At 41.0% G+C, this 69,356-nt stretch overlaps 8 protein-coding genes across 29 annotated transcripts in view; 3 read left to right on the top strand and 5 right to left on the bottom strand.

Moving 5' to 3' along the window:
* The window catches only part of LOC111228790 (muscleblind-like protein 1), a 42,574-nt gene extending 41,675 nt beyond the window's left edge, over window positions 1-899 (bottom strand). For 9 of the 18 annotated variants that reach the window (XR_002665382.1, XR_002665381.1, XM_022754846.1 and 6 more), the window contains exon 1: window positions 117-135. The gene's annotated coding sequence lies outside the window, so the exon portion shown is untranslated. Of the gene's footprint in view, window positions 1-116; window positions 136-881 lie in introns of those variants that run through there. The other 9 variants (XM_022754851.1, XM_022754847.1, XM_022754844.1 and 6 more) reach the window with 2 other exon arrangements.
* An 8,404-nt stretch (window positions 900-9,303) lies between these two features.
* LOC111228789 (cullin-3-like) lies at window positions 9,304-18,459 on the top strand. Of its 2 annotated transcripts, none has more exons than XM_022754827.1 (16): window positions 9,304-9,619; window positions 11,757-11,954; window positions 12,362-12,475; window positions 14,012-14,172; window positions 14,361-14,475; window positions 14,559-14,787; window positions 14,910-15,055; window positions 15,147-15,323; window positions 15,419-15,589; window positions 15,738-15,845; window positions 16,091-16,215; window positions 16,294-16,390; window positions 16,521-16,658; window positions 16,837-17,023; window positions 17,554-17,699; window positions 17,894-18,459. In XM_022754827.1, the coding sequence occupies exons 1-16, from the start codon at window positions 9,560-9,562 to the stop codon at window positions 18,023-18,025; spliced, it is 2,304 nt and encodes a 767-aa protein (XP_022610548.1). In that variant the 5' UTR covers window positions 9,304-9,559; the 3' UTR covers window positions 18,026-18,459. The 2 variants fall into 2 exon arrangements, with proteins under 2 accessions (XP_022610548.1, XP_022610549.1); XM_022754828.1 differs by having other exon boundaries at window positions 9,306-9,619; window positions 16,524-16,658.
* Window positions 18,460-18,842: 383 nt separating this feature from the next.
* LOC111228798 (dehydrogenase/reductase SDR family member 12-like) lies at window positions 18,843-22,167 on the bottom strand. Its single transcript, XM_022754862.1, has 10 exons — window positions 22,112-22,167; window positions 21,524-21,657; window positions 21,360-21,442; window positions 21,148-21,243; window positions 20,968-21,049; window positions 20,810-20,871; window positions 20,572-20,676; window positions 20,312-20,402; window positions 19,580-19,717; window positions 18,843-19,439 (listed from the first exon to the last, which is right to left on the bottom strand). Exons 1-10 carry the CDS (start codon window positions 22,165-22,167, stop codon window positions 19,273-19,275), a joined length of 1,014 nt encoding a protein of 337 aa, XP_022610583.1. The 3' UTR covers window positions 18,843-19,272.
* On the top strand, window positions 19,676-26,726 carry LOC111228799 (AP-1 complex subunit sigma-3-like). Of its 3 annotated transcripts, none has more exons than XM_022754863.1 (6): window positions 19,676-19,747; window positions 24,225-24,403; window positions 24,588-24,696; window positions 24,871-25,008; window positions 25,768-25,829; window positions 25,987-26,726. In XM_022754863.1, exons 1-5 carry the CDS (start codon window positions 19,706-19,708, stop codon window positions 25,807-25,809), a joined length of 510 nt encoding a protein of 169 aa, XP_022610584.1. In that variant the 5' UTR covers window positions 19,676-19,705; the 3' UTR covers window positions 25,810-25,829; window positions 25,987-26,726. The 3 variants fall into 3 exon arrangements, with proteins under 3 accessions (XP_022610584.1, XP_022610585.1, XP_022610586.1); XM_022754865.1 differs by lacking the exon at window positions 19,676-19,747 and adding an exon at window positions 22,536-22,671; XM_022754864.1 differs by lacking the exon at window positions 25,768-25,829.
* A 214-nt stretch (window positions 26,727-26,940) lies between these two features.
* On the bottom strand, window positions 26,941-30,236 carry LOC111228946 (secretogranin-2-like). Its single transcript, XM_022755066.1, has 2 exons — window positions 30,173-30,236; window positions 26,941-29,661 (listed from the first exon to the last, which is right to left on the bottom strand). Exon 2 carries the CDS (start codon window positions 29,642-29,644, stop codon window positions 27,836-27,838), a length of 1,809 nt encoding a protein of 602 aa, XP_022610787.1. The 5' UTR covers window positions 29,645-29,661; window positions 30,173-30,236; the 3' UTR covers window positions 26,941-27,835.
* An 11,471-nt stretch (window positions 30,237-41,707) lies between these two features.
* On the bottom strand, window positions 41,708-50,746 carry LOC111229033 (long-chain-fatty-acid--CoA ligase 3-like). Its single transcript, XM_022755189.1, has 15 exons — window positions 50,578-50,746; window positions 47,338-47,836; window positions 46,524-46,701; window positions 46,313-46,422; window positions 46,016-46,154; window positions 45,173-45,323; window positions 44,827-44,950; window positions 44,496-44,567; window positions 44,204-44,343; window positions 43,708-43,880; window positions 43,502-43,576; window positions 43,229-43,420; window positions 43,028-43,142; window positions 42,679-42,836; window positions 41,708-42,556 (listed from the first exon to the last, which is right to left on the bottom strand). The coding sequence occupies exons 2-15, from the start codon at window positions 47,686-47,688 to the stop codon at window positions 42,399-42,401; spliced, it is 2,136 nt and encodes a 711-aa protein (XP_022610910.1). The 5' UTR covers window positions 47,689-47,836; window positions 50,578-50,746; the 3' UTR covers window positions 41,708-42,398.
* Window positions 50,747-58,132: 7,386 nt separating this feature from the next.
* Window positions 58,133-58,959, bottom strand: LOC111228929 (E3 ubiquitin-protein ligase RNF182-like). Its single transcript, XM_022755042.1, has one exon. The coding sequence runs from the start codon at window positions 58,772-58,774 to the stop codon at window positions 58,133-58,135; it is 642 nt and encodes a 213-aa protein (XP_022610763.1). The 5' UTR covers window positions 58,775-58,959.
* A 5,891-nt stretch (window positions 58,960-64,850) lies between these two features.
* The window catches only part of LOC111228768 (paired box protein Pax-3-like), a 17,368-nt gene continuing 12,862 nt past the window's right edge, over window positions 64,851-69,356 (top strand). The window contains exons 1-4 of one of the 2 annotated variants that reach the window (XM_022754793.1): window positions 64,851-64,964; window positions 65,581-65,816; window positions 66,312-66,441; window positions 66,765-66,908. In XM_022754793.1, coding sequence (XP_022610514.1) covers window positions 64,880-64,964; window positions 65,581-65,816; window positions 66,312-66,441; window positions 66,765-66,908 — 595 coding nt within the window. In that variant the 5' untranslated portion in view covers window positions 64,851-64,879. Of the gene's footprint in view, window positions 64,965-65,580; window positions 65,817-66,311; window positions 66,442-66,764; window positions 66,915-69,356 lie in introns of both variants that reach the window. The other variant, XM_022754794.1, reaches the window with a different exon arrangement.

Below are 69,356 nucleotides of genomic sequence, written 5' to 3' on the forward strand. Positions count from 1 at the left end.
AATCAGGAAGTAGGGTGTTGTAAGGCTGCAGTTGAGAGATTTAAAAAAAGAAAGGGGACTTGCAGTATGTTATCACAATCCCCACAGGAGCTACATCATCACAGGATTTCACTTACCCCCTCAATTCTTCTTCATAGAGGTTGGTAGAGGTATTTGCCCCCCCTCCTCTTCCTCCCCAAGGACTGTGTCTATCAAACTATCACTGGAATGTTGAACCAGGCCCCTGGAGCCCACACACACAGCAACACTCAGCAGCACTCAGCACCTGTCTCCGACTGCCAGCACAGAGAAAGAGACACAGTCAATCACACTGGACAGCACAGCAAAGGGGAAAGAGCAGAGAAGAGTGGGAGGCAGACAACAAGCATTTTATCAGCAGAAAAACACATACTGAGTAGATTGCACATTGCTATGTGCAACACATCACATGAGGGTTAAACCAATTAATTTGTTAGTGCAATACGTCGTTATTAAATTAACGCCAGTGTTTTTCAAATATTAGAACACGTTTCAAAAATTCCACACGTTGCTGCATAATGTTGTTATCGCAATACATATTTGGAGCTACTAATACAAATTCGCTGGAAATAAGTATTTTTTCAGAAAAGAGTTTTTCAAAGTTTTTTTTTACAAATTTGAAAATGTCAGAGTCTTTATATCTGGCATTTAGGCGACTTTTTATGCAGAAAACAACTATAAAAATCTAGTTTATAGTAGTCCCAATACAAAATCTGATGGGTAGCAAGATGATTAAAAGGATCCAAAGAGGCATCTCAAAATTCCCAAGACGAAACAAGAGAGCATTGTGTGTTGTGTGTGATGTGACCTCCCACCTCAGGCTTCCTAGACATATCATCTCTCCATTTGACACTTTAACTTACGCAGGCGGTTTCTGGAGAACTCCTGAGGAAGAAGCATCAGGGGCCCTGAGCACCAGTCGGCCTCCCCTCCTCTGGCTGCAGGGCTGGTGGGACTCGGAGGATTGGAAGTCAATGAAACCAGGCCTAATTTAGCCTCCACTGCTCCATGTGCTGCCAGGAATCAGAGTGAGACTCCTTCCCTTTTTAGGGCTCCCTGGACACTGCAGTCTGCAAGTGGCACTACTGCATTCCTAGCAACACTAAGGAGCTGGAGAGAGAGGGGGAGAGAGAGATGACTGTCAAAATTTGTTATATGAAGGTGCCATTTTACTTATTATCTAGGTCTAAAAGTCATAATCTTCCACTGTGGGAACTATATAAATATTTTAACAAAGCACCTATTTATTCAATATTACTCACACTGTGAGTTTATCTAGCCTGCCTGTTTGGAAACCTTTACAACCACCTTATCTTTACGCCACTTTCAGTAGATATGTGGACAGCCTGCTCCTGTAACTGACTCAGACACTGTCACAACAGCTTGCCATAAAATCACACCAGTAATTAGGTGTGAAGACAGGACTAATCAGAGATTCTATACTTACACTATCCACTCAGCCAGGCCCTGATACTATGTCATGTAATCTTTAATAACCCCGGCTGCACTGAAACTAGATGCTGCTGGCTTAGAAATGTATTTTTTCTCCATCGTGATCTGGTTGTTTTTCATTTGACAGAAAGAAAGAGACACTTAATAGATACACAGTATTTTAGTTTTTGAGTTTTAAAATTAATTAATTTCTTTCCAACTCGTGTGGTATAAATAAACCTCAGAAGATTTGGATTTGTTTAATTTACACATACTAAATTACTCCACCATACCATTAATTGGCTAAAAGAAACAGATCAAGACAGCATAGCAAAGTATAATAAGTTGCAATGTATCTTCTTTAAGCCTAAGAACACTAAAAATGAAAAAAAAGGGGAAGGGAAAAGCAGCGCTACAACTCATGCACTCATGAAAAAGATAGACACATCACTATTTATTAACCCTGGCAGCCCATGTGTTTAAAATAAATGGATTAGATGAGGATTACTCATTGAGCCTCGACTCCTTTTGCATCCCTGTGTTTTCTACTCGTGATATGACTACACGTGTATTATTGAAGACAGTGATCACATAAGCCATGGTATGGAATACACAACAGGATTATCTATGCTGGAGTGCTGAAGTCTCATCTTCACCTCCCACCTCGTATAGGGAGCAGACAAATACATGTCTGCTGTTTTACCCCAAGTGTGTGGAATAACCCCAGCAAAGGCCGATTCAAAGTGACATAATCCCATTAGTCTATTCAAGGTCCCTGTCCGACCACCCCGCATAATGAGGAGATAAAGGCTACTAGGGCAATATGAATAAGTAACTGTTTTCATAAAGAGAATTATTCATGCCTCTTGTGTCATGGACAACTATTAATTCAATTAACCTCCTCTCATAGGAATTAATTATTACAATTTTAAAGAACCTTTGTGTTTAATTAAATCTTTGGCTGTACATCAGCATCTTCATCAATTATAAGATGGTTGTTGAGACTTATTACAAGCTGTGACAGTGGGGCTGGTATTGTTTTCACCTTATGAGTCTGTGTGTGTGTCATTATGGCAAAATGTGTTCCTGGAAACAGCTACTGTAGTGGGTACTAGCACGCGGCTTTGAGTACTTTGCCAGGTGATTACATATTGGTGGACAGATATTGTCACCACAATAGGGTCCCAACCATGCAAGATATAGCCATGAAACTTTACAGATGGGCATGACCCATGAGTACTGAGTACTCATGTAATGAAGTAGTAATGACTATGACTACTAAGTACTAATATAATAATGTCGCAATAACTACTCAGTACTCGGTGGTTGGAACGTCAACATGTTGATGGCCGTCGCGGCTGGTGTGATCCCCTTGCAAGATGGTTTCTAGTTTACCATGCCTCTTCCATATCCAACTCCAGCCTTCTCACCTCCATATATAGTGCAATTCTCTGGAAATCCTTGCAGCTCCTTGGAAATCCCTCTACCACCTACCATTTGTGTAAATGATGAGCTCCGTAACTGTCATCATGCAATCAGATAAGGAACCTCATAGTTGGAGGCTAATAAGCGACAGGTGGCATCAATAAAACATGAAATTACAGCCCTCTGATGCTGATTAAGTAGTACCTGTCCTGCCGGTACGTTCAGATAACAGTCAGTCATCCAAAGGCACAGTTAATTAATAATAAACAACAAATCAGGAACTAGAGTGGGTTGTCCTAAACCATGTTTAGCCCTGTTAACAATCATTCAACTGCACTGCAAAATATTAACTAGAGACCATAATGCAATGGGATCACACCAACCGCGATGCTCGTACATGTTGCCTTTCCAACGTTCTGACATTCCGAGTAGTCATTACTTGATTATTACATGAATACTAATGTTGGAGCAAGCAGATCTTCAAACGCGGCCTTCATTTTAATATCAACTACACGCCTGAAATGTTCTGTGATGGCACAGTTGTAATGAAAGTTATGAAAAATGCCTCTGTGATAGTTCTTGCTGCCCGAAGTGTACACACACACACACACACACACACACACACACACACACACACACACACACACACACACACACACACACACACACACACACACATACACACACACGCAGTCACGGCTGGTAATCATTAATGTTCACTATAAAGTACAAACTAGACACTCTTTTCTTTTACAATAACTTCAAATGCAAACTTGGGTTTCATTATGTCTTATGCTGCTTTATTTATTTTTTTCTTAAATATTAAAATGGGCAGGGCTAGTTTTTTATCAGTTCATCTCATCCAATACTGAAGTAACCTCATTTTTAGGGTTGGTTGATATGGGATGCAGTCAAATATGAACTTCCAAACAGTATTGATCACATATCAGTCACATGTCTGCTGGTGCTTTAAAAGATATTTCTAGACAAATTTTCAGAAATGATAAATTGCAACTACCCACTGCAGGTCAGTTCATTTACTTGTAGCTCCAGCGTGTAATGCATCCTTTAGTGTGACAGAAAAAACATTTACACTGTATCAAGAGATTAAAGGATAAGCTCACAATTTTTCAAGCCTGTCTTAAAACAACAGTTTTGCTAGCTGTAATCATTCGTCCTGTTCATGCTGGCCATCAGGAGATGGCTCCCTAAAGCATTTCTAGTGTAAGTGATGGGGCACAAATCCATAGCCCTTGTTCTGTGCAAAACTGTGAACCTATCCTTTAACACAAACAAAATTCCAGACAGTATCCACTCTCATATAACAATATCAATAAATAATTATTACATTGTCTCATTTGACTGAATACAGAAAAAGGGTTTGAGCCTATATCAAAAACATTTTCTATATAGTACCAGACCCTCCACTTAGTAACCTAGCAACCAGTGAACTCAACATGGCACCTATTGTAACTCTAAAACTAGCTAAGCTGAGTGCCAGACATAATTATATCTCTCCTCAGCCAATCACATAAGGCCCTGAGCCATAAATAACAGACTGCTCCCCTACAGAGCACCAGTCTGTGCCGAAAAGTCAACAAACACTTTCTCCAGTAGGCTAGCGGCTCTTGCTCACTACTGGATTCGTCTTGCTCAGAGGAAGACAAACAGAGGGGGAGAGAGACAGAGGGCTATAGGTTTACAAAGAGAACGAGAGATAGAGAGAGTTGAGAGGAAAAGAAAAACAAATGTAGTCTGTGATTACTGAGTCATAATGAAGGCTGTTGGATGGGACTGTGGCTATGAGCTATGTCATTAAAGACAGTGCCGAGTGGCTGGAAAACCTACAGGTTTCTATTTGAAACACTGGCATGCAGGAAGACAAAGACACATAGCACTCGATTCAAAATGTCCTTTCAAATAGCATCTTCAAAGTTATTAAAATATTTCACAAATATTACATTAATAATCTCAATAGCAGAAGCTCTGTTGTAAGTGGCTGGGGCTTCATTTTCAAGCCTTATAACCCTGTGTGTGTTTTTGCCAGACAGCTACCGCAGCGCTCTGTGAAACAGCTTAGTCTCTGGGGCCTTATATTTAGATTTTACGACCAATATTGAATTCTAACCCAAGATATTTTCACCAGGGTGATTTAAGATGTCACCTCAATAGGGCAACAAGTTATGGTAGCAATTACGAGCAGATCACATCACATCACGTGGCTGGAAGAGGACATTGGTACATTTGTTCATTCTGGGTGATGAGAGATGGGATTGGGAATGTGTCTGCACATAAGACATTACTAACGTGTTAGTAAGTAACAGAACACTAGTTTTGCTTATGGGATGTGAGAATTTATCTAACCTCTTAATGTCATATCATCATTGTTATTGTGGTGACAAGCCACAATGACGCAGCAATTTCCTGAAAGATCAGTAACCATGTCATTTTTTTTAACTTGCTGCAAGGCTTTTTGAAATATACTCTTTTTTTAAGAGTTCCGATCTTATCAACAGAAATGCCAACTTCATCAACATATCATTTCTTGTCACATATTTCCTGAAATATCTAAACATGACTGATAGAGGTACCATAAGATATCCTTGACATGTATCACATAATAAAAGCAGATGTGCCCTACATTTCTCCTACCCCCCTATGCTATTTGTTTTATTTAGCACCTCTCATGTGGGGAGGTGACACTTTCCAGACTTCAGTGCGATGTATCGAGCGAGTCACGATCTTATCACTCTTTGTGACATATGAAGCAGCTTAGGTATAGGTGAACATCTTGACTATAGGATTAGGTCAATATTGGAATTTTACTGAATGTTTCTGCCAGTTATTTGTTGCTATGATGAAGTTTACTTCCTTACTATAACTGCATAGTCTTTTTTACTTTGAAGAAGGTAACATTTTGGGGACGCACTGAATATTTAATTGACTTTTTGATGTTATGCCATGAAAAGAGCCAGTCATAGGGCACAGTTTGGCCTTTATAACCACTGTCTTGAAAGTGATTATAAGAGTTCATTACATTACTTTGTTATAATCATAAAGTTGTGATGTTATACACAGGATCTTCTGCCTATAACAGTTCCTACACCTAAAATTGAATCATTGGCAACATAATCGCATTAGTTCTCAGAGACAGCACCCTACTACCTCTAAAACAAGAATAGATAAATCTCTTCAATCTCTGCATGCAAACATGAAGGACAAAAGTATTCCTCTAAAGGTGAGGAGACTGTGTGTGATGCTACAGACAGGACAGCCTGACCCCTCTCTCAGCTCCCAGGATGTTTTCCTCAAGCCTCCCTATTGGGATTCTGGTAGCCTACATTCCCTGTTTCAAGGTCGGCAGCAGTGGCAAATTAAATTACTTGTCCTGTTTTGTGGTGTTGGCGGCAGGTCAACAGCAACTTGGCTAAAATGATGAGTGCGGGATTTTGAAGGGAGCTGCATTTGTCCTGACCCTTGGTGTCATGTTTGCAAAGCAAGTAGCAGCGATGAAAAGAGCAGAAATCAAAAGCAGTGTATTAAATTCTGCTTCTGTAATCACTTTTAAAAAATCAATTACCGCTGCTTTCAAATGCACCACTTTATACTGTCGTCCTTTTGGTTTACCCTGCTGCTGGAGGATGTCATGTGCTTGCACATGGAATGAAGCTTGAGTACATTAGGTCTAATTTTGTTAAACTCATACTACACCACACGCCACCTGCTGGGCATCTTTGATATCACGTAGCAGTGATATCACATTTAATTTAACATCAATTTAAACAGAAATCTTTCACTCAGCAGAGTCTTTTCCACCGTCACAATGCTTTTCTGTCATGTTAGCAGTTGGCATCTCGTGTTAACTGTCTCTACAGCAGCATGTGGAGTTTATCTCTCCGTTGCTGAGAGGTTGTTATCAGCAGACAAACAGCTTACACACCACACTGTGGAATGGGAGGAACTTAGAGTATGTAATGTGGTGTCAAAACACAGCACAAGCAAACAGGCGACTTGATATTATGCTACACTCAGCTGATCAAATGTGTGTCACAGAGTCCTGTTGGCACTGTGACCAAGTAAAGTTCTAGACCAACTCAACGAGGAGTTCACAGTGACAAACACCACATCACCAAATATTAAAAATATTTAATATACTCATTGTCAATATCAGAGGATGTTACCTGAGAAGGGAAATGTACAGAATTTGCATATCTGATATGAACACAACTCTGTAAGTCATTTTCGATAACGTATCATTGTTATGAACCATGGCAAAGATTAAGACTGAGTGGACAAGTGCTGCAGGCACAGGTAGCTTCATAAATAATGTGCTGCCATTAAGGTACTGTATGCAGCAGAGGGTTTATTGGCTGTCTACAGGAAGGACAATACTATAATCAACACAGGCATTTCCTTGTGAATGCCTATCAACCCTACAGTGGTTGTAGGGGTCCTCTATATGGGCTAAGTGAAACACTGCTATTGACAATGTGACGGTACAACAACCACTGGTGATACGTTTAACTGCATCAATGGGTGCTTTACAAACCTACAGTATTCAGAATAATGATTCAACAAATTGTGCCTGGAACTATCCCTCTGTCAAGAAGATCTGGCTGAACACTCTGACCTCCTTGTAATATTATCATCTTTGTCTGTAAAGGTCACTTTATCTAGACATTTCCTCAGTGTATCAATTATTAATGTTCTTATGGTGTTTTTGATGTCAACTAGTCACCACCAGTGTCCATGACACATGTTTATGAGGAAACCTAAAGCAGCTTGATATGACTGTTATCTGTAGTCTGAGGTGCTACAGACTTGACAGTTTCGACCAGAAGAGGTCAGTGAAATAATACTTTTCTGCTTTCTACTCTCTAAGCATGGTGCTGGGACTGCTACACTAGAGAGCAGCAGAGCAGCACCAAACAGACGCTCACTGACTCACATTCTCTTCTCTAAATACTGCACCAATGATGCACAGGTGTCTGTGTGAGCCCTAACAATGAGGCCATCAGTGTGGAAACTGAGCTGGCTGTTTGGAGAGAGATGATTGTCACACAGTATACGATTTGGGGGCAGAAATAAGAAAGTGAAAGTTTAGGTACTAAACAAAAACGATGTAAATGTAAATAACCTCTACGTCCATTTTCATCTATTTTAACCACACTGAGAAGTAGTCTGAGTTTAAACAAGAAGCAGTTCACCCTATCACATTGGCACACACTGTTAGACACAGGCAGGCCTCTCCCAAGTTCCTATTGTTGCTTTATGTTGACAGAGTAGATGAATATTTAACAGGAGGAGGGAAAGTGGTGGCATCAGATCACTAAGAAGAAAATAACACTCTCCCCATCATGTGACCCGACTATCAATAGTCTGACAGACTAGATAGCTTCTTTTGATTGGTTACTTATTTCTTTGTTGGCCCAATGTTGAGCTTTGAAATCAACTTTGAATTAAAGAGAACCTATGCTTAGTGACCAACTGTGTGTATACAGTTCAGATGGGGTCCTGTGGTGAGTTGGATGCCCATGAGAAAGATGAAGACAGGGTGGAAACGTGTGCAGTCAGGACCATGGAAAGCGAAAAGAGGCTTATCCAGGTGATCAGAGCGATGCAGTCGGAAATCAGAAAGCTGCAGCTGGAGAACATGGGGCTGAGGAGGAGAACGAGAGCTAATCTCCGAAAGAACGCAACAGTTCCCATCATTGCAGCAGAGTACACAGGTAGCTATATTTATATAGGCTACTATTGTCAGCACTATAAATGATTAGTCCAGAAATAGGCTCATTAGACTGTATGTGATAATTAATTTTGAGGCTTGAGGTTTTAGTGGCTTTCTTGTACTTTAAGGTAGATTCTTGGTTTAATATTCTGATAGACTGATGCACTAGAGTTATTCATGCCGACTATTTTCTTTGGAATAAAAATTCTTAAATGTTTACCTTTTCAGGACTCACCTTGTTGTTGTAACAAATTCTCTTTCCCTTATTCAGAGAGCGTCGTCATGACAGTGAGAAGATATCCAGTCTTCCAGCCATTGGTCAATCATCGGAGTTTGCAGTTGGGCAATGTGAAGAGTGAGAGGTGAACTGGAAAACAGCAACGAAGACAATTAGCATGTTCAAACTGACCATATCGCACAGTGAATATAGCATTATTTGAATATATCTGACTGAATGGTAGTCGTGTTGTATGCTTTCTCAAAAAGATAGCTAGCTTGATATGGTGGTGGTCTGACACCGAATAAAGTTTTTTGCTTTCTTGTCAATATTTCTCACGTCCAACCAGGTATTTTCTCGCTGTAACCGTTATTAAATTAAGTACCTACGACGTTTTTTGTCGAAATATTAATATCACATCGACGTAACCGTTGTGATATGAGTGAGCGGTTATGACCAACCTGTAGAGTGCACCTGTCACTGACTTTACCCTCGCGAGATTTCGGCGTTGCGCAGTGGAGTACAGCCGTCCGCCATCACTGCATCTAGGCTAACATTAGCCAAAAACCACTGGGAAGAGAGCAAGTGACAACAACATAACAGACACACAGCCCGACCTAATTCCCAAAGGGGAGGTCACTCAGTTTCCCTGCCGCTTTCCTGGCATAGAAAGCAAACTAGCAGCTGCCTTTCATGTAGTCTTTAAGTCAACTTAGAAACGAAAGTCGTTCTAACTAATCATGTCCAACCTCAAAGGCAGCACCAAGAAGGACACCAAGATGAGGATACGAGCTTTTCCTGTAAGTATTTACCGGCACTGTGAGCGCTGGGACGCTAACTGTGAGACTCGAGTACCGGGGATGACAGGTTTTTATGCTAGCAACTGCCTGCTAGCTACCTGGTCAATCGAGAAAAAACATGTCATTGTCAAGTGAAAACTGGTATTAGCAGGACAGATCACCTGAAGCACGTTAACTGTGTTATAAGCTCAGTTTATTTAACGTTAGCTAGTTTCTCGGTCTGGAAATGGAGTCGTCGTCTGACAAGAGCTAATGTTAGCATATGTAAGAAAACTTCTTAAGTGAGAGACTAGCAAATAGTAGCTAGCTGATTAGCAGGCCTAGATGTTAGCTGAACTGACGTTAGCCAAGTTGCAGTCAGTCAGCAAGTATCACTACGCTATGGTAACGGCAGGCTCTTTTGGTTGTTGGTATTTCATTGCGGCACGCATTTTGCCGAGGCTGTTATAGATGGCAAATAAAACATTATCATGCAGTGTTTGCTTGCGAGCTAACGCAACTTCAGCCTAACTTAAAACTACCGTAAACATGGCCAAGGTAACTTGAGTAGTTTATGTTGTTGACGTTGCCATGCTAGCTACCTGCTACTACTAGTATCACCGTCACTATTCACTGTTTTATCATCATCCACCGATCACTGGGCTGAATTACAAATTCACACACTCAGTCAATCACCAATGTGTTATATTAGATATGAGCATAATTAGCAAGTTGTGGGATATTATGTTGTTTTGTCCAGCTAGCTCTTGCAACACCCTTCCACTCCTTGCTGAGATTGTTTGTGTGAACCATAGACAAATGGTTTTTCTTCTGTTGGGTATCCAGGTTTCTGAGTGGGTGTCTTGCAGAGTGAGTCAGTGAGCAGATGAGTGAGTGAACACAGTTAATCCTCTCTCAAATGTTGAGCTTACATGCAAGTGCAACACCAGCCACCTAGACAGCAATAAAGCCCCTACCAGGTGGTCTTAGTCACTATAATAACAAAATTTAATTCCAGGATGAATATTAATTGATCTTCTTACAGCTCTTGTATTTCTCTTACCTTCTGATTTAAACAGGGATTTAGGTAGGTTAGTTGTCAAGCTAGACTTAGTTTTCAATAGTGTTACACCCATACAACTTTTTCTCTTTGGATACCAATTCTGATGCCTCAGAATATCTACTGTATACAGATTGGCATTTTAGTCGAAATGTAAATACATCATGATAAAAGTAACAGTTCCAGTCTTATTTTTAACCCTCAAATTTAAATTGAAGATACTGGAAGGGTAACTGGTTCTAAGTATTTTATTTTCAGTCAGAAAGGGGAGCACATCAAAGAGAGGTTTGACACACTTCATGGCTGCTTCTTTACCAATTTCAGAGAAATATTAATGCCGAAGGAGTTTGTGTCTTAGTTTTCTGGCTTTGAATGCATTTTTAATCATTCATTATAGACACTCAGAAAAAGATAGAAGTTTGTTGCTGGGTTGTTTGGTTATCTGTTTGCTAGTGTCAAGCAGCACTTCCTTGTCTTTGTGATTGTAAAGCTTTTCATGCAGTGTGTACACGGAGATGTAACAGTCTTCATGGGCTCAGGTCCTCAACAGAATTCATAATGCACATTGATTTGTTTTCTGTAGTATATTTATAGCCGAAATATCACCACACTGCCAATATCACTACACTGCCAAAATTGCTGTTTCTTAACTGCTTTATGCTGACAGTCCACTCATTTTTACTTTGTTTTTCCTCTATTTATGACTGCAGTAACTAAACCAAAAGAAAAATGTATTGGATTTGTATCACAACCTAAACAATATCATCTGTATCTAACTATCTCCTTGCTGTGAAATTGGTTTATTATGGCTCCATGTCTTTTCTCTCCACACTGCAAGGTAGAAAATCACTTAGCGCAGCATGGAAGGTATGAAATCTATGTGGATGTATCTTTAGAAAGCTGCAATACTATTAGACATTAACAACAAAATGCATATATTGGATCTATATTATTTGTATGGCTTTTTGGTCTACTAAATTTTGTTGCAAAGAATAATTCTTGACATCACTGCCCTCATCTACTTATACCATGTCAAAGTAATGAAGAATGGACATTTTTCATATAAACACATTTTCACATCTTTCTGCCCTTCCCTAGATGACAATGGATGAGAAGTATGTGAACAACATCTGGGACCTTCTAAAGAATGCCATCCAGGAGATCCAGAGGAAAAACAACAGTGGACTAAGCTTTGAGGAACTGTACAGGAATGCCTACACCATGGTGCTCCACAAGCATGGGGAGAAGCTCTACACAGGCCTGAGGGAGGTTGTCACTGAGCATCTCATCAACAAAGTAAAGATATATATTCTTCTCTAATGCAGCTCTTTTTCATCAGTAATTTAAAGAACACTGAATAGTACTTCTGTGAGAAAAGAAAAAATAATATAATCATTACCATTGCCATTGAGTCTCTTTGTTTTATCTTTACATTCTTTAGTCCACTGTCCAGTATGGATTCAAAAAAAGTAAAATTGTCTATTGTAGGCAAACGCATAAATGTAAACTGCGATGCATCTGCTTGAAGAATGTTGTATTATATTAGTGACTAATAAGTTTATACACCTCTCTTTTATCAAGCATTAATCATAAAAATAAACTATGAATGGACTATGGATATTACATATCCTAACACTTAGCGTCCCAACAGTCCTCATTATTCTTACGACCCGATCTATATGTCTCTCTGTTTCTATTTTCAGGTACGAGAAGATGTCTTAAACTCTCTAAATAATAACTTTCTGCAAACACTGAATCAGGCCTGGAATGACCATCAAACTGCCATGGTTATGATCAGAGACATCCTCATGTACATGGTGGGTAGGCTGATGTGTGTGCCTCGCCTTTTGTACTACAAGTAAATGGTACAGTAGTTGTAGATTATTTACAAAGATCTTTGTGTTTGTTTTATGTTTTGTCAATAAGAATAGACTAGAGGTTTCCCTCATGTAAGTGGATAATGGTGCTTGTTCTGTGTCATGAATAATGTTGTGCTTTTGAAGAAATGGCCTTTTGTGTTCAACTGTGGCCAGCCTTCACCTACATCCTATTCTGGACTTTGATTGTAAGGTGCCGTTTCATTTGCGGGCCTAACAATGAGCCTCTGTTGCTGTATTTATTTGTTTTGTTGGAAAACTGGCAGCAATAGTTGATTTACTTTAGCCCACAGCAAGTCCAAAGTGTTTACGGAGTTGTGTGTGAGTGAGTGAGCCCCTTGAGATAGGCACAAGTGTAGGCTAAACAATGGCACAGTCAGTACAGGGACTGCACAGCTCCCCTGGGCTTCTTTTGTTCCACAGTCTCCATTTTCCTGTCCTGTTTTACCCCAAACGGTTGGCTTTCTGTTGTTTAACTACTGCAGAGTCACAGCCTGCTGCTGTTGTTACCTGGCTGCTGACCTCTAGTGAAGAGCTAGACAGATGCAGCAAGTATGACTTTGCTGTTCTTTCCAGGTGTATTTACCTTGTTGCAAGTCACTTCCTCTATTCAGACTGTGGATTTTTTATTTATTTGACTAGGAGAGGTAGGGCGATTTATAGATTTTCATGCAGTATTCATTCATTTTAATGTTCGTTTTTTTCTTAAATTTAGCCAGTCCTATCTGCTGTGCTTTTTATGAAGTTATATATTCTGATAAATGCAAACTTAGTCACTCATTTTTTATTGTAATTAAGAGAAATGCCAGGCATCAGAAAGCCAAACCCCTTAAACTCATAAAAGAAGCTATTGGAAGTTTAAAATAAGTGCCCTTGCTTGAACACAAAAGTTTAAAATTAATTTATTCCATGCAATATCCTGGAAGTTTTTTGTTTTGTAAAAACCAACTCCTGTAATTTGCATTGGCTGATATTTGTTATTCTGGACTAACATTTGTGATGTCAAATCTTGTGACTGAGTGGCTTGGTAAATATTTTATCACCTATGCCCCCCTTGAACCCTGTGTTTTCTGGGAATAATTCAGACACCAGCCAGTAGTTTATTCTGATACTCTAATGATCTCATAAAGGTTTTGCAGCCTGTCGGTTGGATTGTAAAGTGTATAATGAAAGCTTTTCTGGCACCTTCGTCCCATAGAAAAAGTATTTTGCACCACATCAAATTGCAGTAGATGTGATTAGATTTTTTTTTAACAATGACGAGTAAAATAAAATACTTGAAATACATACCTGAATACATGACACAGCTAAGGAGGATAAATACCTTTCACACGAACTAAATATTTAATATATACAGTATTATTACCTGTACTTTTCATTTGTCTTAAGTCTTACAACATGTATACATTTATATGAATGTAATGGAGTAAGAGAGAGCATCTAATGTCCTTTTCACCCCATTCTCTTGTCTCCCAGGACCGGGTCTATGTTCAACAAAACAATGTGGAGAATGTGTACAACCTCGGCCTCATCATATTCAGAGACCAGGTCGTGCGCTACGGCTGCATTCGAGACCACCTGAGGCAGACATTACTGGACATGATTGCACGTGAGAGGAAAGGAGAGGTTGTAGACAGGTACACAGGAGTACTACTTCACTGCCTGATCTAAAGGATTATTATAAGTGTAGGCCTTCATCAGGATGCCATATAGTTTGGTTGAATTAATACTTTTGCTGTTTGTTTTTTAGTAAATCTTATTGCAGTATATTTAATAGTCATTTTGATAATTGCTGATATGGAGGCATTACATTCATTCATTGCAGAGGAGCCATCAGAAACGCCTGCCAGATGTTAATGATTCTCGGCCTGGATGGCAGGTCTGTATATGAGGAGGACTTTGAGGGCCCCTTCTTAGATATGTCAGCGGAATTCTTCCAGGTGAGTTGGTAGTAAGTTTTCTTGGTGTCTTTGTGTTTTTGTAAAATCTTTAATAAAACAACGCAAAATATTTGCTTTTTCAGATGGAGAGCCAAAAGTTCCTAGCAGAAAACAGTGCAAGTGTCTACATAAAGAAGGTAGAGGCCAGAATCAATGAAGAGATTGAACGAGTTATGCACTGTCTGGACAAGTCTACGGAGGAGCCCATTGTCAAGGTGGTGGAACGGGAGTTGATTTCTAAACACATGAAGACCATTGTAGAGATGGAGAACTCTGGCCTCGTCCATATGCTCAAGAATGGCAAGACAGAAGGTAAAAGCTTAATTCAAATTCTAATTTAGAAACAAGAACAAGCAATAGCACAAAGGAATTTGTTGTCCTGGGTATTTTCTTTTTTGTTTCTCATTACTTTTTTTCCCATGTCTCCCTCTCAGACCTGGCATGCATGTACAAGCTGTTCAGTCGTGTGCCAAATGGCCTGAAAACAATGTGCGAGTGTATGAGCTCTTACTTGAGGGAGCAAGGCAAAGCTCTGGTGTCAGAAGAGGGAGAGGGTAAGAACCCTGTCGACTATATCCAGGTATGTTGATTCAACCAGTGAGTCCAAACAATTGATTCTATTGTTGAATGATATAGATTAGGTCAGCTCTTTGTAATTTCCTCCTCACCAGGGCCTGCTAGACCTGAAGACACGATTCGATCGTTTCCTCCTCGAGTCCTTCAATAATGACAGACTCTTCAAACAAACCATAGCTGGCGACTTTGAATATTTCCTCAACCTCAATTCCCGCTCTCCAGAGTACCTGTCACTCTTCATCGATGATAAGCTCAAGAAGGGAGTCAAAGGGGTATGTGGCTTCACAGAATTGCTCTGTAAGAATGAATTTGTTTGTGTGTCTTGTACATTACCTCAGTCCTTTTGTCCTCCATCTTATTTGAACAGTTGACAGAACAGGAGGTGGAGTCGATCCTTGACAAGGCCATGGTGTTGTTCAGGTTTATGCAGGAGAAGGATGTGTTTGAAAGGTACTACAAGCAGCATCTGGGTCGCAGGCTGCTCAGCAACAAGAGCGTCTCAGACGACTCCGAGAAAAACATGATCTCTAAGCTCAAGGTAAAAGGACGAGAAGGTTTTGGTTACAGATGGATATGTACTGTTCCTCATTATATCACCCTTTCTGCTCATATTACCCTGCCCTTGCCCTGTCTAAATTCTTGTCAGCAGTTTCAACTCATTGCTGTCTGTTTTTTTTCGTTTGCAGACAGAATGTGGCTGTCAGTTCACTTCAAAACTGGAAGGGATGTTCAGAGACATGAGCATCTCCAACACTACCATGGATGAGTTCAGGCAACACATACAAACCACATCGGTAAGGCAGTCAGACACGTTTTAAAAAAGAAAAAAAAAAAGTTATACAGCAATTTTATAAACGAGGCACATGTGAAAACCCACATGTTTGACATGAAGTCAATTTTGAAGTACAAATCATGATCCGTATGTTTATGGAGGAAGATATAAAGCACAGGACTGGGAGGGATTAAGTCTTTGATCATTAGAACGTTACAGAAAGTAAACCATATTTGTTGTCGTGTAACTCCCATGCATCTCTTTCAGGCATCTCTAAGTGGTGTGGACCTCACAGTAAGAGTCCTCACTACTGGCTACTGGCCCACACAGTCTGCAACCCCCAAATGTACCATCCCTCCTGCTCCTAGACACGCCTTTGAAGTCTTTAGAAGGTAATGCTCTTAAAATTACTCAAATGTTTTGGCTCAGTGTCGTTTTGTGTGGTTCCTAAGAGTGCTTTTATTTTCCAGGTTTTACCTGGCTAAGCACAGCGGCAGACAGCTCACACTGCAACACCACATGGGTGGGGCAGACCTAAACGCAACTTTCTACGGAGCTGTTAAAAAGGTAGAAGCAAGATGTTAAAATACTCTTTTTTACAAGTCACAGAATTCAAGGTGTAATGCTATTGTAAATGGAAGAAGACTTGTGGTTGTCAAAGTAATAATCATAATTTATAAGGCTATTGTCTCAACTGCAGGAGGATGGTTCAGAAGTGGGTGTGGGAGGTGCCCAGGTGACAGGCTCTAACACCCGTAAGCACATACTGCAGGTCTCTACCTTCCAGATGACCATCCTCATGCTCTTCAATAACAGAGAAAAGTGCACTTTCGAGGTGGGGACACAGTGAAGCACCTTTATCTGGCTATTTTAATCTTTGTAGAGGTTATTTTTACTCAATATATGACTTGCACCCATCGTTCTGAGTGAGTACAATGAGGTGAGAAGATTTATTATAATCTGTGTCCCTCTCTTTTTACAACCTTACCCCTCTCATTTTTCCCCATCTATAGGAAATCCAGCAGGAGACGGATATTCCCGAGCGAGAGTTAGTGCGAGCGTTGCAGTCTTTGGCCTGTGGGAAGCCCACACAGAGAGTTCTCACCAAGGAGCCAAAGTCCAAGGAAATTGAGAACGGCCACGTGTTTACAGTCAATGATCAGTTTACTTCCAAACTGCACAGAGTCAAAATACAGACAGGTGGGCAAAGTTTGTGTATAACACAGACATCACTACAGAGAGCGGAAGTCTCAGCTATGGGCAAACTTCTGACCACTACTGTTTGTAGCATAATGTGTTTTTGGTTAGAGGGTTTAATTTCTGGAAATCTTAAACCTGATACTGTAAATTTCTTTCTATACAATAAATAGTTTAGTATTACTGTACTTCCTTGTAAAATTTGGTAATCACATTTTGTCATTTTTAACAAATATGAGAATTACTTACAATACATTCAATAACTAAAGTTTTAATACCTTGTGAACAGTAGTAAATACACATTTAGTTCATAATATGAGCTGAACACCTCAGTGTCATGTTTCAGCCATTCAGAAACACATAAATGAAATCTTTTGCTGAAAAGATATATGACATAGAGTTTACATTACAGAAGCTAACCTGGGAGTGGGGTGGGACTCTTCCTTTCTGCAAATATAAAACAGTACCTTTTAAAAGGTTTGTCTACATTTTCTCCTCAAACCTCATCTTGTCCCTGTATCCTACTTTCTCAGTTGCTGCTAAACAAGGGGAATCGGACCCCGAGAGGAAAGAGACGCGGCAGAAAGTGGATGACGACAGGAAGCATGAGATAGAGGCAGCCATTGTCCGAATCATGAAGTCGAGGAAGAAGATGCAGCACAATGTCCTGGTGGCAGAGGTAAGAAAAGCACATGATAATACAAACTTTGGTCTGTTTGGCTTAAATAATGCAGCAATTTTGGTCCGTAAATTTTCTCTCTGTTCCACTACCTGATCCCAACACTTCAGAGAAATGTAATTTAAAGAGCAAATCTTTAATGTAAAAATGGTGCAGTTCTCTTACACATTGTAACTTTTATTGTAACTCTTCAGGTGACTCAGCAGCTCCGGGCACGTTTTCTTCCCAGTCCTGTGGTTATCAAAAAGCGTATAGAAGGACTAATAGAAAGAGAATACTTGGCGAGGACGCCAGAGGATCGTAAAGTGTACACCTATGTTGCATAGAGGAGAACCTGTGGATGAGAGGAGGAAGAGACTGGACGGGGGAATGGGATTTGTTTGTTTTCTTTGGACTGTTGTCACGCATGGACTGGAAGTTTCTTTTCAAGACAAATGCTGGGAACCTGATTCATCACCCCTTACAAAAACACAGTAAACACACATAAATGGGGAATAAAATGTTGGCACAGAAAAAAAAAATCCATTAGATCTCCTAGATGATTTTTAAATCAGGCCCAGTCTTCCCAATCCCTGCGAGTTTTAACATGGATGGATCCAGCTTCAAGCTTTTCACTGTTTTACCCTTGTAGAGATCAAACTTGCAAAGAATCCCTTGGGAAAAATGTGAATGCACCACATTATTTTTTTGTTTCAATACTGTATAAAAATAATAAAATTATTAAAAACAGCAAATGTGGATTGTTAAAAAACAAAAATAAAAATAATGAGTATTGATGCTCTGTAGTTTCTCACAGAAATGCTTTGCTCTTCTACATTTGTCTCATACACATCAGTATAAAAACATCTATTTTGTCCAGGTGCTGAGTCCAGAAAAAAATGTATGTACATTTTTCCTCCCAAGGGACTCGCAGCACTGTGATTTGCTCTTCTCAAAATTTATTTCTTATTACATCAAGGAATGTATGTTTCAAGCCCCAGTTCTTTGTCAGGATTCAGACATTGGAGTCAGTGACAGTGATTTTTCACATTGCCTTTACCAGGCTGGGCTTTGAATGTTCATTTTAATTATTTAATGCAAATTTCTAACAACTTCATAGGTGCCATATAGGAGATTGTGCAGCTGGGATGCATAGACATCAGTTTCACAATTTCAACAAACACCTCTGAGACATCTGAGATGAAAGCAATGCACATTTTTCCACATGTGAGCCACAAGTCAGAAATCAAAATCCAACAAACTGTTTTATTGTCTAGGCAACAGACAGGCATGTTTTTACATGTATTCAGTAACCGCTATTGATATATTTAATATCAAATCAGTTACTTATTAAATCAATAATTTATGACATTTCCAGTTCAAAAACAGACCAGTTAACACATGGTGACATCACAGTTCAAATCAGGTGACACTGAGCTATGAACTGTCCTAAAAGCTGTCTTTAAAAAGAATGGGCAGAATTAAGAGTCACAGGACTAAATATGACAAATGTGTCACATTTTTCAGTGTTTGATCTTACTGTTACTAATAATTTAATGACATGGTACAACAGATATATCAGTGATATCAGAATTTAAACAAACTGAGGTGTGGAAGGGCTCAGGGGCCCTTTAAGCTCTGGATCAGGTTGTGACTGTACTGCTTCGGCCAGAGTCTCCAGCTGAGTCATGAAACTCTGAATCTCTTGAGAAGAACTGTGAGTCCAGGCCAGAGGCAGGTGAGCGGGAACAGGCTGACGATCTGCAACAAAAACAATCCGTCAGAGCAAGTGACACCAGATGATGATGACGGCAGAATTCACAGAGGAGAACTGGGAAAAAAAAGAGAGGACCATGTCTCTTGTTGTGTATGAAGAGCCTGTCAGATTTCATGCTGCTCACCTTGAAAGAACTGCCCGCTGCGTGTTCTGGCAGCAGCTCTAGACAAGGCCAACCATACAACAGTGTCCGCTCCTTGCTCTACACTGCGCAGTCTCTCCCCCATCATCTGGTGGAACTGAGGCATTGATGTGGAAACAGCTGGAAACAGGAAGAAAAAAATCAGCTGGGGTAAGTGTTGTGTTGTTCACATTACTAACAAAAACTCAACTACTGCTGTTTTTGAAGTGAAGTAAATCATAAAAAAGGAGCTTCAATTTTCCACTAGATAAAATTGGTCAAATCAAAACTAAAAGTTGACAGTGTAAACAAAAGAAAAGGAAAATACTTTGGCATTTTATCACAAAATTAGGAAATGACCTTGAAAACCATGGGCTTCTAATCATGTCTGTTATCAAATGACTACAAAATATGAAAAAAACATAGATCATGCAAATTATTTAGATATTAAGGGTTTTTTTTTTTGTTCAAATTTTGATATATTTCTGTTTTATTTTTCAAACCAATCAAATAATTACTTGTCCACATGGCAGAGAAAAAGTTCCCAGTATCTCAGCTATATTTTGGTTTTAAATTAATTTTGTACTCAAGACATTTTTCTAGCATCTCTATCAGCAGAGTTGATAGGCCAGACTGCTGTGCAAAACTTTTTTTTTTTTTTAACTGAAAAACATTTTTGCAGCAACAAAGGAAAAAGAAAAAAAAAACAGCAGTAATAAGATAATGAGTCAGTACCTGGTGTATCTGCCCAGCCTGGATGCATCACAGAAAAGTGAATGATAGGGTTGGCTTTGGCCCACTGTTGTGTCAGCACCACCTGCTGTCTCTGAAAAGAAACAACACATGGGTATCTCTATCTCACCTCTTTCTTCTTAATGGCTTTAAATGTATTCTGTATCACTAATACTATTACAGATGTAGTTCGAGATCAGGTGATCATTTTTAAAAATTCTAAAATGCTAGCCTCCTAATCTGGATTACATCTTCCTCCCTACCTTGTTCTGGGCGTAGACCATGACGCCATCAAAATAGCCCTTCTCTGACTGCAGGTCATTAACTCTGAGTTTCTGGACCAGCATGCCTCCCGAGGACACAGTGATCTAACAGGCAGGGAGAAAAGTGGTTCAGTGTGCTTAGATAACCGCCACTACAGAACAGACAAACGTGGCATTATGCTGTCCACATAATGCAGAAAAGCGCTTTGTTTGTGTGGATTTGTGCATGTGTTCCTACCACTCTTGCATCCCGGCTCTTCTGGAGAAGTGGTATGAGAGTCTGGGTAAGGATATACACCCCTAGAGAGATGGAGAAAAGCTTTAGCCTTGATTTCATATTCAAAACTGATGTCTGCATAGAATTGTGGAATTCTGATCAACAGGGTCACGTCTCACCCATAGTGTTTGTGGCAAAGTTCTTCTCTAGTCCCTCAGCGTTTACCTCTCTCTTGTGCACCATACACCCTGCATTATTTATCTGACAAAGTCAAACTAAGTCAAACAGCTGAGTCTAAATCAACATCATTAATTGAGAGAAGTGAGTGATGAAGATTACAAGAGACTGGTGATGCCTACCAGCACATTCAAAGATGGATACTGCTTCTTGAAGGCCTCTGCAAACTCCCAGACCTTGCATGTTTCTGACATGTCCACAATATGGATGTATACCTCCTAGAAAAGCCATATGAATGAATTTTTTTTTATTTATTTATTTTTTTACAAAGGATGGGATTTGTCACTTTATTGTATATTTAATGTCAGGCATGTTGTGGACAAACAACACTCACTGTATTCCCAGACTTATCCACAATGTCCACCCTGGCCTCTTCTGCTTTGTCTTTGTTCCTGCACACCATGTGGACTGTGCCACCTGAACACAAAACATGATTGAGGCTTTATTTTTGAATCAATACAAAGTGCATCACAGAGATCAGAACTCTCCAGGATGTACCTTTCTTGGCTATGGCCATGGCTGCTGCTCTGCCAATTCCACTGTTGGCTCCTGTGACCATAAAAGATCTTCCCACAACAGACACATCCAGGTCTTGGGGCTCAAATTCTTTAGATGCTGCCTCATAACCTTTCCTGAAGGCACACAGAAAACACACTTATCAATGTGTGTCTCAAAGTTAAGAGAGGAATACAGATTTTTTTTTTTTTTTTCTCTCAAAGTCACAAGATTGACAATCTCCACATTTTAGCTCCAGTAGAGTCAGGTGGTGTGAATGTCATCCTCAATACTCATCAGCTGTCAATGGAACTATTGTAATTGTACATAAAGGCCAGTTTGTGTGGTGATGTGTGCCATACAGCGACCAGACCTTTGATATTACTCTGTTTACCACCCTTTGGGCTTAAATAAATGACATGGAATACATATTGAAGACAATTAATCCTACATTTAGACATTCAACAAGCTAGGATAATACACAGTATATGTATGTACACTAACTGAAATTCAGAAAGCATCCCCCTGACAGCATTTCTCTATTTGACTGCGCATCTGCAGATAAGCACCAAAGTAATACTCAGTACTGACCTTGTGTAGTGGTGGATTCCGTTCAAAAACCAGATGGCATTTCGGTACACAGACATGTTATTAAGTGAATAACTATCCCAATGAATAAAGTGGACCAGCGTGCCAGTCCTTGTCAAGCACTGTGACAGAGGAACATGAAGAGAGGGAGAACACTTACTGCTCTCTACCGACCCTGCACGGGAATAACACTTAAAACAGTTATCCTATCAGTCCAGTGATATGAGTTAAAGTTTTATCAGCTCACTCGCTGAAACTACCTTGCACAAACCACGTGGTGGATCTTTAAAAGTTGGGATGAGCTGCCGGTCGCGTGCGTCCCTTGTAATGCAAATGTACAATAACCAATCCAGATGGTTGTGAGGTTTGGTGACGCGTCCTGCAGGCACCGCTCCTCGAGGGCAGCCGGGAGGGGCGGAGTTAACGAACTTTCTCACTGGCTGGAGCGGACGGCGGATAGATATGTGTTGAACTGGACTAGTTGACCCTTTGTGAGGGTTAAAGTGCTTAATTTTTTTAATCTTTTGATAGCGTTCATACCTCTTGGCGCGCCGTCAAAAATGGTAAGTGTTTGGCGGTGGGTGGTGTTATTTTTCCTACGCATGTCTGTAGCTGTGAGGTAGCGTCAACCTGTCCTGTTCACCTGTTACACCTGTTGTCGCTGACAGGTAGCTAAAGCTAGAAACTACACCTCTACACCGCTTCATTTTACTCTCGGGCCTGTTTGTTGTTGTCAGGACGCCCGACAGCAGCTGTATTTGATTTCTGTTGTGAGTTTTTATTATGTTTATCCTACTTTTAGCGACAGTCGGAAGTAAGGTGTACGTTTCCTTAACCGGTCCCCTCAGTAAAACAGGTTTCGTCACTTTCCAGCCCTACTGGTAGTGTGATGCTTTCCATATTAATTTGCCTAACCTTGCGTACTTAGGGCATATGCACCTGGAATTACCAGTATAAGGACTGGTTGTAGGCCTGTTTTGATAGTACCATATGTATTTTTTCTTTTTTGTCCAGTTTCCATGCAGTGAAAACCGTATGTAATTGTTTTGTTGTGACAGAGAGATGGAGTTTCTGTACACCCGAAACATTCATGCTCTCAATGAAGCAAATCAGAATCAGACCTCCACCAATCTGTGGTGTACAGCAGTGTATATTTTCATAGCTATCTATATAGCTGTTTTTAGGCAACTTTATTTATTTTTTTTATTTTTTTATAAATATCAACTCTTAAGAAGCCATTTATTTTGGCCCCAGCATTACAACAAATTAATCATATCTTGTGCATTATAATCTACATATTTCTTTTTTGGGGAAAAGAACATCCCTGGTTTCAACAGTGCTTTGTTGCAAAACATGAATTTATAAATTAACACTTTACTGAAGAGGATTTTTTACCTTATAATTCTTTTTGTAATGCAGCATTTGCAATTATATGCATAGATATTCAAGACAAGTCGATTTCATTTATATAGTCCATAATTACAAATTACTCTCCGAAACGCAATACAACACTCTAAACCCTTAATGCCATGAAAAAACAGTTCAGTCACTCCTCTTAACCTCTCTTATATGAACAATGAGAGGAAGACTTAAAGGAAACAGTGTGGCACTGTGGTTCGGGTAGAAGTGGCGGGAGGAATTAATGTCCATTTTGATATGTAGCCAAATCTACTTCCAATGCTAGGAAGCACATTCTCTAAACATCCGAAACCCAACTCTGTAGCTCTGTTGAAAATTGTAAAGGAAACTTAAAACTACCTCTTCCTCAATAGTTTGTTGACCTTCACATTTCTGCCTGTCATACCTATTTTTCCCCCTTTTGTTAATAGTGTTTGGTCAGTGGAGTTACTATTTAATGAGCCATGACAACAGCAAGCCACTCGTTTGACCCTTGAATTGTATGTGTGTGTGTTGGAGGGGAGTTAATAATGTTCTATGGAATGACTGTGTGTGTGTGTGTGTGTGTGTGTGTGTGTGTGTGTGTGTGTGTGTGTGTCTGTGTGTGTGTGTCTGTGTGTGTGTGTGTGTCTGTGTGTGTGTGTGTGTGTCTGTGTGTGGATGTCCATGCATGCATTACGATTGCCCCTCTGCCCCTGTGGTGTGTGTGTGTTGTTAGATGCGCTTCCTGCTGCTCTTCAGTCGCCAAGGGAGGCTGCGTCTGCAGAAGTGGTTCACGCCCATGTCAGAGCGGGAGAAGAAGAAGATCATAAGGGACATGACCACCATGGTGTTGGCACGGCAACCACGCTCCTGTAACTTCCTCCACTGGAAAGACCTTAAGATTATTTACAAGAGGTGGGTGCTGCCCCCACATGTTTGTTTAACCTGTTCAAATTACTTTCTGTGTTTTCTTAGGCAGCAAGACCACCAGTGTCATTTTCACTAATAGTTACTCCTACTGTATATACGCCCACTGCATATTATCATTTATCTCCATCAATACCAATTTATAGTCGTCCATTGCCCACTTTTTCCTCAGATATGCAAGCCTGTATTTCTGCTTGGGCGTTGAGAGTCAGGAGAATGAGCTGCTAGCCCTGGAGGTTATTCATCGCTATGTGGAGCTGCTGGACAAATACTTTGGCAATGTATTTCAATGTGTTTCATCTCATTTTTTTCAATATGCAACTGTAGTCTGAAGTCTAGAAATTTAAAACAGCATTTTTAAATCTTAAAACATGTAAGTAAATTCTGCACTGTGAACTGTCATATTTAAAAAAACAAAAACAAAACAATGTATTCACCTTCATACCTCCTCTCAGGTTTGTGAGCTGGACATAATCTTTAACTTTGAGAAGGCGTATTTTATCCTGGATGAGTTTCTAATGGGGGGCGAGATACAAGAAACCTCCAAACAGATTGTGAATCGCTCTATCGAAGCCTCAGACATGTTACAGGAGGTGAGTTGCTGTGACACACACACACACACACACAAACTCTCATTCAACACAAGGTGTGGCTTGTATCTGTGGTGTGACCATGTAACATCTGTTGCATGACTCAATATAATTAAAGAAATAGAGACATGTATTGGAATGTAGTTTAGAGGATCTTTGTCTTGTTTTAATCTCGGCTGTGGGATACTCAGAAAGGCCCAGATGCCTGAAATTGATTTCTTTCATATTTTGCTCAACAACAACACTTATCATCAATGCTGTATCAAGCTCCAGTATGGGGACTTGTTTCAGGTTATTTGTGTGATTGTGAACTTAGCAGCAAGTGACGCATAGTAGCCAGTGTCATAATGAATTAACAGTGGTGCTGCTGAGTCCCTGGTGTGTCTTTGTCTTTCTCATAGCTAATTGTCTTGTGTTAGCTGTTGCTCCTTTTTTTTTTTTTTTTTTTTTTTTTTTTTTTTTTTAATGTATAGATTTGTGCTTGTGCTGCTGTTTCTCTTACCTTCTGTGTGTGTATCTCTCTCTCTCTCTGCCAGTGTTATTGCGAGTGAGAGACAGATTTCCCTGGAACGTGGCGCAGGTTTTAGTGTTGTTTTGGCTGATTCTTCCCGCTCTCCCTGTAGGTCCATGGCTCTGTGTGGTACGGTAGTTTAACTGGGTGTGTTGTTCTGTGCCTCTGAGTAGCGCTGACTAACACTTGTAATCTAGAGTTGGATTTTGTGCAGTGTAGCCTCCCATTCATTTTGACCATTATCGCTTCAGGATGACAACAGTGAGTGGTATGAGGTGGAGCTGTTTGGATGACCTTGAATATGGACAGAAAGGTTAGATGTTGTGCTTGTGTTAGTTACCTATCGTGTGTTGGTGTGCTCAGTACTTAATAACAGGCGATGTTATTTGTGTGCCTGCGAATATTAATTATATCGTGGTGCATTTTTAAGACGCTAAGAACGTGATTTCTTTATTTGTGCCTTTTTCTAGACCATGGAGGAGTATATGAGCAAACCTGCATTTTAACCCATGGAAAAGAGACATAAAGGGAAGGAATCCAGGAACCAAATGTACTGTACATGAGTCAAGGAAGTTTCTGAACATGGAAATGGAATTAACTTTGACTCTACCGAACATTTTCAAAAAGAAGAAAAAGAACTGGGTGTGCTGAATGTCTGCTTCCCTTCTACCTTAAGCATTGCTGCAATATAACTTCATTTGAGAGTAAGTCTAATATTTGTTCATAGTCATGTGAAGGACGGGGTGGGGGAAAACATGTTTTTACATTGATCGTCATTAAACTGTAAATGAAGTACTAATAGAGGATCAGGGATATGAAATCATAACAATCAAGTGATATTAGATTTACAAATGTGTTGCATTGATACTTAAACCACACATTTATATAAGTTATTGGAAGCGAAAGGTTTTGTTCTAAAAATACTATGGACTGATTTTAGAAATAATTGCGCTACTCTGCAACTCAATAAATTTCAGTCTCTAAAACAGCAGATTTCTGTGGAGTTAAAATAATTTGCTTTTATAATTTTGAGTGAGACTAATTGTGATAAATTTCATACTTCTTTTAATCTGTATAACATATTATTTACATGCGGTGATCATTAGTCTTAAAAAGAAGCAGTTGCCAGAGTGGGTGTGAATATCACTGTTTTTCATAATGTCAAATTTATGATATTGGAGCTTATGATTAAAATGTGTATTTTGATAAACAATCTGGCTTGAGTAATCATTTTTACCATGAATATACATTTGATGATTCATTTTATATCGGAAAATCCACCCAACCTTATGGAATTTAATGTTTACTAAGACTCAGCGTGATTAAAAATGTTATTTCCCCTGCTTCCTCTGATTACAAACCCAGGCTGTGTATGGTGTGATTTTATTTATTTTTTTAATAAGGCAACACAACTCAGAAAGAAGAAAAATAATACAGCTGATGCTTTATTCATCTGTGATTCATCATACATTATTGAACATGTACAAAATGGTTTAAAAATGAGCATACATAGCACAACCACTGGTAGGCCAACAATACAGAGCTTCGCAGTATGAAAGGGTTGGAAGGCAGGCGACGGTCTTTATATTTAGACTTGGAAATAATCATCCATAATAATAACATTAAATCCACTAACCCTGAATATATAACGAGTCACAACAACACTCGTTTTCAGCCCAGCACACTGGCCAAATGAAACCCCCCCCATAATATTCCTCTAGTACTCCTGTCATTATACTGTATGCTTTTTAAAAGGCCCAGTCAGCATTATACTTTATAATTTACATGTATATTCACATATGTTGTTTGAATAGTTTGACATGAAAAATAAGCTTCTTTTTTTTTAACATTACTCAGTTGATTATAGTTGAAAATATAGGCCTGCTTACAAACACCATTAATGTGAACAAACTTTGAACAACATCACAAAACCTTAATAACTTGGATGTTCTTGTCATTTGATATTTGTCAATGTATTCATTGTAGATATGAGAGCAACAACGGGTTAACACCCAATCAAAAGTGTTTCGAGGGTACCTGTTTGTCATTTGTGCACGGATTGCGCCTTTAATCTCATGTGATATCACTATAATATTTCTAAAATGTTCTTGCAGCAAGTAGGGACTAGTAGTATTCAAAAAAAAATGTATTGGACCTGTAAGATTGCTATAGCCTATTCATTTTCGTTAGGGTGATATTACCTACCAGCTATAGTTCATATAATAGAAATTTGTAAACTAGATCACGTCCACCAAACTTTATTTTTGAGACAGTATAAATACTATATTCATAATTTCGTGCGTCTTGCAGGGGATCAGGCTACATCCCTGCCACTGCTTTTTCACGGTGCTCCTCCTCTTCCTCATTCACGATCTTTGGAGCCGAGGTTTTTGCCGGTATCTCCTCTTTCCCCTGCATCTCTGTGGGATTTACTTTCTCCTCTGTGACCAGCTCGGTTTCCCTCTTGGCGAGTGGCCTCCTTTCAGTGTCCGCCTGCCCCAAGTAGTCCTTCAAGGCGCGCTCATAAAGCTCGTATGGGAACTGCCCCTTCAGCTGCGCCTGGGTGTCCCGCTTGGTGATGGTGTTGGGGTACTCTGTTAGGATTTTGGCAGCCAGGTACGTCGTCACCTCGTCTTCCACGTCACCATCATCGTCGTCATCATCTGCACCGTCGGCCTGGCGTTTCAGGGGCATTTTGTTGAGCTCGGATAAAAAGAGGTTCTCCCTGCGTCCGGACGGAGGGGGGATTTTAACTGGAGCTGAATTTGCAGCAGGGTTGGGCGCCAATGGGATTCTGTCCGAAGAGGGAGAAGTCTTCATGGGTCTCTGCACCACGGGATACTCGTTGCTGATGGTCTCCACTCCGATGATGTCTAAAAAGTCCTCTCTGTCCATGTCCTCAGGGGCGGTCTTGCTCTTCACCGGCAGTCTGCGGCTAAAGTACCTGATCTTGGGGGTCTGGCCGGTCGTGTAGCGGGCTGAGGCTTGGGGATCGCGGTGGAGCTTTCTGAGCTCCTCTGTGAGCAGCATGTCGATAAGGTCCTGTGGAGGGACGTGGAGCTTCAGGGAGAGCTCCAGCAGCTCCTTCACTGTCCGAGGATCCACAATGGAGGGGCGGATCAGTCTCTTTCTCTGATCCCCGGTCTTATCCCTCTTCTGCGTCTGGTCGCTCATCTCCAGGACCTTCAACAGGTAGTAATCTACCAGCTTAGTGTCATCATCAGCCTCCTCCTGGTTCTGGCTGGCCCGGCGTTGCATCTCCTCCCTCTCTGCTTCCTCCTGGTCCCCCAGCGCCCTTGCCATTTCTTCATGGCTCCCGTTGACCATCTCCTCCGTCTCCTCCCTCTCCTCCACTGGGACCCACTCCTCTCCTCCGGCTACATCCTCGTAGGCCTGGTTTCTCAGGCTGAACCCGTCCTCTCCCTCATCATCGTCGTCACCGAACACGTCTCTCTTCTGGCCGGTGACTGTGGGCATCCTCCCGAGCTCTTCAAAGATGGAGCGTAAATTGGCAAGACTCTGGGGTGTGTACTGCTCGTCCAGGTCCTCTGTGGCTCTCTTTGAAGCGTCTGTATTCTCCTCATCCTCAAACATCAGCGGGTACTTCTTATGGGGTCTGGGGAAATTACCGTAATCTACCGGTGCGCTCTCGGGGATCTCAGTGTCTTTGGTGCGGTGCCTGTGCGTGCGGCGGTCGTTCCTGGGCGCCGATGCGGGGCTGAGCTTCGCTTCTTTCCCGACCTGATCCTGCAGAGACTTGAGCAGGGCTTTCATCAGCTGCTCAGCGGTAATGTCCTGCCTCTGCATGCCTGGGGCAGGAGGCTGGCGGTCCCCGGGACCCTCGTCCTGCTGCGAGGCGAGCTGAAGCAGGACCCTGAACTTGTCCACTTCGTCGTAATCCACGGGTTCAGGTCGGCCCCCGTTCCGCTGCTTCAGGTTCTCAATGTACTCCAGGGCTTTGATCATGTCGGAGCTCGGTGGGTAGGCCGCCGGGCTCCCCTCACTCTCCCCGCCTCGGAGCCTGTAGTGGCGGGGGAGAGACGCAGCCTGCACGGCGCATCCCTGGAGGAGGAAGGCGAGCAGGACCACGGCTCCCCCCGTGGGCAACTTGTGGTGGAAATGCAGCATTATAGGCTATTTATTACCTGCAAATCAAGAGAGCGCGAGATGTTAGTGAAGCAAAGGAAAAACAAAACCACGAGGATCTATATATTTCTATAAATTATTTTGACCAAAACCTTACTCGAAAGCATAAGCAGAGCGAGTCTGTTTTGATACGGGATTTGTATGCCTGTCAGGGAGTTACGCTTTGCAAACTGAATGATATGATGCTGTGCGTGAGGAGATACATCCACATCACTGGATGAGTCATTCCCCGCGTTGTTATGGGCAACCTCAACATCCGATTTCCTCTCAACAACATAAACCATCATTAAAAACATCTATTCTTTTCCTCGTTATTTCATTAAAGCAGCAAATCACTAGATGTTGAAGATAACGTAGAAATAACGAAACGTAAAGTCTCGAGATCTGAGAGAAGCTATGGTAAAAAAAAAACAAAACAAAATACTGTGTTCCAATCGAAATATACTTAGATGCATTTGAAGTAAAAAATAATAATAATCAAAACTTATATTAAAATAATATGTGTCTTACCTTTGGCAATAGAGCTCAGACAGCAGTGAAGGTGTATGGCATCTCCTCTGGAAGCGGTTCTGCTCTCTTCTGTTTTCAGCACTTGGACAGCTCCCCTCGTTATATGAGGCAACACCTGACCACCGCGTCATCACACAACACACGCAATAGCCGGTCTTAAAAAATCCATATAAATGATTCAGGTTTATGATATGGCATACTAAAGAGCTCGCTGTTTTAAAAATAGCACTCTATGCTGTCTGTTGCACAGCACCTGCTCCATAAGCGATTGACTGAAAAAAAAATGTTTAAAAAAAAAAAGTCTGGAAGCAGATGTGTTGACTTCACAAAGACTTATATGTTTATGTGGATTGTTCATCCATCGGGACATTTAAAGTCGTCAACTTGCATGAGTAGATTGTTTTTATTAAAAGAACAGCCTGATAAACAGTAATTAGATATGTCATCTTTTTTTCTTTTTTTTTTTTAAAAAAAAGGTCTTTATTCAAAATTATGCGCATAAAATTCCAAATATACGGATGGATTTGCTCGCAAAAGAGCATCTCTAGCCATCTAAATGTAAAACATGTATGTTGTTTTTACCATCACTTCCACCGTCACTGATCGCCATCGCGGCACATGAAGAGTTAAACCCTCTAGCGATGACTCACAGGCTAAAACCACCGCGGAGTTGCTGTCGCAGTTCAGCAGCTCCTCTCTCTCTCTCTCTCTCTCTCTCTCTCTCTCTCTCTCTCTCTCTCTCTCTCTTTCTCCCCACTGACAGAGATGGTGATGAACACCCCCCTGCCGGCTGGGGGCCAAAGCTCCACGGCATTCCTTCAGCAAGATAAAGGGGGGCACCGTGAAGCACCTGCACATGAAAGGTCATGGATGGGTGGTGGCAAACTTTATGGTGAGATCAAAAAGCCTTACTCTTAAGGTACTTCTTTTCACCATGCATGCATCCATGTGGTTGTCAAAAAAATGCAACTTTCGTTAGCCTATATATTTTGAGTTGGACTAAATAGTGAATTGTAAATAGTATATCTAATATAATCTTAATTTCCTTTCTATATGTAATTTCTCTTTAGGACTGAAAAACTGAGGTGAAAATGTTCAATCACCTTCTGTTTTTGAACTTATTAATTTAGTAAAAAAAAATCCACATCCAAAACAGTTCTTTTTAGACATGAATCTTCAGTACATCAACTAATCCATAGCCAAGTCATTTAATGCTTGAAAAGCAATAAATATATTTAAAATAAATTTAAAATTTACATTCCAGTACTTCTGTTTCATGCTTTTTTCTATCTACAAGCCCATCAAATGGGTCAGTTATATACATTAGGATGACTCTACCCTCACTGATGCTCCAGCAACATCTTAAGTGTCCTTTATACCCTCTTAAGCAATTCCTACTATTCCACTCAATGCCCTCTGACACTCCATACACATAAGTGCTCTTCCATTTCAGCCCCCTCATTTTCATTGCACATCTAATTCCATGCAACATGCTCCTTATTTAGTTCATGTTGTGATCCTTTCATGCCATTAAACTAGAAAAAGAACTGCCCACTTAATCTTTTCGCTTCACCTTCTGTGCCAAGCGCACAGTGTGTCATCATCACAGCAAAGACGTTGACAACGTTGGAGGTGCTTTTCACTTGAATGTGCCGTCAGCTGCCTGCGCTCCATGGCTGGAGGGCTGCAGAGAGCCTCCTGATGTTAAGAGACACATCCATCTGCCTGGCTGCTGCTGCTGCTGTTGTTGTGTGCTAGCTTGTTTAACTTCCTGTCAATGTGTGTTTGTGTTTGTGCGTGCGTGCGTGCGTGCACAAAAGAGAGGGAGGGAATAAAAGAAACTGAAGTACAGTTCAAGAGACCAACAGAGAGTGGAGGAGAAAGAGAGAGAAGAAAAAGACGTGGTGTTGTTCATGAAATGTGTTGTATAATCCTACAGCATCACTACTCTGACATCACACCTCTCCATTCAGAAACAGCCTCCACCCTGAGCAATAGCAGAGATCACGACAGCCGGCGCACTATAGTATCAATCTTTTAAAGGTTACATTCTCATGCGTGCCCATTAAGAAAAAGATAATAGAATATGCTCATTGTCTGCTATCAATTTTATTTCAAATGAACAAGGACACAGAGGCCATATGAAGATGAATGCAAATGTCCAGCTCATGTCCACACATTTACATCATTCAGTGCCTTAATGATTTAATGAGAGTGAAAGGGACAGATGTTTTGAACAGCAAAGAAAGCACAGGCACTGTGAAGGGGATATTTCTCCAGCTTTAAAGCCCTTTATTTTTTGGGTTGTGCCCATGTACAGGTACAAACTCATGTGTACACAGTCACAAGTATAGACACGCTCACAGTATTCTTATGTGTGTTTCAGACAGTAAAGCTCAAATGTGCTTTTTCCTCACCACACTGTGTGCTAAAAATAACTTGTCATATGGTTGTTGTGATGTGTGTGTGTGTATGGGAGTGAGTGATTATGCACCACAACAAAGGAACAGAAATACATTTAAGAGCAATACGGAAATATCTGGAGTGTTTATCATATACATATCCAGGTGTGTGTCAGAAAAGAGTCATGTATTCCTATAAAAATGTTCCCCCATTTGTTTCATTTAGCCAATATAACAAAACCACATTGTCATTAATAAGCATTTCATCGTGTAGCTTTATTTGTGTTGTATCTTTCAGCTAATCTAAATGTCTGTCCGTCTATTTGCTTGTGTATCTGTTGTTGTGTGAATTACATCAGCCCCCTGGGCACTATGATGATTCTGAGTGATGGATCAGAGGTTTTTAAACTCAAATCCCAGCAGGTTCCTGGTGGCGGAAGATTCACTGACTGAATCTGTGATTCCCCTCCCTTGTGATGTGCTGTCTGTGTGCATTGTTCCATACACAGACCCACACAGATACTTCAGACATCACAAACAAGACAAACATTTCCACTGATCAGTACTGCTGCGTTCCCCTCTTCTCTCTCCTTATCGCTATTTATTGATGAGAGCTGCAGCAGGGAAGAGGCAAAACTATAGTAATTAGATTGAGAGTCCTTAGCGCTACTCTCACTCTCTCATTGGCTTGGTTTCCTGGTTTACATTACATTATTAATACTGTCTATATCTGCTGCTTCTGTCTCCCTGTCTCTCTGTATCTATGGTATATATATATATATATATATATACCATTGAATCTTTACCCTCCTTGCAAAGGGGGTATAGGTTTTTAAGAGTGTGACTGCTTTTATGAAATCTTGCTTGTGTTTTCTGATATTTTTGTAATGTGTGCAGAAGAAATGCAGCTGTGTCTCCTTGGGAGCAGAGTTTGTGCTAGTTGAACCGTTTCCACAGACAAACTATGTTAATTGAGCCTATATCTTGTCAGTTTTTTCGTTTCTTCTTATGTTAAGCTGAGTCACATTGCTTTGCTCAGCCAACGTGAAGTATCTGGTTACTGGCTTTTTCCAATTTATCAGTTTCATAGCTTATACGCCCAAAGCTGCGGGAGAGCTGTGTTCTACAGCTCAGAATGTCTTGATAAACCTTAGTTAGAAAACAAGCATGCTATAGCATTTAATGGCTTTTCCTTGCATATTGAAAGTTAGTACATATTTGCCTTATTCTGCCCCCTGTATGCAATGTTGTGTTTCTTAGAGGAATTTGCAGAATTCTAGCTGAAGAATCTCTATCGAGCGTTAACAAATGAACACAATTTTGTTTCGTACAACATTTTCAGCGAGACCCAAATTGGTATCTCAGATTTAATTTTACTCTCTTTTCTCCCTCTACCCACCCCCCATACTCTCACCCCCACCCAAACCATTCATATAATTCCATCTCCTTGATCACGGTATAATATCTGCCATCATCTACAATGTCTCGCTCCTCCTCCTTCAGTCTGTAAACCCACTGCAGTCGACTGGGACATCGCTGCTGTTTACCCACACGCCAATCACAGCTGTGGGGAGAGAATGATATCAGCTCAACAGTCACAATGGAAAAAAAAAAACACACACACACACTCCTGTTCACATTCACACACACACAGCCAGCTGCAAAGACACAAAGACACAGACATACAGCCTCACAACACTGCATCTCAAGGAATTTTGATCTTGTGTGTGTGTTTGTGTGTGTTCAGGACTCTTGCTTTTGATTCAACTCAAGGAACTATGATTCAACCTAGAGCCAAGGTTGGAGAGTTGCAAGCACTCAATTGTTTCAGCCTTGGATTTCTTCTTGAAAGGAATAACATTCAAATCTGATGCTGTTGCATTGACTCGTGTGACAAAAAGAAGTAAGAAAAACAAAAACATGATCACTGTGAGAGAGAGAGATGCATCAGGGCCACTTGTGGTCGTTCTACCCCCGCTGCTTTGTTTGTTTTTATCCTCCTCCTCACCTCTTCACTCCCCATCACCCCATCATGAGGTGGTGGTGGTAGTGGTGGTGGGGGGGGGGCACACCCGTTGTCATGGCTCACCTTCTTTTCAACCAACGTCTCCATGGTGACGCTGCCTCACGGCCTTTCATCTGCCTCCACCTTCATCTCCTCCCACAGGTTGGTATCCTCCTCTCCACCATTACACGTTTTCATTTCTTAAGCTTAGACATTTTCTTTCACCGGCTTGCATTCATTACTTTTCTCCTCTGTTGTACCCATCCGGCTCATCCCTCCCCTTGCGCCAATTACCGTGGTTAAAGCATGGTCCTTGTCTTCAGGAGGCAGGTGGTTTCAGCAAGGAACAGAGATTGGGGGTGATTAGAGCTGCAATATGTTGTCTGAGCCATTAGGACGGAGGGAGCGGAAGTAAGGAGAGGGAAAGTGTGCTGTCTGAGTAATACAGGGAGGAGAGAGGAAAACTGAATGAGAGTATGAAAGGAATGAAGAGATGGAGATTCTATAAAGGCATCGCCTTTTTGAAAAGGGCAGATGTCCACGTAATGCCACAGGAATGCAGCAGAAGACCTGTGAGAGTGGGCTAAATATCTCTGCATTAATGAGACCCAGTTCACCGACTGAGCCTCTGTTCCAACTCTACTAATGGTCATCTTTTGATTTCTTCTGTAAAAGAAGTTCAACACTTGGAATATAGCCTACACATATATGTTTTTTTGCTGAGACTTAAATGAGAAGACCGACACTTCCAGTAAAGTAAATATTTCGCTGGAGCCAGCAGCTGTTTAGCTTCGCTTGTCATGAAGACCGGAAACAGTGAGGCAGCAACACCTGCCTGCCACCACCTCCAAACCTCAATAACTGAAATTTGATATCATGTTTGTACAAGCCGCACAAAAACTAAAAAACCCCATCATGCTTTGCAATTTGTCATTATCTTCCACTCCTGTGCTCAGTTTTACATTCCAACCTACTCCTCTTTATTAAAGTCACTATATTCGTCCACCACCAGAAACCTCACATCAACAACCAGTCCCCAAAGCCTTCTGTCTTTTTGCTGAACTTCTTTTCAGTTTCAGCTCCTGCCTCCCACTAAAACTGTCATTTTGCTCCTTTCACTCATTATTATTATTATTAACCTCCATCCCCCTGCTTTTTCACCTTGGTGTTCTGACTCATTCCTTTTCAGCAAACTTGACAGTGAGTCTCTGTGTGAGCTTGTATCTTTTTTTCTTCTTTTTTTTTTTTTTCTCTCCCTGTGTATGTGCACATGCACGGATTATGTTGGTGTCTATGGTAAAGCGGGGATGCAGCGTGACGCACTGGCTGACGTCACCAGAGGCAGAGGCAGGATGTGTGTTTTGATGAAGAAATCCTGTCAATGAAGAGAGCGGAAACAAAAAGCCACCAACCGAAGGATCTGTATGGAACGCATTTCATTTAGTCACATTTATTGATGTTAATCATAATGAACACACCAGTGATAATGCACATATTTACAGCAAAATTGATACAAATGATCATAAGCTTCTGCCTCTGTAATTGGATTTTGGTATTTTTGCCTCCCTAATTAGTTGTGCATGTAGCAGCCTTATGTGTTATTTGAGATGTACAGTGTCTAGGCAACCGTGGTGATTTTCTTTTTTTCTTTTTTTTTTTTTAATGTTCATTAAAGTCTGCCACCTTCCCCTGTCCTCCTCAGCGTGATTCCATCTGGCCAGTGTGTGAATGTGAGGCTGCAGGGAAGTGTGTGTGTGTGTGTGTCTTTGAAAATATCAGTGACACACGCCAGATAGAGATTATATATATTTGTTATCATACCCAAAGCCCAGCATGTGTGAATGGTAGAGTCTTTTGTTTGTAACGTAGACCCACATGTACTTGCTGCATGTTAACAAACAGCTGTCTCTGCAGTGTGGCACACCCAACACTTTTTTATTTTTATGTGCGATTTTTAAATATGCTCTTTTGCGAATGCTGTTCTTTTTTTGTCACCCCTCCTTCTCTTCACAGTTCATCCTCTCATCTTTCCATTATGTACAGTGTCATTCATCCACCGTTCCCTCCTTCTCTCCCCCTCTCCCCCCACTTAGCTTGTTAGCTTGCTTATCCCCCCACCCCCACCCCACCCCAGCCGTTCCCCCACTCCCCTTGTCTTCTCTGGTGCTTTATCTCTGCGGTCTCCGTCTCTCCCTCTACCACTCCCTGTCGGCAGTGTGATGATGCTGTCCTGGCCGCCTCCCAAACTGCTTGCCCCCCTCTCGCTCCTCCACCCCCGCACCTCCCTCCCTCCCTCCTTCCCTCCCTCCCTCCTGATGCTATAAATACCCACCATCGGTGAGTCATCGCCTAGACGTATCAGTTGCCTCTGCCTCTCTGCACCCCCCCCCCTCTCTTCTTCACTTCTCTGCTCAAGCTCATTACCAGAAACTCACACGTTTCCCCACCTCCACTTTGGCCCTCACATCATACCGATGACCCAGCTGAGCTGAGCCGGGGCCAATGCCTAGTGTAGTGCAGCCACTGTTACCAAGCATAAAGCCAAAGATCAGCTTGAAACACTATAACCCAAAAAACAAAACCAGCAGGAGTGTGAGCACAGTCTGGGAAACACAGCCAACCAAAAAGTTGCACGTCACATTCAATAACTTTCCGACTGGGAAATGTTGCCAGTGCTCTTCTTACATGTCCCTGAAGTAACCTCAAGTCTCTGACAGGAAATATATTTTCTATCTGCTTATTCCACTGATTAATTGCCTCTACATCACAGTTCAATTGGATAAAATATTGAAATAGAAAAGGCTTGTTTTTTTTACATTTTACTGTATTTCAACACAACATATTTAGTATCTTTGGAAACTCTTAAAGAAGATTTTGATTTAAGTTGAGGTTCTGTGTCATTTTAGGGAGCTACTTTAGATGAAAAAGTGCCCTTTTTTAAAAAAAAAGAAAAGAAAAAGAAAGGGTAGCTCACCTTTTCCCATGCTACCCTGTGCATTCACACTTCATATTTCTAATCTGATTTATCCCTACTGAACTTCAGTGCATCTTAATGTCAACAGTCCAGGGTCATATCTCAGTCCCAGTCCTGCCATCTCTCAGCCTCATATGTAATCACTCTCTGTTTTCTCCGGCCACCGCCCACCTCTCCAGAGTTATGAGGCAGCGCCGGTTCAGCTCCACTCATCCTTGGGCAAACTCCAATATGGCTTATTGGCTCACACTGGAGTGTGCGCACAAAGCACAAACACAGATAAAAGTTTTTGCGCACTTGTGAGTCATATATAGACAGGAAGAGGGAGCCGAGCACAGGCGATAGAGACAGAGAGGGGGAGACAGAGAAAGAGAGCAGGAGAGAGAGAGAGAAAAAAAGTTGGAATAAAGTGTCAGAGAGAGAAGAAAAGACAAGACACACACACACACACACAAACACACTCATATAGCCAACACACACACACACACACACACACACACACACATAAACCACATTCATACAATATGGAAGATGTCCTTCACCGTTTCCTGCTGCTTGGTGGTGTTGTTGCTGTCTTGTGGCAGAGTCACTCTGCTGTCTGTGTGTGTGTGCGTGCGTGCGTGCATGCGTATGAGTGTGCGCATGAGTGTGTGCGTGCGTGCGTGCGTCAGAATCAGTGGGCTAATGAAGGGAGCATTATGCCTCTGACTCACTCACTGGTCCCATAGGGTTGGATGGAGGGAACAGAGAGGAGAGGAAGGGTTACAAGAATCACTCGTCTCTCTGTGGTCTTGTGTTTCACTTTAAATGAAACGCAGAAGCAGAATTTTAACCACCCATGTTCTGTCAGATTGCTTTTTCATGAGGGGCTCGTAGCTGTAAATGAAGCAACACGTGCGACACTGTTTTCCTTCTCCAATACATCAAAGGCTCAGTGCTGAGCTCTGATTTCATTCTGATGTGTATTATATTACAGAATTGATTTGACACAGTGAACTTTATGTATTGTCTCATTTGGATTAATTGCATTGTAATTTTAATTTGTATTCATTGTTTAATTTGTGACTGACTAATCAAACCTTTTACAGCCTCAAACCTCAAAGCTGTGAATCAGATTAAGACACAACAAATCAAACGAATCACTGTGGAAACAAACACAGTAGCAGGCTTCTGTTGTTTCTACAGGAAGTATGAAATAATAGCCTGATCAATTTGCCTGAAGTGCATCCTCTAAAGAACTGCGGATTAGAGATAAAACTATTATCTAATTGATAATGATTAGTTTATAGTTCCATCTTCTCAAATATGAATTTTTATGGGTTTCTCAGTTTTCTGTGATAGTAAAATAAATATATTATATTTGGGTTTTGAATTGTTGAGATAAATATGCCATCTGAGCTCCGGAAAACTGTGATGACCATTTCACTATTTTCTTTAATCGACATTTGACTAATGACAGTAATTATTACTTCCAGCCAAACATTGATGTAGGATCAGGTTTGTTATCCTCAATGAAGCGGTTACTGGATGTTGTGCCAAACTGCTGAGCCCAGTCTTCGTGAAATCCATATGGCAGCAGGAGAGCAGGTGTACATGTACAGGAGGACAAGCTTTAATAAATTGAATGATTTCACAGGTCTGTGATTCAAAATCTATGACTCTGTCTGAAAGGGAAAAAAAAAATCCTTTGTTTACTAGCTCTGATTGAAGGTTGACTCCCAGGACTGCATGTTCTGTTTGCCACCACAAACCACATTCACTCACGCACACAGACACACTGTCCTTCGTTGCCATAGAAACTATGGTTTCATGATGATACGAATCAGGCCGCTGATCTAACCAGTTATGCCTCACAGATTGTGTTCAGGTGTTCGACACATTCACAAAGACCAACAGTAATTACAACACAAACTTTTTTTATTTTTTATTTCATTACATAATTCCCAAGGCCAAATCACAAATAAATAAGGAAGGAGACACTTGCAACAGCCCGGCTCACTGGGGCCACTTAACCGCACAAAACAAGGAGGAGACCCCAAAAAACTGGTCAGTAACAAAGATTATTAAATATGTTAACAGGAGGCTTTACACCTGTACAATTATTGGTAGCTTTAATGAAGTTTGATCATTGATCCCCCTCCCCTCTCACCGTATTTACATTGCAAGTGAAAACAACAGGAGCAGTGAAGTTCATCTTTGCACCACCCACTGTCTTTGCCTTGCCGTTAGTTCAAATGGATGTTATTAGTATAGGGCACGGCATGTGTGCTATCAACAGAACGCGGGGAGTGCTTCACATTCTTAAGACCCCTGAAGACAGCTCATGTGTGTCAGAAGGCAACTAGCCACCTCTTGCCAGGCAGAGGAAAAGCAGCAAACAGCACAGTAATCTACTGACTTTTCACTGAAATGTCAGGAGAGAGAAATGTTATTTAAAAAAAAGACAAAAAAACAAAACCAAAAACAAAAAACAAAACAGAAAGGTCATGATAGTATTGTCAAATTTCTACATGCTAAGACAACCCTTCTGTATTAAGCTAGTAGACATCTGATAAGGAGAGGCTGTTAGAGTACCTGACTGTACCTTTATTAATGCTATATGTCTTCAATACAAGCAAAGCAGGGTTTGCATTCAGAGAAGGCGGCTGAAAGGAAGATGGCGCCCTATATGAAGGACCACTGACCAAACACTGTTTAATCTTCTGTCCATAAACCTAAAGAGGAGAAAGAAATACTGAAGCAGGAGTGTCGCTCGTACTGATGCCACTCAGAGTATAACCACCAATCTGAAAATCTACAGTAATTAATGTATATGTTATACAAGAGTTCAAATAAATGGCAGTTAACAGAATCCAAGACGTGTAGACCCCTTTTTTTTTTTTATATATATATACATTGCACATATAGTATCATACACATAAACCAATTTGGAGAAACAGAAATGTTATTTGCACTCTGTGAAGTCACGTCAGCGTAATTCTATATACTCACAATTAAATAAGGAGTGTATGCATAAGGAATTCCTTAAGTTGTTTGACTGGAGTGCGATTCTCTCACTTCTCCCAGATATATATTCAGGTGCTTTGGTACAGTTGCACACTTTTCACCATGCGATTTCTAAAATGCCAAATATTAAATCCTCACTTTACAGTCTCGTTAAGGAACAATACATAGTTCAGCACAGTACGTTTAAATGGGCTACATCTAGACTTCCCTATCAGTGTCTCTACCAGTCTCTTCTTTATTTCCTATGGTTGTTTGCCTTCAGGCCTTCCATTATGCACTGAAGTGGAGAGTAACAGGCCTAAACATTCAGACATTATCGAGGGGCTGCTGTCTGTGCGTTTCTATCCTCCCTACACACACTACTCTAAAATTTGTGTATAAATATTGCACATTCATTTTATAATTCATATTCAGAAGTATAAAAGATAAAAGGAACAGTAACTAGACCTATGGCAAAAAGGATAACATGTAGTTGCAAAAAAAAGTAACCAGGGGAGCAACCAATGACAGGCTAACTAGTGTAACTATTTCTCTATGGTAGGCTAAGTTCCCTTGGAGACATCCATACGGTGCATTGGTCATGACTGGCGGAATATGTGGCTGAGGCGGCAGGGCTACTGTATGTGAATGATGCCAACAAAAGAGCCAATAAGACACAGGTTGGGAGGCATCCAGGGGACTGCTCAGATATGGAGAAAAATGAGACTAGGGGCAAAGAGCAGGGATGGAAAAAGTCCCAATGGATGCCTTTTACTATTGATGTCTGACCCCTGCTGCAAAGGCCGAGAGCAGAAGGGACTGAAGACTGGATCGCTTCTACTAGTCAAGTCAGTAAACACACACTCGAATATACAAACTTTGGGACACAGGCAAATAATGGGAGAAAAAGACAAAAAAAAAAGCTTGTAAACGAAGCTCATTAAAGTATAAGCATAAACAAAATGATAATAAAAAACAAGAGGAGTGAGAAAAACAAACCCTCAGAATAATACACCCATAACAATAAGAAAAAGTATTTTGAAACATCTTAACGCTCAATCTCTCACGGCTTTACAACAGATTCCTCACACACTAAAAAATACTCATCAAAATGGGTTTCAAAGCTGACGAACCAAACATGAAGGAAACACAGCAACACATACAAAAAAAAAAAAAAAAAAAAAAGAAAAAAAAAAAAAAAAAAAAAAAGGAAAGATAAGAGATCCCTGCATAGATTCCAACCTGAAAGTTACTTAAAGCCCAGGAAGGATCCCTCTATCAGACTCATGCTACCCCAATTTCCCTGCCAGGTATCTGCACTGCAAGTCCACGACCATGCTGAACTGGTGGAAGGCTCCAGAGAGCAGGGGAAGAGGAAGAGAAGCAACAGAGAGGGGAGGGCGGGGGGCGGGGTTGCGCTGACATCGATCCAGATTCGTCTAGCCTGACATTTGTTTCGCTTCGAGTCATGCAGGCGTCCGACTTCATGTGCCGCCTCGGTCGTCATAGCAACTCCAAGGGCTAAAAATCCATCAGAGAGGAGCGAGTAGTGCGTCGCACCGCGTCCGGCTGGTTCTGTTGTCTGTGAGGGACCTTCTGCCTTTTGGTCTTGACAGAGAGCATTCAGCTGGATTCAAGAGTTATTTCCCCTCCTTTGATCGAAGCTGGTCACAGGGAAGCCGAGGAGGAGGTTTATGAGACGCTTTATGTGTCTGCATTAATGTATGTGTGTGTGTGCTACCTGTATCTATAATATAGCTCCTCTCCAAGTTGTCCTGGTAGTGGCTTCTGAGCTCCTTCTGTATGTGTGCAGGTATATACGTGTATGTGTTTGTGTGTTGTTTGGAGTGTGTCTATGTGTTATTTTCCACCATACATCCGCTCAATGTCCTCCTGGTAGTGTGTTTTGAGCTCCTTGCGTTTCAGTTTGAATGCATCAGTGACCAAGCCAGTCTCTGGTGTCCACGGCTCAGAACTCAGTCGGATCTTTTTGGGAATCTCAAATCTCTCCAGTTTCGCTGGTTGGGGGAGAGAAAAAAAAAATCACAAGTCAGAGTGATACTAGTGCAAAGTCAGCTGTTGAGACATTTTCTCTAAACTCATATAAGTGCAGGTGGCTGAAAGGATTTTTTTTTTCTACCTGAGATAGCAGCCTCAGTAATGATGCAGAGGACCTCTTTCTCCATCTGGGAGTTGTTGCAGATCTCCTCCCATGTGCCCCTCACCTGCATCTGCTCTGCCAGTGCCATTAGCTGCTTGTGGTTAGGCACCACAAAGCTGATCACATATGACTGGTCGCTGAAAAACAAGTAGAAAAGAGTCCACAAAGTTAGTTTTTTCACCATTAGGGAGAAAGAAATCAAGTTATCACCAGAGACCAAGAGGATGAGACAGAAGAAGCTTAAATGTTTATGCTTGGTGCGTCTGCGTTTGAAAAGGACATTGAATTGAAGTGAAAAGTCTGGAAGAAACAGATTAAGGACGTTTACCTGTTGGCGTAGGCACAGATGTTGTCAATGAGAGGGCAGTTCTTCAGAACAGCTTCCACTTTTCCCAGAGAGACGTACTCTCCTGCCTGCAATTTCACCAGGTCCTTCTTACGGTCTGTAGGAGGAGACGGTAAGCATGTCACAATCCTAACAAGTATCTATAACATACACACAACATGCACTAGTTCCTGGATTTCTCACCGATGATCTTGAGGCATCCGTCGGAGTGGAACTCTCCAATGTCTCCAGTACAGAACCATCGCTGGCCGTTCTCATCCACGAAAAAGTCCTCGCGGTTCTTGACTTCGTTCTTGTAATAACCCATCGTTACATTGGGCCCGCCGATCAAAATTTCACCTCGAGGGTTGGGCTTGTCTGTGCTGTAGTACCCACCTGGAGGACAACAAACTTGATTAGAAAGAAAATATCATCGCGTTTGTTGCTTTTTAGTTGGGTTGGTGTGATTTGACTCACCCTCCTCCCAGTCCTTTAGTGTGACCTCTGAACAAACAAGTGGAGCACCAACGCGTCCTGTGCTGTAGTCCCAAACTGAAAAACACCAAGACTAGAATGTAGGTAACTCTTGCGAATCAAATTCTCTTCTGTATTTTTATTTGCTCCTCTCTTAATTTCCCTAAAGGCCAGCTAAACAACCACTCTTTCACATTTTCCCATCTTACTCTCACTGATGGTGCCAGCTCCACAGGTCTCCGTCAAGCCGTAGCCCTGCCCCACAGGGCAGCACAGACAGATGTTCATGAAGCGCTGTGTGGCAGCCGAGAGTGGAGCTCCGCCAGAAAGCAGCACGCGCGTGTTCCCTCCCAAGAGCGCACGCACCCGTTTGAACACCAGACTGTGGGGGCGGAGAGGGAGGAAAAAAAAAACCCAACACAGCATGAAAATGATGACTGAGAGGTGGAGGAGACTCCAACAACAACAGATTGAGATCAAAATCAATAGTATGCAATGATTCACATATGCTAGAAAATAAATCCCCTACATCTTTTGTAGAGGCTCATTGTTAACAAAGGTTAGATGAAGAATTTGCACTAGGCTATGATTAACCATGTAGGAGCAGAGGTTAATATTTACTCATGTATCACAGAGAGAAGTAAATGTCAACTAAAGGGGCTTTGCTGAGGATTCATGTGTGCAGGAGTACAGTATGTGTGCTACCTGTCGCAGAGCGGCGTGCTGTAGCCCTTGGAGATCTGCTCCATCTTGTAGTTGTAAGCCAACACAAAGAGCGTCTTCTGGAACCTGCTCATCTCCTCCACTTTGGTCATCACATTCTTGTAGATTCGATCCATGATCTCCTGCACACACCAGACGGGAAAACTCCCAGTTAACACTTGGAACATTTCATGCCTGTACTCTGCCCAGGCTTTCATTTGTTGACTTTATTTCAAGGTGTGACCTTAGTATGATAAAAAATGTTAGTTAGATTGAACAGACTGATAAGACTTACTGGTACAGCAGCCATGAGAGTAGGTTTCAGCACGCTTGTATCCCCTTTACTGCCCTTCTTTATCTTGGTGGACTGTGAAAAAGAAACAAGACAATTGGTCAGCGCTTGCTCATTGGCTGCAGTGGCCAATGTAGGCCACTGCTTGACCATGCAGAGCTTTAAATTAACCCTAAGCATCTTGAATGGATTATGAATTTAATGGGGAGTCTGTAAAATAATAGAATAGAAGTCAGGTGAGATCTTTAAGAAAAAGAAATTCCAGGGATATTTTGTGAGAGGAGCTACAGCAGTGTGTGTGTGTGTGTGTGTGTGTGTGTGTTAATACACTGACCTGGTCGGCTAAAGTCTGAGGGGAGGAGTAGCCGATGCGACAGCCATGAGAGATGCACACCAGTTCAGCGCTGAGCTCTAAAACGTGGGCCAACGGCAGGTAGCCAATGTAGGTGTCTGTCTCACTGCCAGCACAGAAATAACAGCAGGTTAATTTCCACTATAAACACACAGACTAAAACATAGTGAGGTGTGATGCAAAGAGAGTACAAAGGGTAAGAGAGTGTGCGAGGAAAGATTTGATAGTGTATGTGTTTCAGAGGTTGTGATTAGTTCCTAGATTCAGAGAGTTGCAGAATCTATAAAGAGGTGTTAGAGAAATAGCAGTGAATCTGACACAGGCGTACTTGAGGTTAGGGATTCGCTCAGCCATGCCAGTAATGCCAGCCATGATGTTTCCATGGGAGATCATGACACCCTTGGGGATGCCTGTGGAGCCGCTGGTGTACATGATGACGGCGATGTCCGAGGACAGTGGCTGTCTGCGGTCAACCGCTACTGCAGAGACAGAAGTCAAGAGGGATGGCGGTCAGAGAGGAAATACATCACACGCCGATAAACATTTTTTTAAGTTGTAATAAAAAGTTGTTATGAAGAATATATTGATATTTTTTTAGGGCTTCAACTAATGAATGTTTTCATTATCAGTTATTATTTCAAATATTTTCTGCAAATCAATTATTTAGTTTATACAATATCAGGAAGTAAAGACCAAAATGCTTGTTTTGCTTGACTGATCATCAAACAAGTCGTGACTGAGGGCTTTGGCTATCTGAGGGTTTGAAGAAAAGTTATAGTCATTGAAAGTCATGGTATTTTTATGTGATAGTCGAGGAACTTTGGATAAAATTATTTTAGAAATGTGTATATTGTATACAAGATTTTAGAATATTCCACATTTGTTTTCTTTATCAAATAAGAGGAAAAGTACAAACGTGGCTTAAGTGAAACTCGAGCACACACACAACACAATTTCTGTTCCTCCTCAGTTTCCTTAAAAGTCGACCAACGTCATCATAGCACTGGGCGTTTGGCAAGTGCTGATCTGACCTCTCGCTGACTCTGTCATACACAGCACATCACTCCAATTACACAGCAGGGTGTTGGCTTTGTATTAAGCCTCCATCAGAGCACTTCCATTTCCACGACAAAATTAGAAACCTTTTTAATCACATTGCACGAATACTCACTATTGTCAGGCTTGGATCCCATGTCCTTCACAGCGTCCATGTTGTAGATCATGATGCCTCTGGGGATGTCTGGCCAGCTTGTGGGTTTACTGTCAACTACAATGACATATTGCAGTCTGGGCACATCACACAGTATGGCCTGGAGCATGGGGTTGGATGTAGGTCCGAGTGGAGGAGGAGGGTGGGTAAGAGGAAAAATTAGTTATGCAAACAGGACTGAGGTTCTTAATGAATCACTCAAGGGCATATGAGTGTATTCAAAGTGCAGAGTCTTGATGATGACAGTAAAGCAGGTACCTTAAGCCGGCTATGAAGCAGGTCTTTGCTTGTGATGATGTGTGTGACCTCTGTCTCGTTCAGGCCGTGGGCGATGGCCGTGGGTCCAAGAGTGGCATACAGGGTCACAACTGTCAAATTCAAACCCAGTTAAGTTGGGCAGTCAGCTGAAGCGCTTCAATCTAGGTCCAAGAATGTCTGAATATACATGTTTTGTTATTCTGGGACTCACGTGGGAAATTGTACATGAAGCAGGCTTGTGCTGCGACGATCCACTCTGCTCTGGTCTCACAGAAGATGGCGATGTTACACTGAGGCCTCTGGCCGAGGGCTGCAAGACCACTGCCAAAACACTTTGCTGCCTGGTATGCTTCCTCGTATGACAGCCAGTTGTAGTTCCCCAGAATTACCTACACACAACATGTAAAAGGTATGTTCAAATATTCCTCCACACCATACAACATGAAAATTGCTGTTTGTGCCTATAGCCCATCTTTTGAGGAGCATTTTTATAAATAAACATGAACAGTGTTTAAACGATTCCAGATGTTGCTGTAATTAAACCATGCACTGCTTTGCGTTACAATATAAAAAGGGTAACACAGAACGGCATGTGAGCAGGCAATAATCTAAGCTGTCAATTTGTTGAATCTTAAAGAGGTCTGCGTTGTTACAAGTCATGCAACATCATCCCTCATACACAGTCAGTTAGCGCCATCTGCTGGGCTTTTGTGGCTATTTGGCTGTTAATGAGGAGGTTTCTCAGGTGTGAGACAAAGGAGCAGTAACATTGCTGCTTTTCCACCCACACCGCTCACACTGTGCACAGCGGGAGGCTGTGCTGTCAGCCTCATAGACACTAACAAACTTCCTGTAACACCATAGCTTCAACTCGACACTTTTACAAACCTAAAATGTGATGAGCTGTAAAGATCACTGACTTTACTACTATCTTGCTCCTGACAACAGACCAAACATTTAACAGAATAATGAAACAATCTGTTACGAGTGTGCAAGAGTACCAAGGACGATTCAGTGGCTCTCACCTTTTTGAAGACCTTCCCGTTAGGCTGGAGCTCATCCTCCTCACTGAGCACCTCCCTGGTGCCAAGACAGTCTCTCTGTGGAAACCTGCTAGCAGCGTGTTCAAACATTTTGTCCAGGGTGTCCACCCCAGGGTGCAGCCATGCAACCAGCTTCTCTTGGCTGTTGATGGCCCTGTAAGGCCCTGCCGGGTGCCTGCTAATTGAGCGCGCCTTGATCCGGCGAGCCCGTTCCAAATTGGTGCCAGCTCCGGAGAAGAAGTACCAAGGTATGAAGGTGATGACAGAGTAGACCCAGACCACAGAGCGGAAAACTTGCAACAGCAGGGGGTTCATGTCCTCCTTCAACTTCATCTTTAAGGATAAAGTCAGCACTGTAGGTGAATCAAACCAGAAGAGCAACGATACTCTGCACTTGTCACTGCACTCGGAAGTATTTTGATTTGCTGCTGAGGGTGAAGGTTGCAGGTGGGGGTTCTTGTGTGCGGCAAGTCAACCAGACCTGCAACACAGAGACACAACGTGAAATCTTAGAAGTATAGTTTGGAATAAAGACGTACGAGCACATTTGGAAATATCGAGCAGCAGCAGATTTGAGCAACCACCAGCTGGTAAATGAATCTTTGCTTACATGACCATCTCTGCTTATTCTTAGGCTGGTTCTCAGTCAGCACTATTTATCTATATACCAGATCTGCTGGCCCCGCTGCGTGGAGGTCAGTCTTGGCATGATGCTACAACACTTACCATCATCCAAGCATTTGTCATTTTTATACAATATATAGAAGAAATTTAAGATTATTGTTAACTTCCTAGTACATGTACCTGAATCAAGCAGTGGTTGCATTTAAACCAAGAAAACATTACTTCTCTAATCTTCTGAAATTCTCTATGCCTCACCACAGGTTTGTGACAGTGCCTCGCAGTATAATAAGGTTTGCAGGATTATGCCATGTGCCCTCCTCATTACTGCTCACTACAAAAACCTTTGGATCAACTCAGACAGTCTCCCAGAGAGCTCAGCTATTTCTAGTGTATCCTTAGGGCCAGAGTGTAAGTTGCAGTGTAGCCCTGTACCCACTGAGCCTGAACATGCTAGAAGTAGCACCAGTGACTCATTCTGCAGCTTAGAAGGAGAGGGCCTGAGGTCACGTGGGAGGTTAGCACAACCTGGCCGGCTAAAGTAACAGTAGTGAGAAGAATCTAACACTGAGTGATGAGCTGGGCAGCACCTGGCCATATGCAAACACAAACTACAAGAAACAGCCTAAATATTACTCACTAATTCTACGTTTAGCAGCACATTCAAGAAAATTTAAGGTAGGTCTAATTTAGGTTAACAAATGTTTCCTTCTATCTTGCTATAATCCTATGCTAAACAGAGGCATGTGTGCACAGAAATTTAACTTCAGTTAGAGTGTGAGTCCTCAGTGAGTGTGAGGGCCAACCAGGCTAACCTGCACTGCACCACACTCCTGTGCTCCAGTGAAGTCACTGTGTGGCTCTGTCACTGTATTTGTTTCTACACAACAATAGATGATTGCCTCTCATTGAATGGAGTTCATTATAAATTCAAAGCATGTGTATTATGTGTTTGTATGTGCACTTGCTCCAGAATTCCTCATCTGGATACGTCAATGAGCACCACATGACTTGTAGCCTCAGGACTAAAAAAAGACACTTCCAAATAACCACACAGCCCTCCTGCCCACATTTATAATCAAACTGTAAATGTATAGAATGCTGCTGGTCAAAGAAAGTCAATTTGATGTTTCTCTTTTCTATGTAAATTTAGTGAAGGGTTTCATGCAGAGGCACACTGACTCAGCTCCAACCCAAACAGCAGCTGCACATGCTCTCAAGAATTAATCTAAAGACACGTTGCATGAACCAATCCCACCTCAAATGTGATGTACGAACCTGTTTTGCAGAAAATCACATACCACAACCAACTGACTGCATTTGTGCAGAGCAATCACCCAAAGAAGTTGCACAGACATAGTAAGGGGGGTGAATACCCCATCTTGGTTTCACACTTGTAATACAGGTTCAGTCATTGTGTACATTGCTTTGTATAAAGTCTTAAAGCATCCACTCCTAGTTATTGTTTCAACAACTATGTGAAACAGGATCAAAAATGACAAAAAAGTTCATATAAAAGAAATTAGCTATAATTCTAACTCCAGCCGCCCATGTAGATTTGTCATGGCACAAAGCTGACAGTAGACTCACATGCTTATTGTGATAACATCAGTATTAAACAAACGCACACATTAACACGTGTTCAACACCAGAGAAAGCTGTGCTCTCTGCAGTTTGTATAACCTACAGCAATAAGTTCCAATAAGCAAGTTTAATGGGTTATTGGTTAAACTCAAGGACGGTGACTTGAGCCAACATACTTAGAAATAAACACCACAGGCTAAGATTTCAATGAGCACCACATCTTCAAGTTTAATAATCCATGTCTTTTTATTTTTATCTAGCTACAGATTAGTAATGAATATATTGTATCTTCCGTTCTAGTATCTGAGAGAGCATCGGGACACTAGCATGATGCCTAAGTAGCTACATGACTTGAATCTGGTGATCATATCTTTAGCATTTTCTCCATCTTATTATTAACATAGATAATAAGAATCCGATCACCTTATATTTCAATTTACCAAATGCTGAATGTATTAACTTATTTGTATGCGTTAACTTATTTATCTGTGTATCTCTAAAGTTTTGATTTGTGTGTCCTTATCATAGATAATGGCTCTCAGGGTTAGATAAGATCACAATACATTGTAATGATACCCTGTTCTCATGTGATAGCCTTGATATAATCATGTGTGACGCAATCAGAGTCTAGCTCATAATTTTCATCATAACAAGCTAATAACAAGACAGTTTTCACTCACAGCGTCTAAAGCTACAAAAAAGGCAAGCGAAGCAGCATCAAGATTAGCAGCTAGCGGACAGCTCAAAGACGCGCTAGCAGCTAGCAAATAAGGGAAGCTAGTATTTAGCGCTTCAGCTAACCACTGCAGCTGTTGCTGAGCCACTACTACTGATGTAGCAAAATCGGTTTCTTGATCAAAACCTGCTTATAAATAAACTGTGGCACACGCGTCGTTTCAACACACATGTGTGGCATTTTAAAGGCGACGTGGCGTGCTGTTGAGCTAGCCGGTTGCTAACAATCAGTCCCTCTCATCAACATCTGCAAAGCGTTCACACAGCAACACATTCTCTCACCTCTTTTCTCAACCGCTACGCCTGAGCCGCTGCTGGACTGGAACAAATGTATTTATCCTTGTGACCAAAGCTCTGACATTAATATATATAGTGATGTAATCTTTCAACGCAGTGTATTTGGTTATAAATCGCACCTGTAAGTCTGTCATAAAAAGAAACAAAAATTGAATAAAACTGTAAATCTGAGCATCGCCGGGCCAGTGCTGCCAGCCCGGAAGCTGCTAAATGACGTCACGACATTTCTCTGTTAGTGATTGGAGCGCTAGAGGTGGCGCGTGCTAGGGGCAGCGGGGACGTCAGTGGGGTTACTCGCGGTCACAAATGTCTGGGGCGCCAGTTAGCAATCAGTCAACGACACAATGAGGCGGAGTGACCCGGGCTGCCGGTCTATTTGAATGGGCCGACCATTACTTCACCTGCCGACCAGGTTTGCTAAACACGTGTCTCTTTTTAATACAGTGTTATTGAAAATATACTACATTTTACAAAAAAGAGCGAGACAGAGCGAACAAGTGAGTTAACTAGATGAAAAGAGAGAGACATATTGTGAGGAGAGAACTCAAATTGAAACCCATTTGCAAATAACTGCATAACGTACTAAATATGTAACATAATTAAGTGCAATTCATCTGTGTGTGTAAGACAGACTCCAGGCTCTGTGTGCAGTCACCAGTCAATGCCCCCCTACGCACGTCTCTTCTATGAAACATGGTATTAGAGTGTTACTAGAGTAATGAGTCACCAAAACCAAATTTCCTCTATGGCAGTGGTTCCCAACCTTTTTCAACTCACAGTCCACTTGAAAATGTCAAAAATGTTGGCCCAGTGTGTTGAACCCATAACAATTGATACGATTGATATTCCGGTTTTGCCATGTAAGCTTTTGGCGCGCAATCAGACTGATAGCAAACAAGTGTGCAATGTGGTCCGGCGGCAAAGTGGTCCGGCCGGCGACAACTTAAAAGTTCCTATCATTGGCTTATCACAGTGATAGACCCTAATACAAGAAAAAAAAAAAAAAAAACAGTGAAAGGAGTTTCTTAATGTTTTTAAAGATAATTTCTTTTTAAAACATTTAAAAGAAAAAAAAAAGTTTTTCATATTTTTATTTTTTTATAGTTGCATCTTTTCACCAAAATTGTAATATCTTGCAAATCATTTGTCAGCCCCCTTGCAATACCTTCGCAGGCCACCAGTGGGCCCTGGCCTACAGGTTGGGACCCACTGATCTATGGACTAGTCTATATTCCTGCAGCAAACAGAGCTAAAATAAGCCTTTCTTCATGTTAATGCACTATTACTTTTTATTCATGAAACTAATGGAATTGAGGCATGTGCAAAAGGTTGGGCACTCTACAAAGTTAGCTCAACCTCTGCCAACTGAGGCACAAGGATGGAAATTTTCTGCTTTGGGTTTGTGAAGGAGCCAGTGGCACAGGGAACATTGCAAGCAGGGAAGAATTGATTGATTCCACTAGATACCAGCAAATTCTGGATACAAATGTCATGACAAAAGGCTGGCTTCTACAACAGGACAATGATCCAAAGCAGACCTCAAAATCCATGACATGATGAAGAAACACAAGTTGAAGCTTTTTTGAACGACCCTCAAAGACAGAACACCAACAGAGATCCCTGGGTAGACCTTTATTATTTCTTAAATCAAGAACAAAAATACTTAACTGGCTACAAAAGTACTGGTGCCCAAATTTTGCATATACCACAATTACTTTAAAGTTTTTTGGTTTTTGTTTTTTCAGTTCATGCAATAAAAAAATAACTTCCTTTACGGAAGGCTTGTTTTTAATGTTGGTTTGCTGCAGGAATTGTATTTCTCATCACTTCAAAAATATAGAATATATGTAATTTACCTAGCAGACTTTGCATTTCTATAGACCAGACATATAACCTCACTAAGCCACAAGGATCCAAAACAACTCTGAATTTTACCCCGTTGTGTTTTAAATAGACTAAATTTTAACCTGCATACTTTTTTTTTTTATTAATGTGGATCTTATTTATGACAATAATCATAGAGTGCTTTATTAGAATGAAAAGACATCAAGGAATGATAAATGTAATGTAAAACACAACTCATTGCTGAAAATATGTCAAATAAATGTTTATACTACTTAAAATCCCAGAACAAAAATCAGTCGTTATAATTTAACTTCCCTGGTTTTTCCTCTTAAGATTTTTCATGCACCTTTTGAACTTTCCATAGGGCTTTACCACAGAAGGCATTCTGAAATGTCACAGTAGGAAAAGCACAGATGTAAATAATAAAAGGAGCGGTGGCTGTTTTCTTTTTAGCTGCTTCAGTTTCAAGGTTCTCATATTGTGCGTGCTGGCTTACTGTCACACTGTCATGACTTACTTGGACACAGCAAGCTCCAATTATGGTTTTAATGCAACTGCCAGACATGATACCTGGCATGATGATATTTTTTCTCCCCCTGCTGTAAGAGATCATCTAGAATCCAATATAATCCTAAATTTAACCAAGACATTCAAGAAGATGGTAGGCTATGTTTATTTAATTGAGATGAGTAACTGAACAGCATCTGGTGCTAATGTACATCTTCCTCATCTTTATTCCGTTGTAACTAACTTCAACTCACACCGTAGCTTCTGGTGTTTGTAATAGCTTTTGTACACACATAAAAATTGTTTTGAAGTACTTAGTACAAGTAATGTTCTAGTAGATAATGATGGTGGACATAAAGATGTTTTGTCATGCTTTTTTTACAATTAAATATCATTAGAATCGTTGCAGTTTACTCGTCTTTAACAAGAGTGACTGATTCAGGGGATTTAAGAAGTGTCCGCACTGCTGTCAGTTGTTTCTGGATAATTTTTTGGTGAAGTCTGGACTTAGACAGCGGTGAAAGTCCCTTCCTCCCAGCTGTCTGTCTCACTGCTATTTTTGGCCTTGGCTTGTAGCTCTTTGTATTTCTCCCTCAGCTTGTCCCTTCTGGCCTTGTTTTCTCCCTCCCACTCCAGTTAGGCCCTCTCATTTATACGTGTCAGCAATGGACGAATACTTCATTTAATCTGCCCGAAACAAAAACATCAAATAATATCCTTAGACTGCAATCATCTGACAGACACCATCCCTGATAGAGCCTCTTGCAACAATGTGTTGATTAGTCACAGTGCTAGTGTTGAAAATCAATATAGCCTGGTCCCATGACAGTAACTTTGAAAATAGATCTTGTTTGTCAGGATGCACTAAGGACTCCCTAGTTTGCTGATGCACTTAATGGCACAAAAAGAAGTGGCTACCAAAAACTACTGATGACTGTGGATGGTTGTTGGTGTTAAAACTACCTTACCCACCATTACTCTCCCAGTACATTGACCAATAAACTGAACCTTGATATACCTTTTTGTTTACTGCACATTGTTGTGTTGTGGCATCTCTCATAAAATTCATTTGAACTTTTAATTAAAGCATTATTAAGGACGTCCTAATTTTCAGTGATGGCGAGAGTACACTTAAAACACAATAAATGCACAGAAAAATAATTAATGAGAAAACAAACAAACATCAGCAGGACACAGTTAAAAGCAGTTACATTCAAGAGCGGAGTAGACTGTGATCAAATTGGTTTTAAATTGACCAAATGTTGTAAAATATGTGTGCAGCACAAAAATTAAAAGCAGTTTTCCCAAAATTAGAGTTTTTAGATGGGACTTGGAGCGTTAGCTGAACACTTGAACAGGTCAAATAATGACTACGGGACCAGTTTTGTAAGGACGTAATGTACGATGCCATTAGGGCTTTATAAATAAATAGAAAGCAATACCTGTCACGTCTTATTGTTATAAATGCCCACCAAACCTTTTCATACAAGAAACAATGATGATTAGAATAACTGTCACCAGTAATGAATCTTAGGGCAGAGTGATAAACTGAATCTATGAAAATGTATATTAGAGTATGTGTGGACCTGCAGGACTTTCCTATTCCTATTTTCAGTGCCTATCACACTACTTTATAACTGAACCTGTTTATTTTAATGAATAATTTTAAACAGCAACCAACATATGAAAATATGGATTGATTTTTCGATATACATATATATATAATTAATAATTTTTCATAATTGTATAATTTAAACAGTAAGCATACTGTGTTGTCCATTTTTCCTTTGCTGCATTCTCACTTTTATACACCAGAGGGTGTCAGTGTGCATTTCTTTTATTAAGGGCATTGCACTGCACCCTTTCATAAAGCAAAGAGAGGATCCTAGTATTTGTATGTGAGTGTTCAGGACAGAGGAGACTCTTCTTTGAGCATGATGAAAGTAAAATGGCTAGGTAAGCCCTGTTTGACCCCTTTTGACCCTGGACACTGATCCCTTCTCACTTGTCTTTGGGGTGTTTGCATGCTTGTTAGGCCATATGTCTGTACAGACATATACTGACAAATACATTGACACATACACACAAGTTCATGCCTTTTCTGCCACGATTGGGCACACACATACGCACAAGCATGTGATCACACGATGAAGCCAGAGTGAGTACAGAGTGATGATAATCGCTCTCCTCAGGCTATGTCTTTGAGGTCATCTTGATGGGACACTAACCATCAGAGGGCAGATGTTATGAGCAAAAGGAACACTTTCATCTCCTCTGTGAAATACGTGTGTCCAATCTGATAATGACTCAGAGACACACTTTGCACACACTTAAAGGCAGGACACAGGAAGACAAGAAATGTATCCTGGAACTGTCTGTTTCTGGGTGACCCCGGCTTTTTTGACAGCATGCACAATGGCTAATGGCTGTTCCCTTGGGATCCACATATACCAATCACTGACCACTGTCATGTGACTCAATGATATGTTGTAAGTTGTTGCTGCCGTAACAAGGCTGACAAGACCAAAATTCATAACCTTAAATGAAATATCCATGCTTTTGTAAGAGCTGTTATTATAATCACTGTTACATTCAAAACTTTTAAAAGGGAACAGGTAAACTAATAACTTTCGAGCCCCTGGCTGATTACGAAGCCCCTTGACGTCCAGTTGGACTTATAGGGACGAAGGGGGAAGGGCTTGTGTGGGGATTAGGGAACAAAAGGATCCTTCTCTGTCATCAAAGAGGATCTGCTCCCAACTCATCCCCTGCTCTGTGGCGACAGCTTTTTATTTTTCGGGAGTGACGGCTGGAGGGAGGAGGGAGGGTGGGATATAACGGGAGAGTTTGATGGTAGGGGATGCAGATTTCAAAGTAATCTTTAACTTTAAGCCCTGCAGTCCCTGTGAAATGAAGCCCTCTGCCCCAGACACAGTGTTGCCTATGGCTCCCAGTGGAAGCCTGCCACCCCTCCTTTTTTTTCCCCAAGCTTTTGTCACGGTGGCATTTAAGTGGCATTACTCACCAACTGGATGACCAAATGAAGGAGTCCCTTTGAGGGACCTGAAAGAGATGGATTTTAACTCCTGAGACCAGTGTCGCCTCTTAAAACAACACTAAGTGGAGATAAATGCCTGCTGTGTTATTAGGATTCAGCAGATACCTCAACCAAATGAAGACATCTTTGTGAATAATAATAACCCAAACATTGTGTAACAAGTGTATGTTCCTCAAACAGATGAGACAATGGATGAGAAGGGATATGTATTTGCAGCCTAATTTATATGAAACAAATCCACAAAAATTTAATTATGGCATTCTTTTATTGAACGCTTCTGTGTACTAACGCCTTTGAGAGTGATCTGGGCATGGACCACGTCGTTAGTGGAGTTTATATGTTCTTGCAGTTTATATGACTTAGGAAAGCAAACTTAAGCCCATCAGATGATTTAAGACCCCTAGGAGGTCATCTGCACTTCCATTGTCTCACTACTTTACAACACTACTTATTTTGGGCCCCCTACCCTAAAGTTATTTCTCATCTTGTGAAGGCTCATGTCCCCTCAGGGTCATTGGCCTGGGATCCCCTGCTGACCTGTTCCCCAGTGGGGAGTCAGTGTAATAACACAGAGGTGGTTACGGGGTAAACAGTTTCTGTCATTGGCACAATAGGCCATGCTGTTTGAGATGGTGGCGGCACAAGAAGAGTATAATAAGTCAGTTACATACCAACAGCTTGACACAAAGTGTAGCACCTTATGAAATTTGTCATGAATAGTTTCATTGCAGCAGAGATGGGAGGACAGTAGGGGAGGATACTACTGTAATGAGCTACTGCATTTTCCCATTATTCCAGCCTGTGGCTTCTAATATTTCCATTAGCAAGCCGAGTTAAAGTGCTCTTTCAATGATTTTAGGCCTTAAGCATTTGTCATAGTATGACATGCCTGTACACGCAATCACATTTGTATTTTTCTCAAACCAGAACTTGAGGTCAATGTCCCTTCAGAGGGGTTGAAAATAAAAAAAATAATAAGAATTGCATATGAAAGGTACATTCTGTAAGAAAATCAAGCAATATGGGGAGGCATTGAAGCTTTACATATACTGTATCCAAACTTATTCTATAGTAGTTTACCTTTACTGTACATGTTGTAGATATACATGGAATGTTTTATGGGTTACATTTAGTTGTGGTAGTTTTTTGAGCTATGACGCTCATACAATCAGTTTAGGTCAGTAGGCTTTTTTCACACCAGACATTTTGGCAGGTGTTGCTAATACCATTAACAATAGTGTTGTTCTATTCTAGTCCCAGTAAGTCATGACAGTTTGACAGTGAGCCAGCATACACAATACCAGGACCCTGAAACTGAAGCAGCTAAGCAACCCAGCCACAATTTATTTTACTATTTACACCTGTGCTTTTCATACTGTGACATGTCAGTTTGTCTTCTGTGAAAAAGGCCTATACAGAGGCCAGGAGGGCTAAAGACTAGGGTTTATACTGAGAACTTTGATGTGTGACAGGCTCTCAGAAATTGCACTGACCAAAGTAAAAGTGAATGGTCACACTTTTGGAGCCCAGTCTAAAGTATAAGCTACGGACATTCAATTGTTACATAAACCTACAGAAAGGTGACAAACTAAAGGAAAAACCAACATTGAGTGTCTAAGCAAGGTGTTGAGCGTCCATGAGTCACCAGAACACGTTTCAATGCTACGAGTCTCAGAACTCGAGGGATGAACACCATTCTTTCAAAAGAATTCCCACATTTGTTGTTTTGATGATGGTGGTGGAGAGCGCTGTCTAAGTCATCAGTCCAAAATCTCCCATAGGTGTTCAACTGGGTTGAGAGTTGGTGTCTGCAAAGACCATCGCATATGATTCACATCATTTTCATACTCATCCCTCGTGCCCCATGGATGGGGTTATTGTCATTCTGTTTCTCCGCTCATTTTTCAGGTTTTTCCTTTCATTTGTCGCCCCTCTGTAGTTTCCACTCCATTGTTAATGTCACCTATCCACAAAGGTCATTGGGATGTTATTGGTTAGTTCATCCATGTACACTAATACTGACAAAGGCATCTCGCCTATAAGGATGTCTAAGCAGACTGAAATAAAGACATTTCCCTTTTATTAGCCTAAAGCTACTGGTCAGGCGAGGTTCATGTATCAGCCGGAGCATCACATTATATTAGAGTTGAGGGAACTGAAGTTGCTCGCTTCAGTTTCAGGTCGGTACTTCAACATGCATATTAACCAAGTGAGAATGAGAGAGAAGAGGGCGAGGACACTGGCGGCAAACAAGCAGACAGGGCCGACTGGTGACGTAGGGTTATTGAAGTTATGTACAAAGATGAGGCCCAGAAATAACAGCACCACCATGGACAGGAAAGAGAAGATGGCGCACACACAGCCTGTCGTAAACGCAACTTGTTTGCAAGTCTGACAGCTGTCGCTGCTCTCCTGGGAGGTTGCTAAAGAGACGGGTGGACCCGTGTGGTCGTCTGTGTTTACTGAATTCACACACTCGTGCTTTGTGAGCGGCAGCGCTTCGGTCACTGCGGTGTTGTCGGGGAGGTTGTGAATCCGATATTCCGGCACCGGAGTTCGGTGGCGACACACAGGGCAACTCACTCTCCATCTTCGGCCGTCCCGGGAGTGCAGAGCGTCGAGACACTCCTGGCAGAAGGTGTGGGAACAGGCCAGCAGCTTGGGAGTGTGTTGATCCAAGTCGAAGTAGTTGTAGCATATTTTGCACTCGTATTCCTCGCTGGGAAACGAGTCGCTCCCGTCAGTCGGAGAAGCGTTGACCGCCTCCGCCATGTTCCGTCTACAAAAACAGCTTTATTTCTCTACTGTCCGTTTGCACTGATGACCAGAATCCCACGGCATCCTGATGAATATTTCCGGATGACAACAAAACATTTTAAAGTGAGCGAAATCTATCTCTCTTTCTCTGCAGGTATGAGTCAGCCCCGGTAGCTGAGTCCCGGTATCCGTCCTGCTTCCATCCAGTTGTGCGATTACAGACTTGTTGTGTAATCGGCCTGGGGCACAACCCGTGCACATCGACAGACTGGGCTTCATCACGATCAAATTACCAGAACTAAATCCCGTTTGCCACAAAAAAAATCCAGTCTATAGACTTGTTCAAATTGATTTCCCAATTTGGTGTCTGTCACCTGGTTGATTTGTCACGACTGTGGGTCATGTGTATACGGTGGATTTAATCGGCCTATTTAACCGTATAATTAGAATTTAGCGCCCGCAGCGACACTGAGCAGAGCGCCGTGTGTTTGTCCGTCTGCGGTTCAGCACCACGGGCAGTGGACAGCGCCGAGCAGCGCGGTGAGCAGTGACACCTTCAGCGGCGGCTCAGCATCGATGTGGTGCAACACAGAGCATCAGAGAGCAGGCAAAACACCAAAGACCTCTGCACATATCAGTGTATATGTTTTACCTGCTGTCCTTTTGCTGCAGGACAGGCATTTGAAAGTGATCTTTCCTTTTTCACGGAAGTGCTATGAGACCTTAAAAAAAAGTCTTTTACTACCACTTTAAGGATGTTTCAGTTAAAACCCGATACTGCTTCTTCAAAGAGTGTCTGCCCTGCACACTCACTCGGAGTTTTGGCTTTGCTTTATATTTTGCTTTTATGGAGACTCGTTTAGATTTTTCTTCTTTGTCCCTGTTGTCAAAGCAAGCAACGGCTCAGATATACATGCATCTGCAGCATTCATGTCATAAATAAACCACTATCACGTTACTCCTGAGAATGGCACTGTAGGCTGCATTATAATCTTGTCTTGTTAAAGCAGAAAATATAAATAAAGATACATTGTCCTGCTAAATCAATCAAATGGTGGTTTAGTCGTGTGACACCTTCCAGCAGTCAGACATCCTCTCCTGTTTCAGGATTGAAACCCCGTCTGCTATACACAAGTATGCCATGCAGCCTTATTTGTTGACGGAAAAAACATACTGTATAGCTCACGTCTTCACACAAAATAGCACACTGTCTTTACAAAAACTCACTATGAAAGTCTGTAAAAAAAAAAAAAAAAAAAAAAAAAAAAAAAAGGGGGGGGGGTCATGGTAGGTTTCGTGGTTTCAGACAAACAAAGTATGAGCTGTAGGATATGCCCATACATTGAGCTGACAAGTGCCCTCTTGTGGCCAAATATATGCATGCATGTTTGTACACTGGTAGTTTGTTGACGTGGGTGATATCATCTCGAGTCTAACCGGATAAGAGTTGCATGCAATTACATGCAATTAATTACTTTACAACAGTGTGGTAACTGTAATGAGTTACAGTTATTAATGAAAATAAAGTAATCACATTAAAGATGCTTTGGAAACTATTTGTTGAAACGGGCTTACAAATGAAGCATGCTGGGAAGGTGAATTGACAGAGAGCACAGTCATAAAATAGTGTTTGTTAAGTATTCATTCAGCATTCTTCACAGATGCAAACTTACTCATTACAAGCATTAGTTTTTTTTAGTTTATAGTATATTACACTGCATATGTCTCACAGATCTAAAATATATCATTGCTTTATATTAAGGTGCATCCAGTCTTCAGGGGGGAAGCAGGAAATCAACTTCGAGGTGTTGTCACATCAACAGATACCATGTCTTTCTGTCTATCTTTCCAACATGAGGTGAAGTGTACTGTAAGACAGATAAGGATCTTACTGGAGGTAACACTGCACTGTTCATCATGGGACCATAAACTATTAGCCCACTGTTTTCAGTCCTTCAGTTTTGATGAACTGATAAATTAACCCTGCATGCCCACAGGCTGTGTGGTTAACAAATGCTTCACTTCTTCAATTCTTTTCTCCCACTCACCTGGATTCACCTTATGGGTCTTTGTTATGATAAGTGCAATCACTTTGAGTCCCCACTGAAATGTTGTGGGTCACATGTATTTGATAAGATCAAACACATCAGAAAAACACTGCATCTTTTGGAGGCACCTTGTAACAGTAACATCCCAAGGCTACTAATCACAGAGTGGATTTCCTTATTCTGAAGAAACAACATTTTTCAGATGTCTATCTAAATGTCGACTTCGCCATTCTTCTAATCTGTTTCTCCTATTTCAAACAATGTCCGCTCTGTAGTCTTTGTAATGCAAAGCTCTTTGTCATCCGTGAACTGCTGCAGGTTAATAAAGACAAAACATCACACAGAGCTGATGATATATGAGGGATGAAAATTAATCGGATTTTTGAAGGAAATTATAACCACACTTGAGCCCTCCTAGTCATTCATAACCTTTATTCAGTGGTAACATAAAACATTGTTTTTGCATTTACGTTTATTGCATTAGGAATCAGAAAATGCACAATTAATCTACATAACATTTACACAAGAATGGAAAACCTGTTGAATGAAGACATTATTTCAGTGAAGACAGCACATTGGCCTAAGCTTTATTTAGAAACTGCGTCATGGTGATGTGGCTAAGAAATATATTGTTCACTATTTCCAAATCTGTGTTTACAATAATGCAAAGAAAGAATCGGCCTCGACTATGATGAGCCATCTGAGGCTGACTGCAGAATAGAAACTAATATTATGGCACATTATTTGAAATTCCCTCACAGCAGTGGCATGATTCCCTTAAGAACAATAAACGTTAAGCACATGCTGTTTTACAGCCAAGTGTTATTTTAACACAATAAAACCTCTATATAAACCTATAATGATTAATGCAAATTAAGGTTATCAACTTAAGGTATCTATAACTCTGCTTGTCACAGTATAAGCTCAAGCTCTTTTTTTCTGCTGCAGTTACAGTATCTTTTACAGAAGAAGAAATGCATGACTGACTATTTTAATTTTGAGAATGAGTTGAAGCTTGTTAGTTCAGCAGTTGACTACCTATAGCTTAGGGTCAGATAATCACTGTGATGATTTGATTACCTTTAAATGTCTATATTTGATCTTGTGTCGTCGTGCTAATCGTGAATACTGAGCAGTATTGGAAGTCGCTCTGCAGGGACTGGAGATTTTTCCAGTAGTCTAAATAAGCCTCAGTCTGACACAGCATATCGCTATAGGGCCACAGCCAAGATCAAAACTGCCTGTGGGTTATTAGGCTATTAGACTAACTTTATCTTTAGTGGAGGCAGAGCAAATCATTGTGTTTATTTAATGTGTACGGTTTCAGAAATATAGCTTCAAAAGCCCCTGGCTTATTCTGTGCGTATGCCTGGTAAATGCAACGCGCTTTCTTTTTGAGGCCATTTTGTTCCTTATTTTTGATGCATTTTGTCCACCACCACAGCACATTTCTGACTCAGCTTACCTCTCTAATTGATTTGACATGGTAGATCCAATATCCTTTTCATGATAGTCAAACTTTAGTGTGATAACCCCCCACCGCCCACCCCCCACTCCCTCCACTCCTTCTTTTATGGACATATAATGTTTCCACATGTTCTCTGTCCACTGCTCTGTCTTATACAAGGAATAAAAAATATACTAGCCCACATGCTGTGGGATACTGTAATGAAAGAGACAGAAAAATGACTGCTGCTATAAAGTTGAGATGTTTTATAGTAAAACAAAGATGAAAAATGGTCATTTTGCATCCTCCTTCAATATCCAGTGTGTTTTTCTTCTCTTTTTTTTTTTTTTGCAAATACAAATCTGTCTGATCAGTAGCACCACAGAAACAGCTGGCTTTGCTTATTCATATTTTCACATGGAAGGTTTCTTCATACATCTCCATGTGACCATCTTTTCTTTATCGTTGATATGTTTAGACAATAATGCACCAAGTACTGACAAATCTAATGGTGATCAGGTACTAATTATCTGCCAGAAGGTCAGCTCTGATGATGCCTCAGTTTGTCTTCTAAAGGTCATGACCAACCAGTCATTCACGGAATGCAGGTTGAAGAGGCCTCTAACAGAATCAGCCACTATAAATATAGAGCCTGGTCTTGTTCCTGAGGGAAAAGAAAAAAATGTATCGGTCTATTAAACACGCCTGATTATCATAATTATCAAAACTCGACAAGCTTCAGGAAAGTCAAATGATCCATCATGTGCTTCTATGTGTCTATAATCGACCATTTGCACGGATGTGTTACACTGCCGTGTGGCTCAACCACGGGTCCGCGCACCACCTATTGTTAAATTAGTGCAACTATTATATTAGATGAGCATGCAGAGCCTTTTTCGCGTAGTGTGGTGGAACTCGTGGACGGAAAAAAAAAAAGATCCTCCTCTCCACCAGAGTCTTCTCCTGACCTCCACTGTCTGCAGAGCACTGTCTGCTGCAGAGAAGATCTTCCCCTGAAGTTTAACAGTCTACATTTTCATTTATGCTTTTGGTGATTCATGGGCAAATACGGCGGCTGAGTAACGTTTTCACTGCCCAAGTTTACTTTTCAGTCTAAAGTATAAAGAAATTCTAATGAAAAAGCATCAGAAAAAAATGAAACAGTTACCGTCAAATACCATGCCATTAGTAGAGCCTTTACAACACTACAAACTTTATACAGTGGCCTAGGCTATAGGCTAATACACTCAAATATTACAACTGCTGCAATAACAAGAATTGGGGTAGGAATTATTAATAATAATAATAATGATGATGAAAAGAAGAAGAACTTCACAATGCCACACTTTATTCCATGACACGGTGAATATGGGCCCTGTAGAATAATCAAATGTGATCTTTGTAATAGTCTCACCTGTTGCAGTCTTTTGTCTTTTGCCCCGTTTCATGGAATAAGTCGATGTTAAATTTTCTCGCACGTGCTTTGTGCACCAAAATGAGCACCTGGGCTGCACCACGCGTTAATAATGTAAAAGTAATGCACATTTATTCTATCTCTGTCCCCCAAAATGTCGATGCGAAAAAATATTTTATATTTTTCACTTGTGCCATTCAATGTCATATTATAGTTAATAATAATAATAATAATATACTAGGCCTATTATGTTTAGTGTGCTGATGTTAATGTCAATAGGCCATAATTATTTCATTAACAAGAATTCAGGTGTGTGTGTGTGTGTGTGTGTGTGTGTTTGTGTTAGTGTGTGTTTGTGTGTGTGTGTGTGTGTGTATGTGTACCTTAGAAGTTGCAGTGTATAAATACTCACTGACAACTTTTTTACTTTTAGCCAACTTATTTATTGAGTAATAGAAGCTCGCGGGGAAACAAGCTACACTCGGTGGTTTTAATAGTTCGTAATATTTGGGAGTCTGCTTCATAAAATCAACCTGTACGATTCTCTTTACTGGTTCAGTTTTCGTGCATCAGTAAACTCTCTCCTGCTGTAGAAGCTCAGCTGTGTCCTGACTGTGAACGACGAGGAGCATGATCTACAAATCCCAGCAGAGGCAGGAAAACAGGCAGAAATCAGACACATCTTCAGCCAGGTGTTTATTTGATAGGTTTTATCAAAAGTTGTGCACTTTGTCAAAAGTTTGAAGCTTGTGACACAACAAGCTGACCTCGTGAGGTCAATCCCGACAGAAGGAGAGCTCCTGCTGTCCAATCACAAAGCTCCTCCGGTCTTTGAACGTCCGGGTCTTTGGCCAATCAGGAGGCGCAGCGCGGAGTCAGAGGGGACAGAGAGCACAGATAAAATGTTTGACTTCCATCCATCCTCTCAAACCATCCTCCCAATCCTCGCAGGACTGTTAGCAACCTGCATTATAGTTCCAACTCTCACCTCAGCTCACATCGAGCAGCGGATACGAGCCAGCTCCATCTCTGAGGGGATTCACTTTCCTTCTCAACCTGTTACTCGAGGAACCGGAGGCTGCTTCGCGTCTGTAGAGAAGGCGAAATATTGCAACCTACAAAAGGTTTTTTTTTTTTCCTTCTTGGATTAAAAGCGACGAGCAGCGGCGGCAGCTTCATTTCCAGTGTCACCTGACAGAAAGTCAGGAATCATGACAGCGCTCGCTGGAGGTTTACCGAGAATGATGAGACCAACTCCTCACCAGAACTACCCGCGGGGTGGATACTCTCTGGAAGGTAAGACACCGCCACCAGTTGCTGCTTTACACTTCCAGGAAAAATCGAACTTTTAGGAAACTTCAGCTTAGTTGTCAAGCTCGATCAAAAATATTATTAGAACTGAATATTATTAGAAACGAAGTTTAAAATGTCAGTTTATAGACTAAAGCTGCAGGGTTAAGTCCATTTTTCCACTGTCAACACGACGAGCTTTTTACATTTTAATTTTCTTTATTTAAGCTATTGTTTTTATACATATTCTTTATGTGGTAACGTGTCACATTTTATATTTTTGATAGACCTATTTCAAATTTTCAGATTTTTTTTCCTACAGAAGGTTATTTTTGCCTTTTCATACCACGACCAGAAATTTTACTTCTCTTAGGACAGTTCAGATTTATTTCAAATCTGAATTTATAGCCTTGTAGCTGATAATAGTAAGATTATGTAAAATGTAAAAGACAAAGACTTAGATTTTTCATATTTGATTGCACTTTAAAAGTTCCGCTGCTCCTGACAGCTTTTTTTGCTTCTCACTAAAGAAATCATAATAGGCCTATATAAAACAAAGACAAGACTCGTGATGTGCTCTCCAAGTTATTCAACTAACTACATGTCCTGTGCTGCTGCTCAGTCTCCACTCCGTTAGGACAGGGTCGGGTTAACCAGCTCGGTGGTGTCTTCATAAACGGCAGACCTCTCCCCAACCACATCCGCCATAAAATCGTGGAGATGGCCCATCACGGTATCCGGCCGTGTGTCATCTCCCGGCAGCTGCGGGTGTCCCACGGCTGCGTCTCCAAAATCCTCTGCCGGTACCAGGAGACAGGCTCCATCAGGCCGGGGGCCATCGGAGGCAGCAAGCCAAAGGTGAGAGAGGCGGCCGGAGATGTTTTGGTAAATTGTGGATAAAATGTGAAGGAAAATGAGAAAAAGTTCCTTTTACACCGAGCAATGTTTTCAGAAAGTTGATATAAAATTTCCTGTCCGGCAACACACGCGCTACAAAGTGGGAGATTTTTATTTAAGAGGCTATAACATTTTCTGTTCGGCTGTGAAACACTCAGGATAAATAATCTATGAGCTTGTGATCGTTAATAAAAACTAAACTAAAAGTCATGTAGTTCAACGGGACCTCTGGAAAAGCCTTTAGGACATTTAAAATGCAAAAGTTAATAAAAGTTGATGGGGCTGGACTTTATATGCTCTCTGTGGCCCAATAACTTTCTGAATGATAGTGTTGCATTTGTATAGCCACTCTAAATCTTAAAACCAACAGATAACTCAACTTTTCTGTCTCGCCTAATGTAAAAAAAAAAAAAAAATGACGTGGAAACTCTTCTTCTCTCCTTCCTCCCACCAAAGCAAACCGCTACTCCAGAGGTGGACAAGAAAATCGAGGAGTACAAGACAGAAAACCCGAGCATGTTCAGCTGGGAAATCAGGGACAAGTTACTGAAAGATGGGATCTGCGACAGGAACAACGTCCCCTCAGGTTGGTAAAAAGTTTGAAATATCACCAGGAAGGATGTGAAAATGATTGGCTCATATGTGTATATATATATATATATATATATATATATATATATATATGTGTGTGAAAAAATACCATATTTAATACCTTTAATACCATATTAATAGGCCTATATTTAGACGAAATATGCACAGTATGAAAACGCTCCCTCTTATTTGTGGACATACCAATCTTCTGTTCGGACATGATTGCATTTTTTTATTATATTTTTTTTATTTGTTTAATTTATATTTTAAAAAAAAAAGTACTCATGCATTTTCTATGTATCCAAACTTCTGTCTCAGTGAGCGCCATCAGTCGCATCATGCGCTCGAAGTTCGGCGGACCTGGTGAGGATGAAGAAGATGATGATGAAGTGGTGAAGAGGGAGATGGAGGAAAACGAACCGCGGACAAAACACAGCATCGATGGCATTCTGGGAGACAGATGTAAGTGCAACATTTATGATTTGACCTGGCTGTGTGAATATCCAGGTTGTGAATGACATGTTTTATTTCTGGGTTCATTGTGGATAGAGGTTTTAGTTTTGTTGTCTGCACTTGTCAGGTGTTTAGTCGACGACCAAGCAATAATAATAATGATAATAATAAAAATAATAATAATAATAATTAATTAATGTGTCTGCGCTTGTATAACATTTTGTTATCGCATTAATAATAGGCTACAAGATTGATCGAGTTAACCTGCACAGAATTAAATACATTAAAGCGTCAGGTGTTTACAGGCGCTCAGGCTTCTGAGATTTAACAAATGTAGAGAAAAAAATTAAGTGGATAATCAAACATTTGTCTAACTTCCAAGCCTGAGAAACTTTTTTTTTTTTTTTTTTTTTTTTTTTTTTTACACTCAATCGGACACTTGAGGATGAACTTCAGGGGACAAAGCAGGGAGAGTCCATTGAGACTCACACCTCAGTTTGACGCGCACAAAAGCCAAACTCCAGTGAGCGGCTCAGTGGTGTACAAAAAGACGCCAGGGCCTTTCAAAATAGGGAAAGAAAGGGAGAAAAAACTGTGCTGACAAAAGGCCGGGAGAAGACATTATGAACCCGCAATGAGCGATGAATTATTCAGGGACACCAATAGGCCCAGAGCGACCTGGTTTATAGAATGCTCAAAAAAGTGCCAATCTGGGGGCTTTTCCCACTGTTTACAGTTTGTATTCAGAAAAAAAAATAGGGGAAAAACTGCTCAGACTTTAGGCAAACACCTGTTGATTTATGACCTACTGGGGGCTGAAGAGTGTTGCCGCAAAAATGGAAAGTTGCTGTTGGAGACACAATGCGGTCTATAGTTAATTATTGATGAAAAGACCTCTAGAAAACAGTTGTGGTGTTTAGGCGATGTCACGTAATGACGCACAGGTTTATTTCGTATTTTCATTCTTGTGGTTTTGTTTGGATTTCAGTCCGCTGTTCGGTTTTAAGAGGTGAAAACTTTAGGCCTACAGAGAAATAAAATAAACATCAAGTTAACACATCTGGCAGCTGCAAGAAGGCTCGTGATTTTTGCCTGAAATGTGTTAAATTCACGTCAGGCCTTTGCCTAATCAAATTGAACGGTGCCGTTACTTTTGCGCACGGAGCTTTTGTCACAGTCTTTGCGCAGCGAGCATGACGCCTTCAGCCAGTGAGCGCAGGGAAAGCCTTCTCTCCACTAGATTAAATCCAAACCTTTTATTTCTCTCCACTTTCATCTCAGACAAAGTCCGCCCCTTTCCTTTCCGCCTAGGGCGCACACATTCATGCAATATCTGTGGGCACTTCCCTCTCCCTCTCCCAGGCGAGACACATCCCCAATACTGATCAGACAGTGTTGACTTTTCTACCTTCCAAAACTCATTTCTGCACTAAAATCAATAGATAAATCATTTTAACGCAGAATAGACTATTAAAATTGGAAATAATCTGATTGATCAATAAATTAGGATGCATCCCTGCTTGTTAAATTAATTTTAAGATGCACCTTTGAAAACATTTTTGTTTGAACTTAAAGGAGTGTGTTTGATGCAACTAAGAAATTATATGAGGAAGAAATTATGAAAATAAATTTTTGATGTATCTTTAATTAATACTTTTAGGTTGGTATTATTATTATTTATTTGAAAGAAAACAAATAACATTAGCTATTTTACATCAAATAGGTGACATCCTACATGCAAACAGATCTAGAGAAAGACACTTTCCCCCATTGATATACAGAAGAGCACTATTTCATTCTTGTGTCTCTTTGTGGAAGTAGTTGTTGTTTTTCTCTTTTATAGCACTTCATTAGAATGTGAAAAGGGTGGTTTGGGGACTGGGAGAGTGTCTTCTGGCCAAATATTGATTAAGTAGGTGTTTGCAGAGGCTATTGTTGTGGCGGAGAGAGGCCTGTTGCTCTCTGCCCCTTTCTCCTCTACCACTATTGTTGGCTTTCCTTAAGTGCGAAGATCAAAGCTGACTCATTTAGATTTATTTGTCTGGGAAAAGGACTGCTAAGGTTTGTGGGATAAAGTATACCGGGCAGCCCCAGGTCTGCATGGCATTAGCAAGCGGCTGGGACTTTGCGGGGGAAAAAAAAAAAAGGATGTTTGCTGGGATGAATCTAATGCTAAGTTGTTTACATCTCCTTTAACTATTGAGTTATGTGGACTGAATTTAAACAACATGCATAGCTGTGCTGCAGTTTGAGATATGTTTGAAAGAATTGTTTGTGCCATTTATCACATTTGTTCATAAAGCAGTGAGTGTGTCCAACTCTGTGTGGTATATAATTTTAAACAGAAGACTGAATAATCCGACGATGCCAAGAATTTGTTTTTGCCATGAGTGAGAGTGAATTAATTGATAGCATCCTTTCCTCTATTTATTACTGTTAGCACTTTAGCCTCATTTA

This window comes from Seriola dumerili, unplaced genomic scaffold (assembly GCF_002260705.1).
Source record: "Seriola dumerili isolate Sdu_G_001 unplaced genomic scaffold, Sdu_1.0 BDQW01000226.1, whole genome shotgun sequence".
Taxonomy (NCBI): domain Eukaryota; kingdom Metazoa; phylum Chordata; class Actinopteri; order Carangiformes; family Carangidae; genus Seriola; species Seriola dumerili.

Excerpts from the sequence above, each read along its gene's own strand:
- LOC111228929 (XM_022755042.1), bottom strand. The coding sequence starts at position 58,774 with ATGGCGGAGGCGGTCAACGCTTCTCCGACTGACGGGAGCGACTCGTTT.
- LOC111228799 (XM_022754863.1), top strand. The coding sequence starts at position 19,706 with ATGTGGAAACAGCTGGAAACAGGAAGAAAAAAATCAGCTGGG. Across the intron at positions 19,748-24,224 it reads GAAGAAAAAAATCAGCTGGG|ATGCGCTTCCTGCTGCTCTT; the intron begins GTAAGTGTTGTG and ends GTGTGTTGTTAG. Across the intron at positions 24,697-24,870 it reads TGGACAAATACTTTGGCAAT|GTTTGTGAGCTGGACATAAT; the intron begins GTATTTCAATGT and ends ACCTCCTCTCAG.
- LOC111228946 (XM_022755066.1), bottom strand. The coding sequence starts at position 29,644 with ATGCTGCATTTCCACCACAAGTTGCCCACGGGGGGAGCCGTGGTCCTG.
- LOC111229033 (XM_022755189.1), bottom strand. The coding sequence starts at position 47,688 with ATGAAGTTGAAGGAGGACATGAACCCCCTGCTGTTGCAAGTTTTCCGC. Across the intron at positions 46,702-47,337 it reads ACGGGAAGGTCTTCAAAAAG|GTAATTCTGGGGAACTACAA; the intron begins GTGAGAGCCACT and ends TGTTGTGTGTAG. Across the intron at positions 43,421-43,501 it reads ACTAAAGGACTGGGAGGAGG|GTGGGTACTACAGCACAGAC; the intron begins GTGAGTCAAATC and ends GTTGTCCTCCAG.
- LOC111228798 (XM_022754862.1), bottom strand. The coding sequence starts at position 22,167 with ATGTCTGTGTACCGAAATGCCATCTGGTTTTTGAACGGAATCCACCAC. Across the intron at positions 21,050-21,147 it reads ATCCATCTTTGAATGTGCTG|ATAAATAATGCAGGGTGTAT; the intron begins GTAGGCATCACC and ends TGACTTTGTCAG. Across the intron at positions 19,718-20,311 it reads AGGCTGGGCAGATACACCAG|CTGTTTCCACATCAATGCCT; the intron begins GTACTGACTCAT and ends TCCTGTTTCCAG.
- LOC111228789 (XM_022754827.1), top strand. The coding sequence starts at position 9,560 with ATGTCCAACCTCAAAGGCAGCACCAAGAAGGACACCAAGATGAGGATA. Across the intron at positions 12,476-14,011 it reads GAGACATCCTCATGTACATG|GACCGGGTCTATGTTCAACA; the intron begins GTGGGTAGGCTG and ends CTTGTCTCCCAG. Across the intron at positions 17,024-17,553 it reads CAGAGTCAAAATACAGACAG|TTGCTGCTAAACAAGGGGAA; the intron begins GTGGGCAAAGTT and ends CTACTTTCTCAG.